A 72089-nucleotide genomic window follows, 5' to 3' on the forward strand; every position below is an offset into this window, starting at 1 on the left:
ATGAAGTTAGACAACAGATCAACAGAGCCAGACTGATACCCAGAGAGAACTTGCTGCAAGACAGACCCAAAAAAGAAAACAACAGAACACCTTTAGTCATCACATACTGCTCCCAAGTCAAAACAGTACAACGCATCATCAGAGATCTACAACTTCTCCTGGACAATGACAGTTCTCTTTCTCAAGCTCTGGGAGGAAGACCTTTCATTGCCTACAGACAGCCACCCAATCTTAAACAACTCCTAACCCACAATAATACTACAACCAGACTTAACACGGACACTGGCACCAGAGCCTGCAATAAACCCAGATGCCAACTTTGCTGCCACATACACCCGGACAACACTACTGGCCCCAACAACATCACACATACCATCTCGGGACTATTTAATTGCTCATGGTCTAACATTGTGTATGCCATCAAATGCCAACAGTGTCCTTCAGCTCTCTATATTGGACAAACAGGACAAACCTTACGCCAAAGAATAAACAGACATAAATCTGACATCAAGAATCACAAAACAGAGAAACCAGTAGGAGAACACTTCAATTTCCCAGGACATTCCATACAAGATCTCAAAGTAGCTGTTTTACTACAAAAGAATTTCAGAAATAGACTGGAAAGAGAAGCTGCTGAATTGCAACTCATTACCAAACTTAAAACCATGGAGAGACCTGGTATGAACAAAGACATTGGATTCTTATCTCATTATACATGACTAAGCCATTTTTCACCTTCTCACCCCTTGCCTTTTCCTGTAAGACCTATTGCAGTCGTTAAGAGTCGTCAACAGGCTCATCTCAGCTATCTGCCAATCTCCCATTCCCACCACCCTTCTGAGTAATACCCCCCCCACCTTCTCACTATATAGAAGGATCTGGCAACTTCTGTTTCAGTGTATCTGAAGAAGTGTGCATGCACACGAAAGCTCATACCAAGAACTAACTTAGTTGGTCTTTAAGGTGCTACTGGAAGGAATTTTTTTATTTTGGATAAAACAGTGTTACGTGACAGCAGCTTGGCTGGCCCATCCCACAGAAATTTCTTAGAAGAATACCTGCACATGTTGCTTCATACCTGCCATACTTGAAGGGCTGTTCCTCTGTATATTTCTGAAGATAAAAAAGCACCCTGCACACGACTACAAGTCAGATCAAGCAGTGCAATGAATCTTTTTAGTTAAATCAAATCAGCACATTTTTCTGGTTCATTTTGAAATCTCTGATATCTACATATGACCTTTCCATTTTTATTAATACTTTATTGGAATTTTGCATTGCAGCCTGTGGAAGATAAAGTTAATTTACACAGATGTGACAGAAAGTTAGGCAAGCAGCAGTAAACTCCAGTCTATTCACTGAATCTTCCTGTAACTTTTACTTGACCTATCAATTTTGTTTTTAAAAAGCTGTGTACATTTTGTGTCTCTGTTAAAAAAATACACACACACACACACACACACGAATGAAATCACCTTATTTCTGTACTTTTCAATTGCTTTTCAATTGTTTTTAATATTGTGTTGTGTTTTAATTATTGTAGCCTGCCATGGGACCTTAGTGTGAAGGGTGAGTAATAAAGTATTATTATTGAATGCCATCTTCATCATCTGCATTTTATTGTTCAAAAAATCTCAGAGCAGTGTATCAGTGAAACACAAGATAATAAAATATGGCAAAAGCATCAAAATTGCAGCATATAAGTCTTTTATAAACTGCCTCCAATGTGATACTTTTTCAGATGCACTGTAGGTGAAAAAAGAGTGGCCTCCATTTTTTATTTTTTTAAAGAGATGGTTGATGTAGGCCAATACTTCTGAAGGGACAGTGTCCTTGGTGAACATATTGGGTTGTCTCCAATTCAGAGTAGATCCATGAATAACAATGGACCTAAGTTAGTAATGCCCGTTACAGTGGTACCTCGCAAGACGAATGACTCGCAAGACGAAAAACGCGCAAGACGAAAGAGTTTTCCGTTTTTTGAGTCGTTCCGCAAGACGAATTTCCCTATGGGCTTGCTTCGCAAGACGAAACGTCTTGCGAGTTCTTGCGAGTTTATTTCCTTTTTCTTAAAGCCGCTAAGCCGTTAATAGCCACTAAGCCACTAAGCCGTTAATAGCCGCTAAGCCGCTAATAGCCATCTTCGCAAGACGAAAAAACCGCAAGACGAAGAGACTTGCGGAACGGATTAATTTCATCTTGCGAGGCACCACTGTACTTTCTCTAGTTCTACTCTGAGGGACTAAATATGGACACAACTCCCTTGGTCATGTGTAGGTAGGAAAGCATGGATGGAAGAAAGATGCAGAAAGCATGCATGCTGAAATCTGGTAATTAGTTTGTTGTTGTTTTCAAAAAAAATGTCCTAAATAACTTGAAATTTTGCAAGAGCAATATCCTGGCCACAGTGAGTCCATAGAATAATAAAGTTACACAATGAGGGAGATCTGCTGATCCCTAGAAACCACTTGCAGTATTAGCATAGAGTCCAATCTTGCATGAAGCTTTCCCACTAGGTAAAAAAAAGGTAAAGGATTCCTGGATGGTTAAGATGGGGTTGCAGCGCTCGTCTCGCTTTCAGGCTGAGGGAGCTGGCGTTGGTCCACAGACAGCTTTCCGGGTCATGTGGCCAGCATGACTAAACTGCTTCTGGTGCAACGGAACACCACAACAGAAACACGGGTGATGCTGTGGTCTAAACCATTCCATCAGGCAAGGCCTCTTTCCACCTGCCTTGCCCCACCCTCTAGTCTCTGCTTCTCAATTTGTATTGTATTATTTTATGTACCGTGGCTTGTCATTGTTTTATTGATTATAGTTTAGGAATTATTTATTATAACTGCTGAGTGGATTTCTGTTTACTTTTCTATGTTATTATTATTATTTAATACTATTCTAATAATTGTTGGATGATACTTTTTGATATAGGTTACTTATTTTAAAGTTACGTTTTATTATCACGTTTTTGTATTGCATTAGATTGTTATTAAATGTGTATTTTTTGCTTCTTCGGCTTGTAAACTGCCTTGAGCATTGTTAGATAGAAAAATGGTATACAAATTAAAAATGATGAATGATGAGCATCAGCCTCTTGGGCTTGCTGGTCAGAAGGTCAACAGTTCAAATCCATGTGATGAGATGAGCTCCCATTGCTCTGTCCCAGCTCCTGCCAACCTAGTAGTTCAAAAGCACACCAGTGCAAGGAGATAAACAGGTACCAGTGTGGCGAGAAGCTAAATGGTGTTTCTGTGTGCTCTGGTTTGCCATTCTGAGGAGCACAGAGTAGAGGCTGAATTCAATACAGTGGCTTCATTTTTCAGAGCTGTTTCAAAGCACACAGTTTGAGAATCGTGGCTTGAGAGACTGGGGAAATATTGACACCATTACTTTCCCACAAAATGGTTGTGCTTTTTTTTCAGGTACCGGGGCAGATTGGGTTTGCTGTTGTCATTACCATGAATGAGAAAAGACAAGGCATCATTTATGTGAAGCCACTCAGGGAATAGGCATGAGTCATTAAAATTTTCAGAAATGGTGAGTGCGTTTTTTTCTCTCCCTCCCAATAAAGCAATAACTCTAAACTAATTACAGCAATCTAAGCAGTCCTCTACTCCAATGATATTAACATTCATTGATCCTTTGCATTTAATCTTTATTTGTCTAAATGCAAAATGACATTTATTGCACAAAAATAACAGTAAATTGTGCAAGCCTGGATCTCTGGATAATTAAAGGAGTCAGACGAGATTGGCAGGATTTTGAGAGAAAGGATGTCCAGTATGGTGTTGTTGAGCTAGAGGACATCTTGATTAATAACCTTCAGAAGTGCACAGAATTTCTTTTACCTTCCGGGTTGTTCTGTTGTATTTGGCTGAATTTTAAGGCTTGGGGAGAGAATAATATAAGTAATAAAAAGAGCTCTACTGAGTCAGACAAAAGGCAGACTAATCCAGTAGCCTGTTTTCTATGGTAGCCAACCCAGTTTCTCTGGCAGAAACTCTAGAAGCAGGATACAGTTGTTACTGAGTGACTGGTATTCAACATGCCTTCATGGCTTTGAAGTATTCTTTTATATAAAGTTTATATGCCAAAATGACTTCTAAGTAGTTTACAACTATAAAATCAATGCATAATTAAAATGCACAATAATAAATCCATTGCGACATTAAAACATCCTCAGTTAAAAATACAACAGACAAACAATTTAAAAGCATAACAATTAAAACAGTTAAGAAACAGTTAACAAAATTAACTATCTTGTTGAATAGTGTAAAGAGTTCTTTGGGGCTGACAAGGTCAAAAGTCTTTGTCAGATCTACAAAGTCAATGTACAAGGGGCATCCCTAGATGTTACTTATCCCAAATTTCTTGAGAGACTTTGGAAGAGGCAAATGTTTTAAGGGGGTATCATGTGCAGAAAGGCTGAGAGAGTAGCATCGTTGTCCAATGATATTCATTGTTGTGTCATCATGTCCACTGAGGTGATTGAAATTTAAGGTAACATATGCTGGTATATGAGTCAAAAAGCCACAGTTTCAGGTACTGCCATATGGAAACAAAATCGGAGAGGATTACAGGGGAACCTCGGTTGTCGAACACTTCAGAAGCTGAACAATTTGGAACCCAAGTGCTGATAACCCGGAAGTGAATGCTTCCGTTTTTGAACGTGCCTCAGAAGTCGAACAGTTTCTGAGGCGCGTTTCTCCGTTTCGCTAAAGGAATTTTCCGACCGGCAATTGCACCTTGGTTGTCGAATGTTTCGGAAGTTGAACGGACTTCCAGAACAGATTACGTTTGACAACCGAGGTTCCGCTGTATTAGCATTATAATCAGGAAAATGAATACAATATTCCCCAAGACTGAATGCACACTAACTGAAGGGTCTTTAAGGCTCTTTGCCAACCACATTCCTTCCTCAGCAGTTCCAAACTATTCACTCTCAAACAGGTTTTCTCCATGCCTGGCATAAGGAAAACAGAGTGACTCCACCAATAATTCCTGCTGGATTGTGTAAGGTTGAGTATAGCAATAATTCAACAAAACAGTAATGCCAGCATCATCTGACGTCCAGCCAGCAAGAAGCACTTACCATAGCCCAAAGTTACAAAGCCAACATAAAAAACAACAACCCTAGAATTTAAACTGCTGTTTTTGATGATTGTGTAAGCATATCCAAAAGGAAGGCTGGGTGAGCGGAGGGAGTGTGGGGGACATGCTCAACAAAACAAATTAGACAAATCTGCTGCAGCTTCACTGCCTTAGGGAGACACAAAACATCGCACAATGCATGGAGCAAAAACAACATGGAAATCAAACTCATGGCAAACGCAAGCAGCGAGCCACAGAACAGGAAAGCTAACCCCCCAAAAGGATGTGCTGGTCAGGAATGACAAAAGAGAAGAGAAAATGTTACCCTCAAGCTATGAGCATGCTGCCAGAAGTCATCAGACTTAATCTGCAATAGAGTGGGCTACTGTGAAAAGTAGGGCCAAGCAATGTGGGGGTGTGGTGGGGCAGGGGGGTGTCTATGCTGCCTCTGAAACACTCCTAGGTTGGGATGCTTCAGGAATTGCAAATTATGATAGGAACTGGCCTGATTTGCTGTTCTGCCCCAGATTAATATGTAGCATCACTAAGGCCAGCTCTACCATTAGGCAGAGGGACACGGGTGGCGCTGTGGGTTAAACCACAGAACCTAGGACTTGCCAATCAGAAGGTCGGTAGTTCGAATCCCCGCGATGGGGTGAGCTCCCGTTGCTCGGTCCCTGCTCCTGCCAACATAGCAGTTCGAAAGCACGCCAGTGCAAGTAGATAAATAGGTACCGCTCTGGTGGGAAGGTAACCGGCATTGTCGTGTGCTGCTCTGGTTCTCCAGAAGTGGCTTAGTCATGCTGGCAACATGACCCGGAACTGTATGCCAGCACCCTCAGCCAATAAAGCGAGATGAGCACCGCAACCCCAGAATCAGCCACAACTGGACCTAATGGTCAGGGGTCCATTTACCTTTACCATTAGGCAGAATGAGGCAACCACCTTAGACAGCATGGTTGAAGGACAGAGCTGTATTTGCCACACAGCCCCTTTTGCGTACAGGAGCTGCTTGAAGCTTCATACAAGCTGCATACAAGGTGTCATCCAGCTGTCTTAGGGACTCCACTCTAAATTTGTGTAGGGTTTACAGTGGTACCTCAGGTTACATACGCTTCAAGTTACAGACTCTGCTAACCCAGAAGTAGTGCTTCAGGTTAAGAAGAACAGAAATCGCACTCCGGCAGCGTGGCAGCAGCAGGAGGCCCCATTAGCTAAAGTGGTGCTTCAGGTTAAGAACAGTTTCAGGTTAAGAACAGACCTCTGGAACGAATTAAGTACGCAACCAGAGGTACCACTGTACTCCTTATTCTTTTCTACTCCTGAAGGTATCTCATAAGGCTACGGAGAATAAAATAATAAAAAGTAGTCATAAAACCAAACAGAAGCCCGGACATTACCTAAAAATGCCTACTGGAATAAGAGTTGCTTATACATATCTGGTGGACCTTTGAAAATATCAAAAGCTTCTGGGATATAGTATATGATGAACTTTAAAAAAAAATTAATTATAAGTTTGTGAAAAATACAGAAGCTTTCCTATTGGGAATAACAGACACAGGTATAGCAAAGGAAGATCGGAGGACATTCCTTTATGCCACAGGCGCGGTGAGGACCTTAATTGCCAGAAATGTGAAAAAAGAATTTATGCCAACAAAAAAGGGATGCCAGGATAAATTATTATATTATACTGAACTGGCCAGTTTAACAGAGGCAATTAGGGGATAACCCACTTAAGAATTTCAAAAAGAATAGGGAAAATGCAGAGAATACTTTACCAAACAGTGCCCCAAAACATATACCTGGACAAATATATACCTGGACTTGTTTTGATTAATTTCTACAGGAGACTTTGCGGTTTTTAAAAGTCCTAACTAGGAAAAATTATATACAAGAAGTAAATAAGGAGGCCATTTACAGGATGAAGGAAGTCTTCTATTTTGATGTTTGTTTTCTTCATGTAAGGGAATAGGAGTTTAATTTTGATAATTAAATTGTCAATAGTGGTGGGTTTGTTTGTATGTATGAGTTGTTGTGGACTATGTTGTAAATAAATTATTATTATTTTTTTTTTAAAGAGCTGCTTTGTCATGCACTTGAAGTTCAGCAAGGAGAGTGCTGAAACCAAATTCTCCAAGATCCCTAGTTGGGTTCAGCAACACCTGGTGGATCACAAGTTTCCCATTCTTGATATAAAGCAAAGAAAAAGTATAACAACAACAATAATTTATTTATTATTTATAACCCACCCATCTGGCTGGGTTTCCCTAGCCACTCTGGGCGGCTCCCAACAGAATTAAAAGCACAAAAAAATCAAACATTAAAAACTTCCCTAAACTGCGCTGCCTTCAGAAGCTTCTAAAAGTCAGATAGCTGTTTATTTCCTTGACATCTGATGGGAGGGCGTTCCACAGGACAGGCACCACTACCAAGAAGGCCCTCTGCCTGGTTCCCTGTAACTTCACTCCTTGCAATGAGGTAACTGCCAGAAGGCCCTCGAAGTTGGACCTCAGCGTCCAGGCAGAACGATGGGGGTGGAGACGCTCCTTCTGGTATATGGGGCCAAAGCCATTTAATTCAGAACAAACACTTTGAATTGTGATCGGAAACGTACTGGGAGCCAATGTAGGTCTTTCAGGACTGGTGTTATATGGTCTCGGTGGCTGCTCCCAGTCACCAGTCTGGCTGCCGCATTCTGGATTAGTTGTAGTTTCCGGGTCGCCTTCAAAGGTAGCCCCATGTAGAGTGCATCCTCTTCACTTAGTGTGCATGCTGTGTAGAAGAAGAAGAGTTTGGATTTGATATCCGGCTTTATCACTACCCGAAGGAGTCTCAAAGCGGCTAACATTCTCCTTTCCCTTCCTCCCCCACAACAAACACTCTGTGAGGTGAGTGAGGCTGAGAGACTTCAGAGAAGTGTGACTAGCCCAAGGTCACCCAGCAGCTGCATGTGGAGGAGTGGAGACGCAAACCCGGTTCACCAGATTACGAGACTACCACTCTTAACTACTACACCACACTGGCTCTCTTAAATTCCCTAAGCATGGGAATTTAAGCGCGTGAGTTTGTTGAGCTCAGCCCAAACCACTATTTCACATGTTTCATAGAAGACTGCTGAGGTATGTTTGTGATTCGTCCCATACTTGCCCCCCACCCCCGTTCAGTGGAACTGAGGGAGGCAAGATAGGGTGTGGCAGAGCAACATGGCAATGTGGCAGGAACAACTATGAGAGGTAATCTTGATGCTTGTTTTTCACCCATTCCTAAACTCCCCTGAGCTCCTGTCCAGACACCAAGAATTTTTAAAATCTCCCTGTTCCTTTCTTCCCCCATCATCATTCCACCTGCTTTCAACATCAGGTGCTAGTCATCTGCCACAAAGTTTCATCAAATTTCAATTTTCTACCCATGTAGGTCTTTCCCGGAAAATGCAAAGTCTGCCCTGGTGGTTCCGATTCACCATTCCACTTAATTTATTTCCAAACCTGCTTAAATTAAACGTGACTGGGGACTTTATCCGTTCCTGCATATATGAAGTTGTCAGAGAGATCATAAACAGACAGGCTCATTTGAGATATGATGAAGTACAAACAGTCAGGAAGGCATCCAGCTATATGACAGAAAGAGGTCCAGGAAAACTCCAGCTGTTTATGCAAATAGTGATACTGAGAGGCTGGCATCCTATCAAGGACCCAGGGATCAGTGGCATATTTGTATACTGTCGTCAGCATGTAATGGATGTTTACTGCTTCAAAGAGAGAGAAAAATGTGTGCTGTTCTGTAATAATTTACAGGGTTCAGAATACAGGGATGTTCAATAGTGCCTAAACTAGGATTATATAATTGAACTTGCCTGGAACTACTTGCAGTTTTCACTCGCCAGTGTTCCCCTGCATGCTTCAAAGAAAGAATTTTATTTGTTCTTTTCAAACAGAGTTGCCACCAGCTTTCTCCTAAAGTGAAATTTGAGGTGAAATTGGTAGACCCTATTTAGGAGAAACAGTTCTAGAATTTCAAGGGGAAACAAAGGAAGTTCACTGAAATTAACAAAACGTTTCCAGTAAGGTAAAAGGTAAAGGACCCCTGGACGGTTAAGTCCAGTCAAAGGTGACTATGGGGTTGCAGAACTCATCTCGCTTTCATGCCGAGGGAGCCGGTGTTTGTCCGCAGACAGCTTTCTGGGTCATTTGGCCAGCATGACTAAGCTGCTTCGGGTGAACCAGAGCAGCACACGGAAACACCATTTCCCTTCCCGCTGCAGAGGTACCTATTTATCTACTTGCACTGGCATGCTTTTGAACTGCTAGGTTGGCAGGAGCTGGGACAGAGCAATGAGAGCTCACTCTATCACGGGGATTCGAACCGCCGACCTTCTTATCAGCAAACCCAAGAGGCTCAGAGGTTTAGACTACAGCGCCACCCATGTTTTACCTTTGTTTCCAGTAGGTCTCTCTGTCTGTCTGAGTGTCTGTCTGTCTCTCTCTCTTTCAATCACACACACACACTCCCCTGAAATTGAAGCATATTTTGGTGGGTCCTGTTCAGGCAAATACTTCTGCAAGAAATCAAAGGGTAGTTATAGCAATTTTAATTTTAAATACAGTGGTATCTTGGTTTACAACTATAATCCGTTCCAGAGGTCCGTTTGTAAACCAAAACAGGTTGTAACCCAAGGCGCGCTTTTGCCAATGGGGCCTCCAAAAATAAATTGTTCGTAATAAAAAACAATGGGTTGTAATCCAAAAAAGAAAGGTTGCAAACTGGGACACAAACCTCTGGGTTTGACGTGTTTGTAATCCAAAACGTATGTGAACCAAGACATCTGCAAACCAAGGTACCACTGTATAGCAACATTTCAGAAGGTGTGAGTTGGACTCATCTAAGCGATTACTGCATTTCACCAAAAGTGAAGGTTCTTTATCAGGTGGCACATGTGTAGGGGTTTTCAGACAAACATTTCTCAGTGTCCATTTCACATGTCTCTTCTGGTCCATTAGAGTGAATGGGAAATGGCACCGCCAAGCTGAATTGCCCCCCCCCCCGCCTGCCTGCCTTCTTCCATACATCCTCTTACTTAGTCTCAGTTTTGCCTTTGTAGAACTCATCAGAAAAGATGGGGACTAAACTGGAATGAATTGCCTCTGCCTCTCATTGACTATGGTCCTACTGAACTTTGAGCTACATGCTGTCTGCTCTACCACTACCATGGACTGCACAAATCCTCTTTAGCTCTGATTTCATACATATTTTTTTCCATATCTTGTGCTGTGTTTTCATAGCCTGAGCTGCTGCTGGTGGCTTCTTTGCCTGGTTCATCCTAGATGGGGCATCACTCCTTCTGCCACTCGGAAACCAGTCACATAGCCATATAACTGGAAGAATACACCTCAAAGTTGTGAAAGCCAATGCTGTCCAGTGGGCAAAGTGGTGGCTGCGGACCTGGGTGACCTTGATTCAAATTGCAAGTCAGTGGTGGCCTTCATTGTTCAGTTATATGGCAGGGAGTGAGAGCTAACCCATACAGATGTGCAGCTGCTGATCAAGATAGCATACTCATAATATATCTATAAGAATTTGAATTATGTGTGCTTTAGAATCATCACTCATTTGAGGGCCTTTTCTTGAGTACTGGTGGAGGGGAATGAACACTATCGTTGCCATTCATTTCAGCTTCGAAATGCTTACATGAGAGCCAGTGTGGTGTAGTGGTTAAGAGCGGTAGTCACGTAATCTGGGAAACCGGGTTCGTGTCTCCGCTCCTCCACATGCAGCTGCTGGGTGACCTTGGGCCAGTCACACTTCTGTGAAGTCTCTCAGCCCCACTCACCTCACAGAGTGTTTGTTGTGGGGGAGGAAGGGAAAGGAGAATGTTAGCCGCTTTGAGACTCCTTAAAGGGAGTGAAAGGCGGGATATCAAATCCAAACTCTTCTTCTTCTTCTTACAACATTTTAAGCTGTCCAAAGTGAAAGGTGTCATTTCACAGATGGTGGTCACATTCTGAGCATTTCAGCATGGTTTCTTAAATGTGGTCACCATCAGGAGTATGCATGGACCAATGGTACCAAATAGTATGGGAAACAGCCCTACTAGAAAAATTAACCAATAAACTGAAACTGACACGGGGACAAACAGAAGAAGATGGCTCCCCTTTATCACATACACAGCCCAACAAGACAATGACAATAATCCACCAACAGCATATAAATCAATATGGCTAACCTGATCCAAAACACCCACCCACCCCGCTCACACACGAAAACAAAGATCACCACAGCCAATTACAAACAAACAACCACACCCTAGGCCAACCCCAACCTTTCTCACCACCAAAGGAACACAAGTGAACAGCACAAGCAACGCTGACACCAAACCCTACATACATTAAGCATAATAGAAACATCGCCACCCGACCCCCCCATCTTCCCCCCTCCCCCCGTCTCCCTCTCCCCCTCCCCCCCAATGTCTCAACAAATGAAATGGATTTGTAAAAATGTTACATGGAAAAAATACGAGAGACATTACACACATTTCTGTAAAACAAGAAAATCTTTAATAAAAAAACCAAAAATCTAAGTTTAAATGTGGTCACCAGGATCTTCTAATAAAGTCTCCATCCCACCCCACCCCACCCCTTGAGCTGTGTGTGATATTATAGTGTTGTGACTGTTGGGATACTGTGACCAGTGCACATATTTTGTGACTGTATACCAATTTCATAACCGCTGTTCTTGAGTGTCTGAGAAGCTTATCAAAGATTGTAATTATCCAGTCCTCTTTTTCCTTGTAGAATAATGCAAGCAAGTTAATTTATAAGGTTTGTGCATGAGAGAGGCTACTGTATGTGGGTGCTTGAACACAGTGAGAGTTTTAAGCAAACAGGCTCATGCACTCTTAGAGGTGGACATTAACAAAGCAGCGTTTTTTTCTAATGCAGAAATCTATAGGCAAGGTAAATCAGAATCTGCATTAAGTAGACTTCTAATCCTGTAAACAAAATGTAAATTAGAACGGAATTACAATATTTAATTGCAATTTCATTTATGATCATGAAATTATGGTTGTAAAAATATTTTACCCCTAAAAACAAAGTGTCACATTCTCTTTATTGAGGCTTACAAACTGTATAACAAGATGACACATTATTATGATCTTTGCTAAGCACCAATAAATATGTACTTAGTAATCAGATTTGTATTTAACAAGTACTTGCTACCCTATTAAATCCAAATTAAACACCGAGTGCATGCAAGGAAAGAAAATGTAAAAGTTCTTAGTGATTGTCAAAAAGTTAGTTTCCCAGAACTAACTTTTTCTTTCTTTCTTGGACTGTTTGTTACATTACATGTAACCTCACTCAGATGTTCAGCGCAATATAGAAAGAAGTAGATAAGAACCCAGGGCCTCTTCCCAGTACTCCATTGCTGTTGTTGCTTATTACATTTTCTTTTGCCAACCATTCACCATAGGTTCCCAAGGCAGGTTACAGCAAGATAGAATTCAGTTTTTAAAACGGTTCAAACGAATTCCAGTCACAGAAATAGGGTAGGTCCCCCCCCAAAAAAAGCAGGTGCCAAAGTCCAGCGTAAAAAGGTGTGTCTTTGTCATCGAAAAACAAACTACATAATGAAATAGCCCAATGCCAACACTATATCGAAGGGGTCCACAGTTTAGGGGCTGCCACAAAGAATGCCCTCTTCCAAGCTGCTATTTTCTGAATTTCTGAGGACCATAGAACTACCAAGAGGACTCCCTCTGCTGCTCTTAAGACCCAAGGTGGTCTTTAGGGATGGAGGTAGTCTTTCAGATATCTGGGGCTGAAGTCATTTAGAGCTTTAATTACTAGTGTGAACACCTTGAATTGGGCCATGAAACAAACTGGCAGTGGTAGCCAATGCAGCTGTTTTTAAACAGTGGTTATGTATTTTTTAAGTGCAGATCTCAGAAATCCCTGATACCTTTCAGTTTGGAGCAGAAGTCAAACTACTTGCCGTATTTTTCCATCTGTAAGGCACCCCTATGTATAAGACGCCCCCTATTTTGGGAAACTCTGATTTAAGAAAATGGGGGAAGAGCTATCCGTGTATAAGATGCCCCCAAATGTTGAACATTACTTTTTAGGGGGAAAACCTAGTCTTATACATGGAAAAAATACGGTAAATTGCCGCTTCAGATCTCCCCCACATCAAGCACTCAGTTGCATTCAGAAGCCTCATGCTGCATGGACTTGCATGCAAACTACTTCTAGTTTTAACGATTCAAAAAGCTAAACTAAATAAAAATGCACGACAGAAATGACCCAAGTTGGAGCAGAGACTCCTGTCTTTGATACTATCCCACCACCACAGAAGCTTTGTGAACACCACAGAAGACCTCAAGGTCTGCATGTTGGTGATTGCTGGATCGGACCATAGAACCCTTTTAGTGCAGGGATGACTAACCTGTAGCCCTCCAGATGTTCTGGAATGGTATGTCCCATTTTCTCTAGCCACTGACCAAGTTAGCAACACCTGCTTTAGTGGATTATGCTGTCATCCAAAGTAATTGATGGCATCCATATGAATGTTAGGTTGTCCAGATTGGAAGCTCTGGATTTTTAGCTAAAGAGCAATGAAAGAAAAGTTCAAGCTCCCAAAATAGAAGCTTTCTAATTAGATAAACTAAATTAGCAAAACAAGTAAAGCAATAATACTGATGCAAATGTTAATGTCAGTTGTGAATGAGACAACAAAGAACCTAAACAATTCTCTGAAGTCAGAGAAGCAAGAGACAATGGAATGGATTAGTGTCTGGGCCGAAAAGTATTTCTAGTTCAAAGTGGGTAAAGTGTTATCAACATCTTTCAGGGTCAAAGTACAAAATGTTTTCCATTTTCTCCAAAGTGTGATATTATCATCTGAACAGCTACAGGGTTTATACCTTTCCTGCTTTGAAAAATGCATGGGCGCCACATATATTGTTGTTGTTGTTTAGTCGTTTAGTCGTGTCCGACTCTTCGTGACCCCATGGACCAGAGCACGCCAGGCACTTCTGTCCTCCACTGCCTCCCGCAGTTTGATCAAACTCATGCTGGTAGCTTCAAGAACACCATCCAACCATCTCATTCTCTGTCGTCCCCTTCTCCTTGTGCCCTCCATCTTTCCCAACATCAGGGTCTTTTCCAGGGAGTCTTCTCTTCTCATGAGGTGGCCAAAGTATTGGAGCCTCAGCTTCACGATCTGTCCTTCCAGTGAGCGCTCAGGGCTGATTTCCTTCAGAATGGAGAGGTTTGATCTTCTTGCAGTCCATGGGACTCTCAAGAGTCTCCTCCAGCACCATAATTCAAAAGCATCAATTCTTCGGCGATCAGCCTTCTTTATGGTCCAGCTCTCACTTCTATACATCACTACTGGGAAAACCATGGCTTTTACTATACGGACCTTTGTTGGCAAGGTGATGTCTCTGCTTTTTAAGATGTTGTCTAGGTTTGCCATCGCCTTTCTCCCAAGGATCAGGCGTCTTTTAATTTCGTGACTGCTGTCACCATCTGCACTGATCATGGAGCCCAAGAAGGTAAAATCTCTCACTGCCTCCATTTCTTCCCCTTCTATTTGCCAGGAGGTGATGGGCCCAGTGGCCATGATCTTCGTTTTTTTGATGTTGAGCTTCAGACCATATTTTGTGCTCTCCTCTTTCACCCTCATTAAAAGGTTCTTTAATTCCTCTTCACTTTCTGCCATCAAGGTTGTGTCATCTGCATATCTGAGGTTGTTGATATTTCTTCCGGCAATCTTAATTCCGGCTTGGGATTCATCCAGCCCAGCCTTTCGCATGATGAATTCTGCATATAAGTTAAATAAGCAGGGAGACAATATACAGCCTTGCCGTACTCCTTTCCCAATTTGGAACCAATCAGTTGTTCCATATCCAGTTCTAACTGTAGCTTCTTGTCCCACATAGAGATTTCTCAGGAGACAGATGAGGTGATCAGGCACTCCCATTTCTTTAAGAACTTGCCATAGTTTGCTGTGGTCAACACAGTCAAAGGCTTTTGCATAGTCAATGAAGCAGAAATAGATGTCTTTCTGGAACTCTCTAGCTTTCTCCATAATCCAGCGCATGTTGCAATTTGGTCTCTGGTTCCTCTGCCTCTTCTAAATCCAGCTTGCACTTCTGGGAGTTCTCGGTCCACATACTGCTTGAGCCTTCCTTGTAGAATTTTAAGCATAACCTTGCTAGCGTGTGAAATGAGTGCAATTGTGCAGTAGTTGGAGCATTCTTTGGCACTGCCTTTCTTTGGGATTGGGATGTAGACTGATCTTCTCCAATCCTCTGGCCACTGCTGAGTTTTCCAAACTTGCTGGCATATTGAGTGTAGCACCTTAACAGCATCATCTTTTAAAATTTTAAACAGTTCAGCTGGAATACCATCACTTCCACTGGCCTTGTTATTTGCAGTGCTTTCTAAGGCCCATTTGACTTCACTCTCCAGGATGTCTGGCTCAAGGTCAGCAACCACACTACCTGGGGTGTACGAGACATCCATATCTTTCTGGTATAATTCCTCTGTGTATTCTTGCCACCTCTTCTTGATGTCTTCTGCTTCAGTTAGGTCTTTACCACTTTTGTCCTTTATTATGGTAATCTTTGTACAAAATGTTCCTTTCATATTTCCGATTTTCTTGAACAGATCTCTGGTTCTTCCCATTCTGTTGCTTTCCTCTATTTCTTTGCATTGCTCGTTTAAGAAGGCCTTCTTGTCTCTCCTTGCTATTCTTTGGAAATCTGCATTCAATTTCTTGTATCTTTCATTATCTCCCTCGCATTTTGCTTGCCTTCTCTCCCCCGCTATTTGTAAGGCCTCGTTGGACAGCCACTTTGCTTTCTTGCATTTCTTTTTCATTGGGATGGTTTTAGTTGCTGCCTCCTGTATAATGTTGCAAGCCTCCACCCATAGTTCTTCAGGCACTCTGTCCAGCAAATCTAAATCCTTAAACCTGTTCCTCACTTCCACTGTGTATTCATAAGGGATTTGGTTTAGATTGTATCTTACCTGTCCAGTGGTTTTTCCTACTTTCTTCAGTTTAAGCTTGAATTTTGCTATAAGAAGCTGATGATCTGAGCCACAGTCAGCTCCAGGTCTTGTTTTTGCTGACTGTATAGAGCTTCTCCATCTTTGGCTGCAGAGAATATAATCAATCTGATTTCGATGTTGCCCATCTGGGGATGTCCATGTGTAGAGTCGTCTCTTGTGTTGTTGGAAAAGCGTGTTTGTGATGACCAGCTTGTTCTCTTGGCAGAACTCTATTAGCCTTTGCCCTGCTTCGTTTTGATCTCCAAGGCCAAACTTGCCAGTTGTTCCTTTTATCTCTTGATTCCCTACTTTAGCATTCCAATCCCCTATAATGAGCAGAACATCCTTCTTTGGTGTCACTTCTATAAGGTCTTGTAATTCTTCATAGAATTGGTCAATTTCAGTTTCTTCAGCACCAGTAGTTGGTGCATAAACTTGGATTACTGTGATGTTAAAAGGTCTGCCTTGGATTCGTATCGAGATCATTCTATCATTTTTGAGACTGCATCCCAGTACAGCTTTCGCCATTCTTTTGTTGACTATGAGGGCCACTCCATTTCTTTTACGGGTTTCTTGCCCACAGTAGTAGATATGATAGTCATCCGAACTGAATTCGCCCATTCCCGTCCATTTTAGCTCACTGATGCCCAGGATGTCAATATTTATTCTCGCCATCTCATTTTTGACCACATCCAACTTACCCAGGTTCATGGTTCTTACATTCCAGGTTCCTATGCAATATTTTTCTTTACAGCATTGGACTTTCCTTTCGCTTCCATGCATATCCGCAACTGAGCGTCCTTTCGGCTTTGGCCCAGCCGCTTCATCAGCTCTGGATCTACTTGTACTTGTCCTCCGCTCTTCCCCAGTAGCATGTTGGACACCTTCCGACCTGAGGGGCTCATCTTCCAGTGTCATAACTTTTATATGCCTGTTGTCTTTGTCCATGGAGTTTTCTTGGCAGGGATACTGGAGTGGCTTGCCGGTTCCTACTCCAGGTGGATCACGTTTGGTCAAAACTCTCCACTATGACCTGTTCATCTTGGGTGCCCTGCTCGGCATAGTTCATAGCTTCTCTGAGTTATTTAAGCCCCTTCGCCGCGGCAAGGCAGTGATCCATGAAGGGGGCCACATATATAGTCCTCTGAAAACAACTGTGTATGCCACATATATAGTCCTCTGAAAACAACTGTGTATGAGTTGCAACAAATAACAAATATAATAATAATAGTAATAATAGTAATAATAATAATAGTAATAATAATAATAATAATTTATAACCTGCCCATCTGGCTGGGTTTCCCCAGTTACTCTGGGCAGCTTCCAACACAATATTAAAATACAGTAATGCATCAAACATTAAAAGCTTCCCTAAACACCTTGTATGTCACTTTCATTTGCTCTCAGTGGTGAAAACAAACTGAGGTCAGACAGCTTGTTATGGTGTCTGTTTTGAGACACAGCAGCTTGCCATTATAAAGCAAGGAGTTAGTTTTCCACGTATTAACCAAGATCTAGAATACCATTCTGAACATTCACATTCATAGAACATGCAATCCTGGTTCACCCATAAGCACTGGTCACCAAATGACTGCCCCATCAAACCATGGTATCAGAGCCATCTCCTAGGGGCTGTGGGGGCTTTGGCTCCCACAATAAAATATTTGGGGGGATGGGCCCTGTAGTAAAATTGGGCCAGCACACGCCCCTTCCTCACCTGTCCTCCAATCCAGCGGGACCAGGCTAAGAGGGAAGGTGGTGCCACAATATTAACTTTTACAGAACAAAACGCATCAGAAGGGTAGTTGCTGCCACCACTCCCTTGGAACCAGGGATAGCCAGAAGATTAACCCAAGGGAGAAGGTTATTCTTCTTAGTTACCGGCTGCCCCACCCTGCAATTTGCTTCCACAAAATGCAGGCAGAAATTCAACAGGTTCCGCAATTACAGGCAGAAATTCACAGGCTCAGTAGGCGGCTAAATGGTTAGGCTCTGGATTCAGACTTCCTCAGGAAGGCACACAGAACAAATAAAAAATTCTCTTTTTAAAATTTATTTAAAAAACAAGATTAAACATACTTAAATGTAGGCACATCTCTTATAACGTTTCAGACAGAAAAAACAAGAACATTGCAAAGTATCACTAGCTGAACGTACTTACAAAACGAGAACAACAAAAAAGTTAGAGCAAGTCAAAAGTCCTCGATTGAATCCGCATCTCAAAGACAGTAGGGATCTTCATCACAAAGGCATGCATACAAATGTAGCAAGTCGGCTGTCAGCGTGATGGTTACCTGACAGAAGGGCGGATGGCGGCTGCACACTGCAGGCTCCTTTCCTAGGGTATTTATTTTCAAAAACCCCATGTGGAATCGGACCTCAAGACCAAAGTTGATGGGTATTCCCATTCAAATGGTGTGGGTGCACTCAGTGGCGTAGCGTGGGCTGTCAGCACCCGGGGCAAGGCAAGTAATTTGCGCCCCCTAACCCGTGGATTTGCGCCCCCTAACCGTAACCCCCAGATGTTGCGCCCGGTGCGGCCGCCCCCCTGCACCCCCCACACTACGCCACTGGGTGCACTGCATCATGTGATCGATTTATGTGGGGCGGGGCTTACCTAGACCTCCACAATATTTTATTCAAGTTGGTGCCCCTGAACCATGGCACTTTTGAATGTGTTGTCCTAAACAAAAATCTACCACCTCATCTTTCTTCAGGTGTAATGCTCTTCAGTGGATACACATTAATAAAGTGATGAGAATTCCAAATGCCCAGTTTATTGAGCATTCATCCTGATTTTTTTTTGCAGGGAAATTTGACAGTGTTTGCTATTTAATATACATACAATCATCCCACAGGGCTCAAACCAAGTCACAGCAGTGTCCCAATCCTGTATCTGTTTTCAAATGGATACACTTCAGGATAGTGAAGAATCAATGTGCAGTGAGCTTTTATATTTAGAGTGAAACCAGTTTCTCAATAAGCACTTTTTACGAGCAAAAAAACATGCAAGAGATATGGATTGTGTGACGACTGTGTACACAAAACAAGTGCTCAGTTACCATTGATTTTAGAATAAAATGTTGTGTGTACACAGTCCATGACTAAATTGACTCCATCAGATTGGTATTTTCTGTTTTGGGTATCATTTCGCTCTGATATTAGTGACTTTTTCTAAAAGCTCCACCAAAAAAATTCCAAGATTTTCTGTTTTTGGAGAGAATCCTGAACCACATCTCCAAAATGCAGGCTGTGCTATATATGTCTTGTTTACTCGTGTAAATGAAATCTCTACTTACTAAAAATGACAATCTCCTGAATGCTAATTGTCATTTTGTGAATAAGTGTTATGTTTCGTGTTGCACGCAGGAAAAGAAAAAAATGGCACTTCAGCTTGCTATTGTTATGTTCATGTAGGTTGCCAAGATGATCATGAGGCGCAATAAGGCATTCTTTTTATCATCCAAAGAACAAGGACGGGAATGAGATGACTGCTTTTCCGTGTCAGTTAAAATCATTCATGCAGTTTTGGCCTTGTACGCGATCAAAATAAAGCTTGTAACAGACGTTTTATCTTTTTAAAGGCATATAACGGTCCTTACTTTTCAGCTTTTTGTTTCTTCCTCATTAAAAACCCTGAAAGCATAATTATGCTTAACACATTTTACCTGTGACATATTTATGAAAGACAACATCAACAAAGTATAGGCACAGCATGGATTCTGGCAGGATTGAGGCAGGAATGGGGAGCCTGTGGCTCTCCAAATTTTGCTAGACTACAACTCCCATCATCCCTGACAATCAGCCCTGTTGACTGGGGCTAATGGTAAGTTGGAGCCCAGAAACACCTGGACTTCACAGGTTACTCATTAGTGGATTAAAGAGTGCAATCCATCAAAATTTATGGATTCTTCAGTCTCATTAAAATCAGTTACTGTCAAGGAGGGGAAAGAAATTCAGTCTAGGTATCATTGAAAGCTGGCTCTATCAAATGAGGACTTTCCAAAACAATATGCAAACTGAAGCACAGCTATCCTTCAAAATTCACACTTTGTGAAATTCTGTGATGCAGTTCATCAGCTAAGCAATCTTTACAAAAGTGCATATATGAGACGAAGAGTGCATAAAAATGAATATACTGGTGAAAATACCACACAGAATGCCTTATATTAATGGAAATTGCTTGCAGAAATGTGCCCATTTGTTAAAACTGCATATACAAATGTGCCCATTGGGAGAAATTCACCCTAAACTTGTGGTGAATTTCATGAGGATTTAAAAAAATCACGAATTGCTGCAAAATGTGGAGAAGTGAATTTAAGATGGGGAAAATAACAAGCCGAGAAAATCGAAATTGACACATCCTTCCTCCATATTTGGCCAGTACCATTCTAACCATCTAATCACCTCAATGAAGACTTATGTTTTAAAGTCCCCTCCCTTCCAGTCAAATTAGACAATGAAAATAATACGTTGGCAAAAAGAATAAGCATCTTTCTAGAGGGTAAATCCTTGTTTTGTTACTGTTGCTTATTTCCAGAACTATATTTTCTCAAGCAAACCGGAGCAGGATGGCTTTTGTGCCTGCCAAAAATTTCTCAGGAAGCAGAGCATGTTTCAGGGATGCGCATTCTTGAGTGCAAGAGACTGAGGAAACTGTCTGCTTCAGTGCCATCCACAGCAGCAGGAGATGACAACAGTGGCTGTAGCAGTGGCATGAAGCCGGTTTTTCAATTTAGAAATGAAACTGAGCATATGGAGTACTAATTAGGCTTTTCCTCATTTGACCAGAATAGACCCAACTGGGCAGCATCAATAGAGATACTGTACAGGCAGAAAAATGCAAGGTGCCATTTAGGAAAGACCTTTTAAAAAAGCATACTAGCAACATGAATTCCCCTCTAAATCAGGCGTGCACAACTTACAAGCAACCGTGCCAAACTCACCCTTGCATCTACCAGGAGCACAATAAATGTCCCAGCTTCATTGGCTGCATGGGATTTCAACATCTATGCCAAGAGGTCATGGAAGGCCCTGATACACGCATTGGGCTTGGTGGGACACATGTCAGACCACCCAGTCCAAATGGCCTTGAGGAAGGGTTTATTCTTCACCTTTAAAGCAAGGATGGGAAAATTTTTTATCCCATGGGGCCACATTTCCATCTGGGCAACGTTCCAGGGGCCTTAGGCCAATGTTCTGCAAAAACAGGCAGAGCAGCAAATGTGGATGTTGCAAGCAATTTTTTCAACCTCTCTATTCTCCACCCTCGCAAGCAAAAGGTATTATCAGGGTTCAGGGACACACTCCAACCATGCAAAAAGAAACAAGGAGGGTGTAAAGCAGCGTGGAATGCAAACTAACTGACAACATGGACTTGATTGACATTTGGAGGACAAAGAACCCCCTAGGAAAAGAAGGAACATTCTTTTCTGAAGCCCATCTGACATGGACAAGAATCGACCAAATATGGACAACTAGAGGACTGGCACCTAAGACTAGAAAAGTGGAAATCTGCCCAAAAACCTGCTCCGACCATAATGCTATGAAAATGGAAATGAGACTAACTCCAATCGGTTCCTTCAGATGGAAAATGAATGACACCTTGTTAAGAGATCAGGAGATTGTGAAGAAGGCCCAAAAGACTCTAAAAGACTACTTTGAAATAAATTTGAATACTACAGTGGAAAAAAGAGTAATCTGGGATGCAAGTAAAGCTGTTATGAGGGGGTTTCTGATACAACAGAATACGATAAAGAAAAGACTTTGGAATGAGAGAAAGGATAAGATCTTGGAGAAGATAAGAGATGGTGAGAAAAAATTAAGATCAAAACCAAAATCACAGGAGATCCTGAGAGAAATTAAATTTCACCAAGCACAATATGCTAAACTGATAAACCAAGAAGTTGAGTGGAAAATTAAATTAATGAAACAAAGATCATTTGAATCAGCAAATAAATGTGGGAAACTGCTAGAATGGCAGTTGAAAAAGAGACAAAAATTGAATACGGTTACAAACTTAGAGATTGAAGGGAGAAACATCCAGAACCCCGAGGAAATTAGAAAGTGCTTCCAGAGATACTTTAAACAACTTTACACGCAAGGGCCGCAAAAAGAGACTGAGATAGACCGATTTTTAAAAATTAATGGACTACCAAAATTATCCCAGGAAAAGAGAACAATTCTGAATTATAAAATAACACAACAAGAAATTGAAGGGGCCATTCAGAACATGCAATTAGGCAAATCTCCAGGGCCTGATGGACTTACCTCCAAGTACTATAAGACATTGAAAGACTATTTGATACAACCATTAATGGAGGTCTGTAACCAGATCATGGAGGGGAAGAATGCACCGGAATCGTGGAAAGAAGCATTCATCACATTGATACCTAAACTGGAAACTGAAAAGACTCAACTTAAGAACTACCGTCCCATCTCACTCCTAAATGTGGATTACAAAATTTTTGCAGATATTTTGGCAGGTAGACTTAAAAAAGTGTTGAATGAAGTAATTCATAAGGATCAGGCAGGCTTTCTCCCAGGTAGACATTTATCTGACAATACTAGGAACATTATTGACATTTTGGAGCTTTTGCAAACAAATATTAATACTAAAGCAGTGTTAATTTTTATAGATGCGGAGAAGGCCTTTGACAGCATATCTTGGAAGTTTATGAAGAAAAATCTTGAAGGGATGGGAGTGGGACAGGGGTTCGAAAATGGGATAGAGGCAATCTATTCAGAACAAAAAGCTAAATTGATAGTTAACAATGTGGTGACAGAAGAGTTTAAAATTGAAAAAGGAACACGACAAGGTTGCCCTATATCCCCTCTGTTATTTATTTCAGTCCTGGAGGTGCTTTTGAATATGATTAGGAAGGACTGGTTGGTGGAAGGAATACAGGTCGGAGCGAAACAGTATAAACTTAAAGCTTTTGCAGATGATTTGGTTTTAACATTACAGGAGCCGGAATCTAGTACGAAAAGAGTTTTAGAATTGATTTATGAGTTTGGTCGGGTGGCGGGATTTAAATTGAACAAGCAAAAAACTAAGGTTTTGGAGAAAAAATTGACACCTTTGGAATCAGAAAGGTTTCAGAAAGAGACAGACTTAAATGTGGTTAAAAAAGTGAAATACCTAGGGGTTAACCTGACTGCGAAAAATCTGAATTTATTCAAAGATAACTATGAAAAGTGTTGGTCGGAGATTAAAAAGGATTTAGAAACTTGGTCAAGATTGAAACTTTCCTTGTTGGGTCGAATTGCAGCTATAAAGATGAATGTACTGCCAAAGATGTTGTTCTTGTTCCAAACCCTACAGATTGTGGACAGAGTGGAATGTTTTGGAAAGTGGCAGAAAGATATCTCTAAGTTTGTCTGGCAGGGCAAAAAGCCCAGAATAAAATTTAAAATTCTAACTGATGCAAAGGAAAGAGGGGGATTTGCCCTGCCGGACTTAAGATTATATTATGAAGCTGCAGCTTTCTGTTGGATGAAGGATTGGTTACTTTTAGAGAACACTGATGTCCTAGATCTGGAAGGGTTCAATAATGCCTTTGGATGGCATGCATATTTGTGGTAATACAAGGTAAAGGTTCATAAAGTGTTTAAAAACCATGTTGTCAGGAAAGCAATATTTATTGTCTGGACAAAGTACAAAGACTTATTAGAAAATAAGACCCCAAGATGGTTATCACCAATGGAGGCTAAGGCCCGGAAAAGACTCAATATGGAGGCCGGTTGGCCAAAATATTGGAAAATAATAGAAAAAACAGGAGATAATTGGAGGTTGCAGAGCTTGGAGAAACTAAATAATAAGGTGCGAGATTGGTTACATTACGCTCAAATTAAAGAGGTTTTTAATTTGGACAAAAAGAAAGGATTCCAGGTGGAAAAATCGAAATTAGAAACAGAATTGTTAGAACCAAAGACTAAGGTACTTTCAAGAATGTATAACTTGCTGCTTAAATGGAACACTCAGGATGAGACAGTTAAATCAGCCATGATAAAATGGGCTCAGGATATTGGCTACAACTTCATGTTTGAAGACTGGGAAAGGTTATGGACCACCGGAATGAAATTCACGGCATGTAATGCCTTGAAGGAAAATATTATGAAAATGATATATAGGTGGTACATGACCCCAGTCAAGCTTGCAAAAATATATCACCTGTCTGATAATAAATGTTGGAAATGTAAGGAGGCTGAAGGGACATTCTTTCACCTCTGGTGGACTTGTCCAAAGGTGAAGGCTTTCTTGGAAATGATCTACAATGAGTTAAAAAAGGTATTTAAATATACCTTTACTAAGAAACCAGAAGCTTTCCTCTTGGGCATCGTCGGCCAGAAAGTGTTAAAGAAGGACAGAACTTTTTTTATGTATGCGACAACAGCAGCAAGAATACTCATTGCAAAATATTGGAAGACACAAGATTTGCCCACACTGGAAGAGTGGCAGACGCAATTGATGGACTATATGGAACTGGCTGAAATGACTGGCAGAATCCGAGACTTGGGAGAAGAGACAATGGAAGAGGATTGGAAAAAGTTCAAGGACTATCTACAAAAACAGTACAAACTGTATGAATGCTAAGAAATTGCACGATCTAGAAAAGTATGGTTCCAGTAACTCGATTGTGAGATATAGAAAATTAAGTGATATGTAAGAAAAGGTCGAAACTTAAAGCAATAATATGTTTAATCTAAGTTACAATTAATTGACAAAAATTACTTTAAGTTTAGAAACATAATATTTGAGAAGTAAAAAATAAGAAATGAAACAAGGTAATAATTTGCTGGTATTTTTATTACAGAGAACGCAGGGTAAGGGAGATGCGAGGAAGTCCAGTTAGTTATATAAGGAATGTTATGAATAGTTGTGATTTGTTTTCTTGTTTTCTTTTTTAAAAAAATTGTTCGTTGATGTAATTGTATTTGTCTTTTTCTGTTGGTTATTTCCTTGGTGAAGGGACTTTGTGTGTTTACTATGTGATCTCTTATTCTATGTTTGAAAATTGAATAAAAATATTTATTAAAAAAAAATAAAGCAGTGTGGAATGCAGCCTGGGAAAATGAGATATAGCTGAATAGAGAGACTTGGGGCCACAATTGGCACACAGGCCTGAGGTTTTCTAGTCCTGCTTTCAAATGAAGTTGCTCACTATGATGTTTCCCTCCCCCTGCCTTTTAAAGGTAAAGGTAAAGGACCCCTGACAGTTAAGTCTATTTGCAAATGACTCTGAAGTCGCGGCGCTCATCTCGCTTTACAGGCCAAGGGAGCCGGTGTTTGTCTGCAGACAGTTTTTAAGGGTCATGTGGCCAGCATGACTAAGCCACTTCTGGCGAAACCAGCGCACGGAAACACCATTTGCCTTCCCACTGGAGCGGTACCTATTTATCTACTTACATTTTTTATGTGCTTTCAAAATGCTAAGTTGGCAGGAGCTGGGACTGAGCAACGGGAGCTCACCCCGTCGTGGTGAGAGAGGCTTGGAGCCACAATTGGCCCACAGACCTGAGGTTTTCTAGTTCTGCTTTCAAACGAAGTTGCTCACTGTGATCTCCCCCCCCCCCACCTTGTACCCAGCCCTCAATCTACAGCAGTAAATCTCTTAATTTATCTCCAAAGATATGCAAACTGAGAAAGTAGGCTGGTATTTACAGTGCCTCATTCTGGCGTATTCTATTTCTTCATGATCAATCATTCCACAATAGGATGATTGCACTAAAGTAAGCAGCAAGTGGCCCGTGGACGACATTCATCTCATGAAACACTAAATCTTGTCATTTCCCCCTTTTCAATTCATCCTCCTCCTGATTCTCTTTCAGAAATGCTGGTTCAAGTATTTCTCATTCTGATTATTTCATACAGTTCCAGCTGGTATTCTCCTTGGCAGGTTAGTTTTGAATGCGCAGGGTGATGATCATCATCATTATCTTGAGACAGCTAAGAAGTTCTGTATTTATCTACTTTATATTTTGAGAAGTTGTTTATTTGCTAGGCATTTGGACACCTCTTAAGTGACCACAATCAACTTTTGTATGGTGGTTCCTGAGAGCAGTAACTCCATTTTCATCTATGTTTCGATACAATTGGACACTATTTTGAATCCAGAGGGTGGAGTGACCTTTTCAAAACTGCTCTGATTTTAACAGCTTATTTCACAACTTCACTGAAATTTTGGCTCCTTGAGTTCCTGAACAATGTCAGGTATGAGGCTATTAATTATATTATAATGTCAGGGATGGCCAAAATTTGTCCTCCGGTCCAAGCCATTGTAAACAGCAGCATGGTGGAGGGACTTAATCCAACTGTCAGGAACGTGCCCCCCCCCCCCCCGAGCACAGGAGAAGAGCTAGACTCAGAAATCGAACTAAACAAACGTGGACTTTGCAGATGAGAGCTGGCTGTCAGAGTCGAGAAAGGGCAGTTCAACCCCCCTTCTGGGGAAAACTCTATTAGTTCTCAAGATGAAGAAGAATTGGAAGGCAGCCAGAGTGTTGCTAGGCAATCAGCAGATAAGCAGAGGTCAGAGTCTGGGTTGAGTAACAGTGGGGAGGGGGCAGGCCAGCTTCACAGTCCTCAGGCTAGGAGTCTGGATAAGATCAGATGGCAACGGAAGGGCAAGAGGGGAAAGGTGGGTTTGGCATCCTTCCTGCTGTGGGAGGGGCGAAATTTCAGACTGACCAACTACAGTGGTACCTCAGGTTACATATGCTTCTGGTTACATACACTTTAGGTTACAGACTCTGCTAACCCAGAAATAGTGCTTCAGGTTAAGAACTTTGATTCAGGATGAGAACAGAAATCGTGCTGCAGCGGCGCAGCAGCAGCAGGAGGCCCCATTAGCTAAAGTGGTGCTTCAGGTTAAGAACAGTTTCAGGTTAAGAACGGACCTCCGGAATGAATTAAGTACTTAACCCGAGGTACCACTGTATTGTAAATGTGAGCAGGCGAGAAGCCGTATGTACATAAAACTCCCGGAGAGTTATTACTTCTTATCAGGGCTTGATTGTCTGCCAGATATCATTAGACCAACTGAGATAGCAGTAGTGATAAAACGTTAAAGACCCCTTCCTGACTCCACCCTCCCATGCCAACCATTTGCTAAAATGGGTGGGGAATCTGTGACTTCCTATACATTGCAATAGCACAGCTCCCATCATCTCTGACTCTTGGCCTACTGTGGATAGGAATTGATGTCCAGCAACACATGTAGAGACACAGGCACCATACAATGCAAACATCAAATCTAGGATGGCCCTTAGCATCACTCTGTTCTCTAGACAGTGAGTCAGAAAAATGCATTTTATGGTATACATATGTCGTTCTGACAAGGAGGATGGAACATTAAACAAGGAACCGAGAAATGCAATCCAGGAATGCTTCAACCTTCACTGAATTTTGTCTCTGGTCCTGGCGACTGCTGGCATGTGGTTTCCTATGAATTACCCTTGAAGGAATGAGACTCTCAACAGAACAAAATGTTCCCCATTCCTGGAATTAAAGTGCGGAGTAAGGTAAAGGTAGGGGATGCGGGTGGCGCTGTGGGTTAAACCACAGATCCTAGGACTTGCCAATCAGAAGGTCAGCGGTTCGAATCCCCGCGACGGAGTGAGCTCCGTCTCTGCTCCTAGCCAACCTGCTCAGTCTCTGCTCCTGCCAACCTAGCAGTTCGAAAGCACATCAAAGTGCAAGTAGATAAATAGGTACCACTCCGACGGGAAGGTAAACAGCGTTTCTGTGTGCTGCTCTGGTTTGCCAGAAGCGGCTTAGTCATGCTGGCCACATGACCTGGAAGCTGTATGCCGGCTCCCTCGGCTAATAAAGCGAGATGAGCGCCGCAACCCCAGAGTCGGTCATGACTGGACCTAATGGTCAGGGGTCCCTTTACCTGAAGGTAAAGGTAAAGGACCCCTGGATGGTTAAGTCCAGTCAAAAGCGACTATGGGGTTGCGACTCTCATCTCACTTCTCAGGCCGATGGCATTTGTCCATAGACAGCTCTCCGGGCCATGTGGCCAGTATGACTAAACCGCTTCTGGCACAATGGGACACTGTGATGGAAACCAGAGTGCACAGAAACACCGTTTACCTTCCCGCGGCAGCAGTACCTATTTATCTACTTGCACTGGCATGCTTTCGAACTGCTAGGTTGGCAGAAGCTGGGACAGAGCAACTGGAACTCACCCCATCACAGGGATTCAAACTACCGACCTTCTGATTAGCAAGCCCAAGAGGATCAGTTGTTTAGACCACAGCACCACCTGTGCCCCAAAGTGTAGAGTACAGTAAGCCCTCAATTTATGAACATTTAACTTGTGTGCATTCGGCTTTACATGCTTGGCAAAAAAAATTAAAAGGGGGGCAGAAGGGGGGGGGGAGACAATACCACCTGCCATTGCACCCAGTGTGTTTTGACTATACGTGATTTTGGCTTTAGGCACTACCCCCTGGAAAATATCCCCCATGTAAGTTGTAGGTTTACATCTAGTTGGCACCAGATTGGATAATGCTGCTCTACTCTTACAACTTGAAATAATTCCCCACTCCTTTTGAGAGAAACTATGGGCTACATTTTGATCCTAACTTGATGAATAGAATTCTCCCCAGATTTTGGGGGGTCTTTACTGATGTTCTGTAGTTTCCTGGTAGGGATGTTGAAGGGGCCCTCTGTGGTCCACAGACCACCTCTCATCAGTCAGCCATCACGGTTCTCATCTAGAGCACCATCATGGACATGCAGATTTGCTGTCTCCCTTGAAAGAGTGGAATGATTTGAGCATATAAGCAGGCAGAAAGTTACTTTTTCTCCCTTAATTGCAAGAATTTTATCTGAACCAAAGCCCAAAGTCTTTCATAAAGTCTGAGAAAATGACACAGGAGTATCACGTTATTAAATCAATCCTTGCATCAATTTCTCTTTAGTGCACAGTGTCACTTTTTATTCTGACAGCTTGTTGTTTCAGATCCTGGCTGGAACCGAGTGAAAAATGTAGTGATAAAAGGGAAAGCTGGAAATGATATATAGCCCTTTACTTAAGTTCTGCTTTGTGCTTTAATTAGGAATCTTACTAAGGCCTACACTTTGAAAGGCCATATTTTATTTCATGTTTTCACAAATTTGTTCTGCATAAACTGTTGGATTGTGAGGTTTGGATGGGAAGATACTTCGTAGCATCTTTTTAAGCACATCAGACAATGTCTGGTATTTAACTCTCAGACTTCTGCCAAACTTTGCTGTGTAAATGGAAAACATTTGATGCTGCTGTATTGAAATAAATCAGGATAGTACTACTTACTTTTATAATTATCCCATAGAATCAGACATTCTTGTATTTCTTTCACATTGCATGACCGCTGGGAGAAAAAACAGCCCAGGTGGATCTCTCAGGATTTGGTAGGACAAGATTTGTGAACAGCAAGGATCTACCCGAGCATTAAAACTTCAAGCTACATTAAGCTTTCTCAACCTCACTTCTAGATCAATTAATGGCCACACACACACAACCCTACCACATGATTTTCTTCTTCTGATTTAGGTGCCTTTCAGTCTAAATGGAGCTGACTTCACTAAGATATTCAGGCTTCATAACTAGTGCCAATGAGGGTGTCAAGTGTTGCTTGTTTAGTTGGTCTTTAATAGTAAGGTAAAGGTAAAGGTCCAGTCATGGCCGACTCTGGGGTTGCAGTGCTCATCTCGCTTTATTGGCCGAGGGAGCCGGCATACAGCTTCCAGGTCATATGGCCAGCATGACTTAGCCGCTTCTGGCAAACCAGAGCAGTGCACGGAAACGCCGTTTACCTTCCCGCTGGAGTGGTACCTATTTATCTACTTGCACTTGATGTGCTTTCAAACTGCTAGGTTGGCAGGAGCAGGGACCGAGCAACGGGAGCTCACCCCATCGTGGGGATTCGAACCGCCGACCTTCTGATCGGCAAGTCCTAGGCTCTGTGGTTTAACCCACAGCGCCACCCACGTCCTGGTCTTTAATAGTAGTTGGCTTCTATTGATGGAAGGCTCAGCAACTGCAAGTAGGGTTTCAGCAAACTCAGAAGAAAAATGGAAACAGGAATATAATTTGCTTATTTGCCCCATGTCCAAATCCCGGAAGAATGTTGTATATAACTTAAATACTTGAAATATATTGAAGAAAGAGAAATCAACATTTTAGCCCTTTTCCAAAAACCATACAGGAATATTGGTGATGCATTCACCTAACAGCATTCATTATTATTATTTTTAATGCTTGATTCAACCAAATTGTGCTTGTGGGAGCCAGTGGTCTCCCTATGTTACCTTCATACCTTCCGCAAATCTTCTTGGGACAACCTTTAAACAGAGCAGAAGGAGGAAATGAGTGGTCGTTCTGTTTGGCAAGCACAATTCCACTCATAATAGCTTTATCTTAATAGTTCATAACAAGCTATTAGGAGAAAAACAGCCAGTGTGCAAGAAAGAAGTGCATGTTTGCAAATAAAATTTAAAAACCTTGCCTTCTTTCATCATCCTGTCTTTCCCCCCTTAAAGAATAGAAAACTTTGAAATGTTCCCATTGCATGCAGTCTATGCTCTATTTGTGGTTTGATATGTGAATGACAGGGATGGAAACAATATAAACAAACTCCGGATAAAGGCTCAGTCAGTGAAAGTTTTGAGTTCTGTGAAGATGCAGTGGTCCATGAACAGAAACATTTCCCCCCCTTCACGGCTGATCATATGGCTGAATTTTTAAACTGTAGGCAAGGATCTAAGTTCACCTTTAAGGACATTCTGCAAGTTAAAAACTAGCAAAGGAAGTGGGAAAGACTTTTCACCCTGAAGTCTTAGTTCTATAAACCCCTTCTTGTCAGGCCGCAGTGCATTATGAAGACTTTCTTTCAGTACTCTGTTGCTGAATGTGCTTCTGCTGCGGACTGCTTTTGTGGGGTATTATGGGAATTTATGGATATCTACTTATTATTTCTACAATATTCTCATGAACCAAGTGAGGGCCACTAAGAAGTAGCTTCTAGAGCTGCATTTTAACCCACAACAATTAGCACTTCCTGCTGTTAAAAACAGAGGATTAGGCCCAAGTCTATTTTCCAGAAGAACCTGAAGTGCAAGTTGAAGTACAAACGTATGAAACTAAAGGTTCCTATTATTGATCTGCACATGTCTGCATACATATTGTGTCTGAGAAATATGGGTTGTTGTTGTTGTTGTTGTTGTTTTGAGAGAGGATAGCAATCATCTCATTTAAACTTGTGGTAAAAAGTATAATTGCATTTGTCAGGAATTGTGACATCTCTCCACAGGAGGCCTTTAAGCCCAAAGAAGAATATCAAAAAGCATTTGGCACCCTTCTTTTTAAACTCAGAATATAGATGCAGACCTTTTCAGAAAGCACACTTTGCTCCAGAGCCGAAATGAGAAACTTCTGTCCCTTTTATCTAGTAAGGTTCTTGAAACATCTGACCCAATCTATGCCTTCAACACTGTTAAATGTCTTTTCAATTCACCACCACCAGAATGCAGACACAAGGAAAATAAGCTGGGTAAAAGGGTCAAGGCTATCTTACCTAAAGTTCTGCAGCAGGAAGTAAACATGCATGAACGGCAGCTTGTTCTAGGAAGTGGCCAATGCTTGTTCACCTTTGGTTCCAAACTTGGGCAAACCTGCCTGGCTCAAGGCTCGGTCTAGTCCAGAGATGGGGGACCTCTGACCTGCCGGCCAAACTTTGATCACTAGGCCTCCCCAATTGGTCTACAAGGCTGTTTGGGGCGTGCCATGCCTGCCATACCTCCCTCCCCCTTACCTGATGTGTTTGGAGCAGTTAAGGGTGGGGCTTCAAAGTAACAATCAGGAACTTTAAGTGAGCTCCTGGCTGTACTTTTGCTGGAGCAAGACATGCCCTCTATGGCCCATCAACTTATTGGTGGTAGGAATGTCCCTAACTCCGGGAGAGGAGAGCGGTTTCCACTGAAACCACTTTTAAAATGGAGGGGAGGGATCTCCATTTTAGCAGTGGTTTTCCCCTCCCAGTGCTGCTCCTTTAATCTCCAAAAACTGTTTAGAAAGTTTAAAGGGGCTTTCAAACAGGCCAGTGCTGCACTTTAAAACAGAGTGACCCCCTCCCCGCAAAATCTATACAGACTTCCCAGGCAGCAACTCCCCTGAAGGCCAAACAGTCCATAGCATGGACAGCTAGGTTGGTGTGCCAAATGCAGCTGAGGAGGAACAGATGGCAAAGATGTTTATACCAACCTTACCCCTTCTGATTGGCTATGTGTACAGTGGTACCTCAGGTTAAGTACTTAATTCGTTCCGGAGGTCCGTTCTTAACCTGAAACTGTTCTTAACCTGAAGTACCACTTTAGCTAATGGGGCCTCCTGCTGCTGCTGCGCCGCCGGAGCACAATTTCTGTTCTCATCCTGAAGCAAAGTTCTTAACTCGAGGTACTATTTCTGGGCTAGTGGAGTCTGTAACCTGAAGTGTATGTAACCTGAAGCGTATGTAACCCGAGGTACCACTGTACAGCTGAGTGGATGGGAAGGTAGCCCCTCTAGGAGAAGGAAAACTCTGACCCTAAATCTCTGCTGCCTTGTGGCTCTACACATTCATGAGAAAGGCTTTGGGAGTGAACCCCGAGGGAAACTTGTGGGACATCTCTGGGAGAAGAAAGGGCTACGGAGTAAACCCTACCCAAATCCATAGTGGAGTCCCTAGGATGGTTGGATGGTGTCATGAATGAGCCAGCTCCCAAGGAAGGATGACTGCCAACTGAAGAAAGCAGCCAGGAACAGAGAGGGTCAACTGCCATGCAGGATGAGCATCGGCTAGTGCCAACTCCCCTGCCCCTAGGAATGCCGGCTGATAAGGGAATGGCGGAGAGCAAGTTGGACGTGGGCAAAGCTCGCTGGAAACACAAACAGGTGGAAAAGAGTTAAGAGAGCCTCTCAGAGAATGGGGTAGAGGAGGGAGCTGACCCACTCAGCCTGAGGTCTCAACGAATGGGAGGGCTGCAAGACAGGAAGCAAAACAAAAGATGTATGAAGCGAAAGTTCAGTTGCTGCTGGTCACGCCAGAAGCAGTCCTCAGTAGGGTCATCTTGATTGGTGATGGTGGAGGCTGTCTTAAAGCCATTCAGAGCTATCTGTTTGTTTTGACCAAAAAAAATATCCTTTTTAATTAACAAGGCTCACTGTGTTATCAAGCCGGGAACTGGACTCCTGACAGATGGCATCTTGTATGCCTCCTTCTGGCAATTCCGGCAGCCAAGCTGGTGCCAAATGTATTGCTTTGCTTTCCTTCCGACAGCATCAGTGAGGCCAAGATGGTCTGTGTGTCTGGGCAGTCCAAGACCTCCATACACCCTCCCTAGGCTGGCACGTTGGAGGGGTCACTTCGGTGCTGCTGATACAGCAGAAACAATGAAGGAGGGAGAAGTTACAAGTTATGGGTCCCTGCAGCCACAGCACATGCTGTGATTCTCCAGTGGTTTGAGTTCAGTCCTGGTGGCACACTCCATTGTCTCTCAAGATTGACAGATGCCAACAACACCACATTGGGGCACCTGTGTGTCCCTTCCACATGACCTCATTCTAGCTTTTTGTGGGAGGGGGCAGACCTGCTCTCCCCTAATGGCAAGGTTTGACATTCTCTAAGTAAGCTGCTCAGATTGTGAGGGAGGAATGATAATATAGATGGAACTGACTATTCCCTCTAGGCTCATTTGTTCGCTCCCCAAGTTTTCCCGGCAACGATATGTTGAAATCTCTATTGAAAATGCAAAAACAGACAAGCAAGCTACCATTGTAATATTGGATCTTTCCATTTTAGAGATAAGATATGTACACAAGTCTGCTTTTTTTATATAATGAAAGAATGACAGGGCAAAATCTCACTAGGATTAGTCAGAGAACATCCTTCCCACCGAGACGGAAGACGTTTAATCATTCCTTCACTGTTCCGGGCAGCTGCACACTGACCCCTGAGACATCACCTGCTTCTGGTCTGTCAGCCTCAGTGCCTTGTACTGAAGAGAGAGGAGATACTTCTCATGCAAGCTTTACAAAGAAGAACTGCCACTAGCTGTGACAACATCCCTAATTAGATGTTGAAATACTATTGCGAGGATTTGTCACTAGTGATTATTCATCTCTATAATGCTTCCCTCCAACAGAGCTGTGTTCCGGCTATTTAGGAAATGGCTGATGTCATTACTAGTCCCTTAGGGGCTTATCCTAGTACTCTAAAGGACAGCTGTTCAATTCTGGGGTGAAACACAGTTGCCAACACTAGAAATAGCACAAGTGGGGCAAGCTGATCTTATTGCAAGAGGGAACAAAGGGTGACTGCAGACAGGAGATGACCTGCATAAGCCCACTGCCAGTGCAGAAGAGACCATGAAAGGCGTCACTCAGAGATCAAACTCTGAACCAGATTTGGAAACTCTTCCTCTGGTAAAACATGCAAGGCTTTTGAGGGAAGCCTCAGATGCGTGACTGCATAATGTCTAAAAGTCCATGGAGGGATGCCTCCACATCTCTAGATAGTCCCTAAATTTTGCCAAAGTAAAATTCTTGGTGAATTTGGAGATTCCTTCTCAGGGGAAATGCCCAAGGGATGCCATAGATAGCAAAATGTTCCAGAGGTTTCACATTTCCCAGTACTGGACGCTAAGTAAATAATAACAAAGTGTGTGTGTGTGGGGGGGGGAGATATACTGAGAAGAAAATGGAGGAAGATTAGTCTAAAACTGACCCAGCATAAGCAGAGCAACCACCTGTGCGTTTTCCAAAAGAGAATCTTATCGAAACCACACCATTCATTATTTTTGATCTGTTTTTAGTCTGTGGCACACATCCACTTATTAACACCTTACTTGCACATCAAATAAACCATGGCTTACCATGAAGCAGCAACATCACTGTATCACTTCCTTTGTGTTTTGCCATTCCACCCCTTTTATTGGCTTTGGTTTATTGTGTCATATGAACTGGCCCTTGGTGAACCAAGAAAACCCATTGGTTTAGCATTGTGGTTTGACTGGAGAGAAGCAAACCATGAGTATTAGCTTCCATACCATAGTAAGCTAAGATTTATGACTTGTACTTGACTCAAGGAAGAGTGGAGTGAGACAGGAGTGAGTCAGTAGTGCACTTGTATATTTTTCAGTCATGGTAAGCTATTGTTAATGACTTTCCATGATAGGAAAACATCAGTATGTGTTGTTTTTTCCAGCTCATAAAAAAAAATAGTTAGCTTGCACACAGACAGTGCTTTATTCCATCTTCCTGATGTTTGCTCACCAGTTAATTTTTGCTCGCAATGTGATATTTCGCACAATGTAAAGCCTTCTTCAAATATAGTGGAATCTAGCTAGAGTTTAGTGCTCATTTCCATGTTACTTATTTCCAAAAAGAAAGAAGAAGAAAAATCAGGCCAACCAGGAGCTGATGAAACAAGTTCTCTGGTCTGGGCTCCCTCGTTTCTCCTTTCCCTCAGGTCCATTCATGGTCTGGAAATGGCTGCCCCATCAGTTCCGCCTTCCCTCAGAGCACACAGATCTTTTTTTAAACCAAGGAAAGGTTGGGGAGGAGCTGCCACAACATCTCTCTCTGGTCATTGATGGTTCTGTCAGGGGCCTGTGGGTTCTGACACAAAAGAAGGCTTCTAAGTGCATTGAACCAAGTGCACTTAAGAAGCTTCACATCAGATCTTAGCACTCAGCACAGGTGCTGGACTGGGCGGTGATGCAGATTTTGTGGGTGGTGTCCATACATCTGTTCCCCCCCAATGGCCAAAGAACACAGGAACAGCCCTATACTAAAATTCCTACCTTATTCATACTTTTATGCACAAAGTTTGAAGAACTGCATTAATGCAAACTTAAAGTTAGATGATTTTCCTACATATTCTATCTGCCAAACTAAATTAACTTTAGCTTAACTTATATGCGTGCCCTGTAGAAATTCATTCCAATTTAAAGCAGTAGTTGTTGGCGTTTCTAAAAAGGATTTCATCTCTTCCTAATAGCCTAGACACTCTTCGATACACAGCACACATTATCATTTTTGTGCATTGAGCAAATTGATAAACACGGAATAGTAACCTGAAGATTTGTAATAGAGGGTCTAACTTACCAGAAATAAAGTCATGGTTCATTCCGGTGGCAACTCAGCTGAGAAATTACAGATAAATTATTACTGACCAGAATAGCTAATTGTCACAGAGTGAAAACATCTTCCTTGTGGGTTAGCTTACATGCAGGGATGAACAAATCAATCTATTTTCAGTCCATGTCACTTTCAAATGTGTTTACATCACATCGTCACATTAATTTGCACCCAGTCCCCCCACCCCCAGTGTATTCTCTCAAAATACACACTTTTAAACTGTTTCTTTTTTCAATTTAATTTTTCGCATCAAAACATGCTTTTAAAAAACATACTTTTTCGACATTTTGCAAGCTAGAGGCTGTGTCACAACATTTGCAGGAATGCAAAATTCAGTGGACAGCTCCTTTCTGATCTGCACATTAGTTCATGAGCTGGTGATAAGGTCAGTTCATATTGGAATCTTCAAAGACTGAATTCCTCAGATATCCCTGTTCACAAGACCATTACTCAAACACAAGGAGATTTTCATGAATGATAGGATTGGATGCCATCTGTTTTTTTGGAACAGGTTACCTCATGGGTAGGCAAACTAAGGCCCGGGGGCTGGATCGAGCCCAATCGCCTTCTCAATCCAGCCCACGGACGGTCCATGAGTAGAATGTGTCCTTTTATTTAAAATGCATCTCTGGGTTATTTGTGGGGCCTGCCTGGTGTTTTTACATGAGTAGAATGTGTGCTTTTATTAAAATACAGTCCATTCCCCCCACAAGGTCTGAGGGACAGTGGACTGGCCCCCTGCTGAAAATGTTTGCTGACCCCTGGGTTAGCTACTTACCTTGGATATTGATTAGTAGGTGACACAAGTCTTTTGCCAATGAATTATTATATGATACAATTATTTCATCTAACTTTGACAGTGATCGACATAATCTATTTCTACGTTTATCTAGCTCAGCTACAAACTCAGCTCAACTACAAGCTACAAAGGACTGTAAGGTGGAATATAGCACTATATCACTGAAAATAGTTTTTATTGGACATTATTTTTGCAATGCGAAAAATTCAAGAAGGAGCCCGTGAGTGGACTACGAACTTCTGTGGATTAGACAACGTCCTTTGACACAATAAATTGTGAAGGTCTGTGACACACCATGCTGTCCGTATATGATTGCTATGCTTGCTTGTTTTTATGATGGTGAAGGTAATGAAGTGTGTTGATCCCAACCCAACAAAACAAAAAACAAAAATGGGGGGGGGGTATAACCATGACACTGTGAAAATTTGTCTTACAGACCCATTCCACTGTGTCGTATTTATCAGTCATATATCCATTTCAGGGTTTTAACAAATATGTATGCATCAGAATTATGATCAATTGGAGACAGGCTATCAGAACAGTTTTTGAGAGAGGTCCAGTGCCAGATATACGTATAAGCTAAACAAGCTATAGTTTAGGGTCCCACTCTCTTGGGGGCCCCCCAAAAATAAAGGAAAAAAACTGGATTTACATTTCCAAAATATAAGATAAAAAACAAATAAAATAAAACCTACATACAGCAACAGTGTTTTGTGTTGTGTAGGCTGCTATGATGTAAGTAATGGGCCCCGCCTGCTAGCCTGCTCCTTAAAATATCACTGGTTTGCTCATTTCTACATATAGGGTGCCTACATTCTGCTATTTATAATTATTAGTAGTTTGCATCATATATTTACACCTGTTATTATTTCATGTTATAGCAAGTTTCGAGAGACTAGATTATGAGTCTTTGTAAATTGTGTTTCTAAAGGAACTTTTGTTATTGCCAAATGCCAATGTGCTTGCATTATTAAGTTTGTTATGAATAAAAAATCATTTTAAGTCAGAGCTTAATATTTATTTCACTATTAATATATCGGTACCTCTTCTTAATTGTGTTTCACTATTAATATACTTCTTCTTAATTGTATTTCAGTTCAACAATTACTTTGATAAAATACATATTTCGTTATGTGCAAATGGCTTTAGATACCTATTAGTTCCATAAATTTCCATTTACTGTAGCATATATTCAACACAAAAAACAGTGACAATTTGTTGTTGACAAAGAACAGCTGGACATATAAAGGGCCCCATTACCTTCAGGAGCTTAGGGCCTCATCAAACCTAAATCTGGCCCTGGAGAGGTCATAAAAACCTAAGAAGAGTTTGCTGGATCAAACCAAAGACCTACCTAGCCCAGCATGATGTCCTCATGGGGAACAAACCCAGAACACAGATTATCATGAGCACCTCACACTCACAATTCCAGCAACTGGTATTCAGAGGCATACTGGTTGTGATATTGGAATCCTCAGGACCTCAACCTTCAATGGATTTTTCTGATCCCCCTTTAAAGCTGTTTAGGCTGGTGGCCTGTGTCCTCATTGATCACACATTTGAGGATACAGATAGGTAGCCGTGTTGGTCTGCCATAGTCAAAATAAAAAAATTCCTTCCAGTAGCACCTTAGCCAATCTCCCATTCCCACCACCCTTCTGAGTAATACCCCTCCCCACCTTCTCACTATATAGAAGGGTCTGGCAACTTCTGTTTCAGTGTATCTGAAGAAGTGTGCATGCACATGAAAGCTTATACCAAGAACTAACTTAGTTGGTCTTTAAGGTGCTACAGGAAGGAATTTTTTTTATTTGGACTATGGCAGACCAACACGGCTACCCATCTGTAATTGTTAAGGTTAGCACTGAGAACTCTGATGCTTATGCTAATGTACAGTAGATGCATTTGCATGCAAACATGTGTGCCAGTCTGAGATTGGGTTTATATCTCATATAAGTAAGGACCTTAGCTGATGCTGGCTGTACAAATATCAATCACTGTGGAAGAGAGACTGACCATCCAACATAAAAATATATGGTTATGATTTTATATCAAGGGTGGAGAACACATGGCCATCTAAATGTAGTTGGACTTGAACTCTCATCAACACCAGCCAGCATGGTGGAATAATGGGAGTTTTAGTCCAGCAAAACCAGAAGGGGTGGGTGGGGGTTCCACAGGTTCCTCACACCAATATATAGTTCTTTTAGTGCACATGATACTTTACAAAATGACGTAGAGAAACAACATAGCCAAAGGTACTTATGATCTACAGTTAAAGGGGGGAAAGAGGAAGATGCTAAGGGTTACAAGGGATGAAAAACTGAATATCTGCCAATGTAGTGATGTGGCTGGGGATGAGACCAATCTGTTAACATTACAAGTACATAAAATGCTATGTTTGAATGCATTGTATTTGGATTGCTGTAAAGAGAAGTTAACCTTAAGCAAGAGGTTTCACTCTGCGTGAAAGCGGAAAGCTGGTGTGTTTCCATTTTAGTGAGTCCTTGATGACACATCACAGGAAACCCAAGCTGCAGCCCTCACAGCAGGAGATGAAACCTGAGAAGTCAGAGGTGCCTAGTAACAGGAGTTGTAGCAGAGGATAACTGCAATGATGTACAAGCTTAGGATCTCTCTCTGAGATCAGAGAGAGGAGATCAACCATCCAACATAAAAATATATGGTTATGATTATATATCAAGAATGGAGAACATATGACCATCCAAATATAGTTTGACTCCAACTCTCAATGCAACTCCCTGTAATGATGAACGAGCTTAGGATCTCTCTCTGGGACCAGAGAGAAGAAAGTTTTCAAAACTGCATAAGGCAGTTAAAGGACTGAACCACACTACTTGTTTGCAATATGTTACTCTGTTATTTTGTTCATGTTATGTAACTAGTATTTAAGACTGTTATGCAGTAAAACTTTGAAATTCATTCTTGGTGGGGAAAGTTCATATATATCTACACAAGGTCCAGATTATTGATTCCACTGAACAGTTCTAACACAATTCGTTTGTTATAGCAGTTGCAACACTTCCCTGTGGAGGAGGCCAGCTACAAATGAAATAAATACATTGATCATTTAGCCTTAGAACTGCTTTACACGTGTAGCAGAATGAGGTAGTGGACTAAACTAGCCAGATTGAAAACAGGGTTCACATATTATTATTTTAAAAGAAAATGTTCCACCATGTAACAATATTCTGACAATTAGAAAGAAGCACATCAGGGGAAAAGTTGTAGTACATCATTTTCCCTTCTGTGGTTGCTTCAACTTGCAGGCAGATTGGATACTTGTTTTTACAGCAGGGATCATTTTAAAATGTGGCAAGACCCCACCTAGTCTGAACAATCACAGTCCATTCTTCCATCTCATTCTACTGCAAGTGTATACTAGTCTCAAATCAGAAAGGCAAGTCATAAATCAATAGGCCCAATAAGGCTGTGGTGCCATGGAAGGCTTCCTGTTCAAATAAGCTCTCCAAAGGCTTAGGCAAAAACAAACAAAAAACAGAATCAGGACCAAATGCCAAAACTTCACAGACAACTGAGGCAACATAATCTTTCATAAACCTGCTGTATTGTTCCCAAAACAGCCAAGCTCCCATAATCAGAATCCATTCATTTGTGAAGAATGGTTCTGAGGCTTTCCATCTGTACTAATGTTTGTTATTGGGCTATTTTGCAGAAATAAAAAAAGACTAAGAAACTAATAATAATCAAGCTCTTTCTTTTCAGTAATGCTTGAAAACAAACGAACCAAGGCAACATGGTGCATACATGTGCTCACAACAATCTATCAATTTTGAAATGTCACATCACTTAGAAAGGAACCAGAGAACAGGGCAACTAACGACAGCTACCACAAAAGTATAATCCTCTAATGGACAATTGGCAAATTTTTCTCGGTGCCTGTACTCTGGAAGCATGCTATTTATTTTCCAAGCAGGTTAGGAGGTGAGAAACATGGTGATTAGAATTCAATATAAAAATACTCTTAAATAAAGTTGGAAGGAGTGCTTGACTCAGGGCTACAGTGAATACTTTCATAGCTTCCAAATAGCTTGGATTGTGCTTCTCGTTAACTTCTTTCCCCCCTTTGTATAATACAATCCCTTGGAACCAAACACCCATCACACTTTTGTTTGTGAGATAACACCAGGGGTGTTCACGTGCTATGTTCAGTGAGTGTACACAGATACAACAACTGTGCACTCTTTCACACAACCCTTTATAGATGTGTAGCTTCTATCTGTGTTCAGAGTAATATAGGCCCAGTTCATGCTGCTCACATTCAAAGCTCTCAACTGACTTAGGCCTTAAGTATCTCAAAGACTCCCTCTTTCCTTACAGACCCCCTCAGGTATTAACATCAGCAGAGGAGGCCCTCTTGGTAGTTTCACCTCCCTCAGAAGATATGTGGTAGTAGCAACCCCGTAACTGTGGATGCTCTCCCTACAAATCTGTACAGTCATACCTGATGTTGCATCCACTTCAGGTTACATCTTTTCAAGTTGCATCCCGTGGCAACCTGGAAGTACCGGAAGGGGTTACTTCCGGGTTTGCCACTTGCGCGTGCACAGGCGCACGCTTCTGTATGCGAACGCTTCGAGTTGCAGACGTGCCTCCATGATTACGTCTGCAACTTGAGGTTCTACTGTATCTGACTTCTTCACTGTACAACCTTTGGTCAATCCTGAAGACACATCACTTTACCTTTGCTTTTGACAACTGAGATATGTGATTTCAGGGGCCCACCTTATTCTTGTGAATGTAATATGTTCTGTTTTTAATTCTAAATTTTAAACAGTTGTGGTTCACCTGGGGACCTTCTGGAGAAGGGCAGGCAATGCATTTAATGATGAGAAGAACAATAATAATATTAATGTGTGAACAAGACAAATGCAGCCCTGTGCATACTCCCTTGAGAGGAAGCACATGGAACACAATGGGAATATTTTTTCACAAGCAGGACTTGAACCCTTTTCTCTCTTGCAACAGCCCTGAATAAAATCACTGACTCGAAAGTGTTATGTTCAGTGAGAAGAAATTTCCAGAGCCAGAACCTTTGGTACAATCCACTCAATAGCCATGGTAGTAGTAGAAGTAAGGTGTGTGTTTTTTTGGGGGGGCACTATTTTTTACCACCACCACAGAGCCTAGGACTTGCTGATCAGAAGGTTGGCGGTTCGAATCCCCGCAACGGGGTGAGGTCCTGTTGCTCGGTCCCAGCTCCTGCCAACCTAGCAGTTCGAAAGCACGTCAAAAGCGCAAGTAGATGAATAAGTACCACTCCGGCAGGAAGGTAAACGGCGTTTCCGTGCGCTGCTCTGGTTTCGCCAGAAGCGGCTTAGTCATGCTGGCCACATGAACCGGAAGCTGTACTCCAGCTCCCTCAGCCAATAAAGCAAGATGAGCGCTGCAACCCCAGAGTCGGCCACGACTGGACCTAACGGTCAGGGGTCCCTTTACCTTTACCTATTTCAATAAAAATATTCATGGAGGCTAAGACTGCAACTGCCATATGGGGTCCAGTGTCCACTCAAATGAAGTACCCGGGAGCAGACTCCGGGGAAAGAAACACTTGACAGCCACAACTTTCTGAATGGGGGGGAATATGCAATGGGGGGGGGGAGAGATAAGGCTGAAATCTTCAGCACATTTGCATAATAAGAATAATTCTTATTAAGCTCATTAGAACTTGCTGTTGAATAAATATGCATAGAGCTGAGCTGTTTATATGTTTCTTAGAGTAAATGGGTTTTGAAGACTCGGTGTTATATATTAAAAAATCTTCCCAAAGTTATGTCCCATATATGAAAGTGCAAAAAGTCGGAACCACATCTACCTATCTGAGGAGGAAGTTGTTGCCTAATTACTATTCCATTTCTACTGTCTTAACAGTCAGTGAGATGTGAGAATGCCAGTGACATGGCAGGCAGAATCTCACCTGCTAAGGAAAGAACCTGTTGAAGATTGCCAGAGGCGGTGTTGACAGAAACTCAGATTGACAATCCACTATAGCAAATATTAATCTGCAATGTAAATGACACACCTGCACCTTAGATAAGAGAAACAAAAGAGGTATAATTGATTTAGCTCATTAATTACATTACTAATTATAGGACATTTTAGTAGAGGTATGAACAATGGCTGATGCCGAATTTGGAGTGTAGAGGGGAGTAGCTATGTCACTAGCACAGATTCCTGAAAAGCATAAAACAAATAGGGTTTTTTTGTGAGGGGGATGTTTTTCTAACCACATCCACAGACATGCTATACACTGTGGTCACTGTAGAAGGTGGAGTGGCAGGCAGATTGTGACATCAGCTGGAAGCTAGAGCAGTGATTGGACCCAGATCAGGCCTGACACCATCATCTGATGGCAGTAGGACTGACTCACAATACAATAGACTCCAGGCCAACTCATCCCTGTTCCCAGCAAGCCCTGTTTTGGAGTTGGCAGGAGGAGATCTGCCCTGGCATCACTCAGCAGGTTCTGGCTGGTGAAAGATTGGCAGTTTCGAGCTCCTTCACCAAAGTTCACTCCCCCCCCTCCCCATAGCCTGGTGAAAAGCAGATATGGATTGCTCTGTAAAATATGTATTGCACCTGAATACCACACTTAAGGCAGCTTTCCTGGATCAGTTTTCATTGCAAACAGTTGGTTTATTTGGTTTTAAATCCCAATACTTTCATAGTAGCTGGGACAGGGAACCATGCCAGTAGCAAAAACCAAGAGATTTCTTGGGATGTTCTCCCAACTCTTTTTGATTTTCACAAACCAAACACAGACACTTAAACCTGCACCACTGGATCATGTAAAAATCAGTTGGTTTTCTTTAAGGTGGGTTTTCTTTTTCTTTTGGTCCCAGGTGCTTTTTGTGTATAGAAAGTTGGAACTTGAATGATGACACTGTCTTCTGCACTGATGTTTCATCTCCTCCTATCCCAGTATATTAACAACTAATTAAATTGTGAAAATATGAAGGTAAATGAGACCTTTCTGGTGTCGGATATCAGTGAAGAAAGACATTGAAATCGAATCTGAAAAGCCCATGGTATTGCAGGCTCACCTCCATGTCATGATAAATCTATCTCTATGCAAGATCAGCCATCCAGTCCTTTATTGGAACACGCACAAGCTCTGTTTCTGGAAGATACAGATAAAATTTCAAGGGCAGACACCACACTAAAAAACAACAGCTTTGCATTGCTACATCCCACTTCATGGCAAATGCTGGAATTTTACCTCTTTACCAGATGCACAACATAGCAGGAGCCATAGCAAAAAACGGATATACCTCTGATGGTGTATGTGTGCAGAACAGTCAGAACACAGCCAGACTAACAGGTCTGATGTTATTTTACAGTGATAAATACAGTATTATTGTTATAAATACATACTGATAAAATAACACTGTAAGCACCTAATGCTTGTTAGGTATGCGAATGCCTTTGCACATCTTGGTCAGATAATTGGAAGGCGCATGCAGGTTTACTTCTTACTGGGTAAAATGCTGCCCATGCATATTTGCTTGCATAAAATGCCTTGAGGTTTTCTTGTATCATAGAGTTTAGGTCCGATTTGGTTCATCAATTATTATTCATTAAACGTGCCTGTCGCTTCTCACCAAGAAAGTCCTAGATTGATTTGCAACCAAAATGAAAAGAACAAAAAAAAAGATTGCATAAGTGTTATTAAAAACAGAGTTAACAGTACAGTCATATCATTTCTGCTGCCAAGTGCCTGGGAAAACAAAGAGAAATTTGCCTGGTGCTGAAATGATGACAAGAATGGCACCAGTGGTAGTGGCACATGTTTGGACTGGTGGAAGAGAGACCAACAGTAGGTGGAACTGGAACCCATGGCAGACATATCTGACATGCTGTAAGGATGAAAGCAGGCAGGGGATGGCTGGTTGAGGGCAGACTGAGGGTGGTGGGAAAGTTCCCCATTTCCTCTTAGGTGTGATGGCCTGGGACTCGGGTTCAGACCTGGAAGCAGAGGAGTCTCAGTCCACACTGGATCCTTTGCCTCAGGCATCATCTAAAACAAGTTTGGAGCTTGATCCTGAAGAGACCCAGTCTGCACAGGTGCCCCTGCAGCAAACACCAGCTGGGCCGAGTCAGGGGCCTGAGCCTGCCCCGGCTCCAGATGCGGGGATTACCTCGTTGCCTCCAGCTAGGCAATCACTTACAGCTGCTCCACTACCAGTTTGGTCATGGGAGGCTGAGGTGGCCCCTGGGAAATGGAAATGGAAATGGAAATGTTTATTCGGCTTTACGCCCATCATAAAGCACAACACAACAAAACAAATCAAATAAAACAGTGGACTCGTACAAGCCACCAGTAATATAACACAATTCACAGCTTACAAGGACAGATATTAGCAATTCAAAAGAAAAATTTAAGATTAAGATATAGGCACTATGCTAAAATCAATATCTAATGTCATTATAGAAAATTCTTATAACTATCAATAATCGGCTAACATTCCATTCCGTCTCTTGTGCGAGAGGACGGCTGTTAGGAATTTAGCAACCTGTAGGTTAATATAAGGATCCACATCTTGAAGAACCCAGGCAAGCTGTAGGTCTACTGGTTTGTCAGCCATAGGCTGAATTATGGAGTTTAGTATACTAGCACGAGCTGAACTGTACATAGGGCAGATAAACATGACATGCTGTAGAGATTCAGATGTTTTCATTTCACAAGCACACATTGAAGGGACTTGGCCCTTAGTGAATCTATGTCTCAGGACATTTGTTGGAAAAAAACATTGAACCTAGCTCTAATGAAGGCATATCGGTGAGACGCGGCCGTAAGCAATGTTAAGTAGGACGGAGCACGGTAGATAGGGATTATGCCGAAATTTAACGGCGAGCAGACTCCCCCCCTGGGTCTAGTAACCCACCAACGTCTCCCAAGTTGCAGAGACTAAGGTCTGAGAGAAGGAGAGACCTGAGTACTCACAGGAGGAGTGCTCGCCTTCGGGCGAAACAGGAAGATGAGTCGCTGGGGACCGCACTTGGACCACACCTGACTGCAGTTCCTGGGTTACCCCTGGGCCCAGCACACCCATTTCCTCTTAGACACCAGCCTCCCTGGCATGATTGGTGCCAGGTAGGCTTCGTAGGGAGAGCATTCAATAAATAGAGGGCTACTACAGAGAAGGTCTCATCTCTCAGCACCACCCTCTGGTGCTCCACTGGAGAAGGAATGCAGAGAAGGGTCTTAGATGAAGATCTCAGGATCTGGGCATGCCCGATTGGGAAAAGATATTTGGAAGGGATGTCTGGATGTTACACTAGTGGCCAAAACTGTGGAAACCTTTTGGGAAAAGGGCATTTCTGAGATTTGATGGTTCATAACACCACTTTGTTTTGGAGGAATATCATAAAATTATGTATCAATGGAAAGATAATTTAATGGAAAATGTAATGCAACAAAGTTTGTTCCATTATCTGTATAGTCAAATAACCAGAAAAGGGAAGCACAACTTGTTTAGGTTGATATGCAGTAGATTTCCTTCATTTGAATGTAGCCGATGAGCATGAGTGTTTAGAGAGCCAATCAGGTGTTATGAGCCATCAAACCTCAAAAATACACTTTTCCCAAAAGTTTTCCATCTTGTCAATACTCAAGCAATAATTGGACAATAGCCATCCAGCCCCCCCAGAAATATCTCCATTGAAAGATCCTCACCATTCCCAATGCACTCTGTGCTACTGTTCAACAGTTTTTCTTCTAATACTGAGCTGAAATCTGCTCCCCCAGCAACTTTCCAAACATTGGTTCTAATCTTTCCCTCTGGAGTAACAGAGAATAAGTCTGTTTCATCTTCTTCATGACAGTCCTTCATGAAAACTGCTCTTATGTCACACCTCGCTCTTCTCTTCTCCAACTAAGCAAACAACATTCCTCCAACCATTCATCACATAACTTGGCTTCTAGATATTTCACTGTTATGGAGACTTCCTCCTGGACTTCCTCAAGTTGTGTGTGTGTGGTTTTTTTTAATATAATGTGGTGTTCACATCTGAACGTAGTCTGGCCTTTGGACAAAAAGGTGGTACATGAATATACTGTAACACAATGCAATACAACATCATATAACCAACCCTTCCCATATGCCAAGTCTGTTCCTTGTATTGGAGTTTACTTGGCCAATTATATGCATGGGACTTCTGCAGTAATGTTGCTTGTCTTACTTGGGAACTGAATTTTGCTAGCATAAATTGAATTGTGAAATTGGACTTGCTTTTGGGAGGCCTGGGTTAAAAATTCCCACATCTGCCTTGGATTCATTTTGTGGCCTTGAGAAAGTTATTTGAACAACTCAGTACTGCATCCCATGAGTCATACCCTACAGAGTCATCAATCTATAAGAAATGATCAACAGATTGTGCCTGAAGGTTTGCAAGCAGTGCAGGAGTCCCCTCACCCCCAGAAAAATATTTGACTTCACAGTCTGGTGATTGGTATGGTTACTCCTCACGATGAAGTCAGTAGAATTTGGTACGTTCTCCTTTTATATTGACTCCTTTAAAAGAACAACTTGAGAACATCTGCAGAAATGAAAAGTTGGAGAAACATTTTTTGAGTTGTTTTATTTTAGTTGTGGTGTTCTTTGTAGCAGGAACAAGGAGGTGCAGCTGACACACGGCTTGTAGGAAGAGCTTTACGACTGAGCTGAAACCAGAAGGAGTTTTGAGCACCAGCAATTTTGGTAAGCCTTAACCACCAGTGCAAAGGGAATATACTTCCAAAATGTTGTAATGGGTAGATGCCCTAAAATGACAATAAAATGCAGTCTGTTTTTAACGAGTTGTTTTTGTGTGTTTTTTAGAATGTTGTTTTTAACTTTTTTTCCAGAAGTTTTAATTATACTGTTTTATATGTGTTCCACCCTGGGCTGCTTTGGAGCAAGGTGCAAGATCTAAATTTAAGAAATAATATAAACAATATAGCCTGGGTACAATTAAATTAAGTTCTATTTAATTGTACTCAGGTTATATTATTTATATTATTTCAACTTTGGTATGTACAATGAAAGTGAAATAGGAGCAGGCAGCAAGTGGGGGGGGGCTCCATTTTAATTTGTCATTAGTCCTAGAAAACACACACAGACATTCTTGTTTGCGTGTTAAGATCCCAAGACCTCCCCCATAATAAAGACACAATTGACACAGAATTTAGTTTAATGTTACTGGCATAATTTTGGCCACAACTTTATTGATTACCGATCATGAGTGGTTTGCTTAGGCCAGCCTTTCTCAACCTGTGGGTCCCCAGATGTTGTTGAACTACAACTCCCATCACCCCTAGCTAGCAAGGCCAGAGCTCAGGGATGATGGGAGTTGGAGTCCAACAACATCTGGGGGCCCACAGGTTGAAAACCGCTGGCTTAGGCATTGGTTCCTGACTAGCTGCACTGGCAGGGCAGCACTGATGACTGGATACTGGCAGAGGTCAGTACAGGTAAACATTGTGGGGGAGCATTGGACCAGGCTCAGACTCAAGCTCACCCCAAATGCTCCCAGGGGCTCTGGCATGGACCTAACCCCTGGAAAGGGATCAGACAAAAGCAAGGCGAGCCCCTGGATTCCTTTAACGGAATACCCTTTCACGCATTGGAGGGGCAGGTGTGACAACCTCCCCTCCCCTCCAATTAGAGCTCTTCCGTATAGTTAAAGCTATGGTTTTCCGAGTAGTGATGTATGGAAGTCAGAGCTGGACCATAAAGAAGGTTGATTGCCGAAGAATTGATGCTTTTGAATTATGGTGCTGGAGGAGACTCTTGAGAGTCCCATGGACTGCAAGAAGATCAAACCGATCCATTCTGAAGGAAATCAGCCCTGAGTGCTCACTGGAAGGACAGATCCTGAAGCCGAGGCTCCAATACTTTGGCCACCACATGAGAAGAGAAGACTCCCTGGAAAAGACCCTGATGTTGGGAAAGAAGGAGAAGGGGACAGCAGAGGACAAGATGGTTGGATAGTGTTCTTGAAGCTACCAGCATGAGTTTGACCAAACTGCGGGAGGCAGTGGAAGACACGAGTGCCTGGTGTGCTCTGGTCCATGGGGTCATGAAGAGTCGGACACGACTAAACGTCTAAACAACAACAACAAAAGAGCTCTTGCTACAAGGATGGCTGAATATTAGAGCACATGATCACAACTGCCATGTGGCAGTGAAGACTGCAAAGAAGGCATACATTGTGGCCTCCATTGAAACTTGACATACAACCCACTGGGATTCTTCAGGGTGGTATTGAAGATTGTTTCCCTTAAAGATGGTGATATTGGAATGAAAGTTCAGCACTGATGGTGCCTATGTTTCAAGACTGGACTCTATTATGACAGGTTTATCAAGTTTTAAAAGGACCAGGCCATAGTCTAAGCCCTGACATATGAGACTAAAATGTAGTCTGCATGTTTATGATGTAAGTCCCATTGAAATATGAACATCTGCTTGAGCCCTGCACATGCTTTGAAGATCAGGAGAAAATGCACAAATTGCAATGAGATATAGTCTAGAAAATATAGCCTCGTGAAGACTCCACCCCACTGGAAGCTTCAACAGTAGGTAATATACCATAATCCTCAAGAGACAGAAGTTGACAGGCTGAAACCCTATGCACAGTTGGTGGAGAGCGTAAGTTTGACTGAATATAGCCGGACTTACTTGGTCCTGCAAAGGATTGCACTAAATATCCATCAACCGTTTCCCCTTTTAACTGATCAACTCCCCAGATAAAGAGTGAGTACAATGGAGCAATTAACAAAAGGCCTCCATTCATTTGTTTTTGGCAATGTCACAATAAAACCTCTGGGGTGTCTAAAATATTAAAAACTCTGGAACAGGGCACGTCACTGTTGCATTATTTTCTGTGAAAGAATGAATTGGTTTTATTCCTCCCCTCCCCCCCCACCTTGTTATCTCAGCTGGAATATATGCACTTGACATATGGACATTTTGGATGCAAAAATAAAGAAGCAGTAAAGCTTCAATCACATGGTAATTTTGGAAGTAGCCCAGGAGCTAAAGTGCCTTCCTAATAAGGCAAAATCGCTTTGGTTGCCCAAGCATAAATTTGCCTTGTCTATCCAAGTTTCAATAAACATTTGGCATAATTTTCTGACATGGAAAGAAAGGCTGGTTAATGGAGTTCTTGCCTTCCCCTCCTGCTCCCCCAGGGGGAAGCCAGCTGAAGTGGCCAACTACTAACAATGAATAGGTTGGTAGGGAAGAAGTAGTAAAGGCATATCGCCTTTATTATATTTGAAAGCCAAAATTATTAATTGAGGAAACACACAAAGCGTCTGCAGCTGCATGTAGCTCAAAAAGGTTTTTCGCACAGTGGGACTTTTTTAGTTTAAGGAAGATTTGCAGGATAGGTATGGAAAACAAAACAGAAGCACAGCTTCCCCTATGACTTAGGGTACAGTTGATGCAATACAGGTTGGAAGAAGAAGAAAATCCAGGAGAGGAAAAGCTGAGAAGCCATGAGGGGAATTGAACAGCAGAATTGTGGTGAGTAAAACATCGGGGGGGACAACAACTGCTAAGAGTAAAGTTGTAAGGGGGGGGGATGAGAGTGGAAGGCAAAAGTTTGAAGGGAAAAGACAAGAAAGTATTCATTTCTTTCATACATATATTTTGTTCTATGGAAGGTAATTTGAACAGCAGGAAGAATTGAGACAATAGATGGTTACAGTGGGAAACAGCATGGGCTTTCATGGACCACAGTTGATTTATGCATCTTTCAGGCCAATCACACAACCAGTACTAGTTTGGGGCTCTGTCCCACCCGCATTGCTGGCAGTTGCTTTCTTCGTCATCATGGGTAGAAGTCAAAAGTTCATGTCTGGCTAATGGGAAAGGACTAGTTCAGTGGTATAGCATATGCTTTGCATGCAGAACGTCCCAGGTACGCTCACAAACAATTCCAGGTAGGCCTAAAAGAGATCCAGCTATTGACAGTTGCTATAGGTGTTACTAGGGTCTCACAAGGTAGAGAACATAAAAAAAATGAAAAAATGTCCAGTAGCACCTTAGAGACCAACTAAGTTTCTTCTGGGCATAACCTTTTGTGTCCATGCACACTCCTTCAGATACACGCATGCATGTACACGAAAGCTTATACCCAGAACAAACTTAGTTGGTCTCTAAGGTGCTACTGGACAGTTGTTTTTTTTTTTTATTTCGACTGCATCAGACTAACACAGCTATCTACCTGAAGGTAGAGAACAGCTTCCTATGTTCCTGTGGTCATCTCTGAAACCACACTATGTGGTTGCTGTAACATCAGAGCTTGATGTCGGTGTGACTTGGCCAAATCATATCCTCCAAGTGTCCCAATTTTCCAGGGACGGTTCCAGAATTATGAAAGCCATCCAGCTTCTGATTTGATCTTGGAATGACTCTATTTCACCTGCCAGAACTGTCAGTAGGGAAGAAGTAGTAAAGGCATATCCCCTTTATTATATTTGAAAGCCAAAATTGATCCAGTGCTTGTCCTGAGCGATGGCGGTGGCAGCAGTGTCAACTTTGAAGGAGCATCCTGTTGACTCTTCATGGCCACCACTGCTGGCCTCCCTTCTTGGGCAGCTTGTGGTGGCTGCTGGAGAGCGGGTGAGAAAGAGGAGAGGCTACCGCCCTGAAGCACAATCCTGCATGACATGTCAGCTCTGAGGGGCAGGCAGAGGGCAGGGCCACCCAGCCTGGGAAGAAAGATGAAACAGAGCAGAGAGCAAGGTCTTGATTTTTTATATACAGTGGATGCTCAGGTTGCGAACATGATCCAAGCGGGAAGCACATTCTCAACCTGCAGGACCGCGTGTGCACACACGCAGGTCGTGCTTCTGCGCTTCTGTGCATGCGCACGCACTGAAACCCAGAAGTAACCAGTTCTGGTATTTCTGGGTTAGGCGCGGTGCGCAACCTGAAATTGTGCAACCCAAAGCGTCTGTAACCCGAGGTATGACTGTATTTAAAAAATGCTTTGTGTGTCTGTGTCTAATCTTGCCCCTTTCTAAATTTATTTGTTGGTGTGTGTTTTTCTTTTTGTCAAATTACCAAAGGATAAAATAAAATAAAATCAGGATTAAGGGGTTTTCTCAGGATGGTGGAACAGCAGCCTGAAGGGGGAGAAGGGAGAGTGACTCCACCTGCCGCTGATCAGCCTTCAAGGACACAGAGGAAAAGGTGCTGATGAGAACCAGCTGGCTTCAGCCTTCTTAAGCAGAGCTTCCAGCAGCAGTCAATGGTAACAATGCTTTTAGTTCCGAGTCTTACCTTACTGCTTCCTGCACATCTTGACCCTTGACCCCCATGATCATCAGATTCCCTGACTCCTGAACCATCTGAAGACATGGATTGTGGTTTGCCTGCCCCTAGGACTGGACCTGGCTTTGGATGCTGACTCTGCCTCCAGGTAAGTACACCTCAGAGACTCTTCTGGTTGGCTGGCTTCCCACTCCACTGAGCTCTGCACATGGTTGCTCAGCAATGAGATTATGACAGAGGGTGGGTGTGCTGTGTCCCATTGGTGTGATAGAAATGCTCTGCTGTGGGTGGGGAATGGGGGTCAAGGAGTGTCATTTATGCAGACAAGGATTAAATGTAAGGTATTGGTTGTGTTTAGGATAGATTTATGAAAGATTTAGAAAACCTATTGACTAGAATATTTGTGTGAGATTGTATCTGTTATTCCATATTTTCCCCATACAATCTTGCTTAAAATGTATATAGGAAGTGCAGTGTAAGCAATGGAAGTTAACCAATGACATTTTATTATTTTCATATTGAGATTTATAGAATAAACTTGTAAGAAATTCTTCCAACTTTTCTTCTTCTTTTTCTCTTTTTTCCCCTTTTTTTCTCTTCTGTTCCTTTTTTCATATATATGTCCTTATTTGAAATATACATGTATGTATGTATTTGCAATATTTTGCTTATATTTTATAACAATTATGTTAAATAAATTAAAATCTAAAAAAAAGGAGTGTCAGTTGGCAGGCTGGAATGAGAAATGTTGCTATTTTCATCTGTGGAATGTTGAAGGGAATTAATCACATAGTACAGCCCCCCATCATTTTATTCCAACATTGACTTTTTCTTGTAGTGTGGATTGAATGTGTATGTATTTAGCTGAACTTCCTAACTTTCCTGGACTAGGGATTAGTGAGATCAGAACAAATTTAGGGGAACGTGGGGGACAGGCAGGGGAAGTTCCACTGAGCAACCAAAGAAATCCTTGCAGTTGTAGAAATACTTTGGTGGATGCTGCCCATAAAGAACAAAATGGTTATCTGGATCAGTTCCACACTGCTAATACGCTCACGATGCTGAGAGCAGATAACTGAAAATTCAGTCCTTAGCTGTATCTGAAGGAATCTAGGTTGCTATATGCAAATGAATTTGCATATGCTTTAACGTTTCTTTATGGCTGTGCTGCATTTGGATCTCTGCTATAATTCATAGGCTTTTCTGCTTCTGATGTTTCTTACACTCTGACCTTGGTGGCTCCTGTCAGATTTGGTTCCTTGTCTAGCTCTTGTCTTCCTGGTTTGCCTTTACTTGCAATGGCATGTTGCGATGTGTGGTAGCTTTGAATGTTTGCTGTGAGCTGAAGGGGCCTGGCGTTGAGCAGTTGCAAAGGGAGCAGGATGTCAACCCCCTGCCATGGCTGTCAACATTGCTTGGCTTCAGCACCATCATACCCCATTTTTATCTCATCATCTACACATTGGTTTCCCTTTGACCCTCACTGCCCATCTCGCATGGTAAAAAAAGATCAGCTGTTGAACTGGACATTGAACATGCTTCTATTTTGTATCTAAGCGCGGACTCTGACATCTTAAGTTCACATCACCTAAGCGCCCACTTCTTGCCCATAGAATGAAAATAGGCAAGGCTAAGGAGGCACTGGTTTTTAAAGAGAGCAACATTCGGTGGTACCCAGTACGTGGGCTCCGAGTACATTTCTGAGCACAATTCAAAGTGTTGGTGTTGACCTTTAAAGCCCTAAACGGCCTTGGCCTAGTATACCTGAAGGAGCGTCTCCACCCCCCATCGTTCTGCCCAGACGCTGAGGTCCAGCGCTGAGGGCCTTCTGGCGGTTCCCTCATTGCGAGAAGCAAAGCTACAGGGAACCAGGCAGAGGGCCTTCTCGGTAGTGGCACCCGCCCTATGGAACGCCTCCCATCAGATGTCAAAGTGATAAACAACTACCTGACATTCAGAAGACATCTTAAGGCAGCCCTGTTCAGGGAAGTTTTTAATGTGTGACATTTTAGTGTATTTTTGGTCTCTATGGAAGCCGCCCAGAGTGGCTGGGGAAACCCAGCCAGATGGGCGGGGTAAAATAATAAATTATTATTATTATATTATTATTATACCCAGGGGGGCTTCTATAAAGTTCTGCTTTTCCCAGCCTGCCTGGATCATCTATACTGGGTGGCAGGCATTATCAAGACCTTGGCATACTAGAGGTCATGGCTGATGAACTGAGCGTGGTGGGCTAGAAACTGAATAGAAAAGAAACCCCTACAAAACTGAGACTGCCTGAGCAGCAGCAATAGATGCTGGCAAGGTGGTGCAGGTGAAGTTGTGTCGCTGAACTGGCTTTCCAACCATGTGCTTGCTGGTCAATGTGAGGGAGGTACAAGGCAGCAGTGAGCTCAGTGCAGTGCAGGAGCAGCAACAGAGCCAATCAGATGCTCCCTCCATGGCTCTTTCCCACAGGCAGTGATGTGAAGCATTGGAAAGCAGATCAGCAGTGCAGCGCCCTCTGCACCGCACCACTGGCAGGCAGCAAAAAGGAAGACTAGGTGCTAGAAACATAGCTTATTGTAGCATAGATGTGTTTCACCTTTCTTCTTTTGAGGCCACTGCAAATGTACAACTAGGTGAGGAACGATAAATGTGGAGCAGATTATATCAACAATAAAAATTACCAGGTTTATTTTGTAAAGTTTACTACGCTAACACACACACACACACACACACACACACACACACGTCTAACAAACAGAATTCAAAACAGATTCCTGAAAAAAAGAGACAACAGTTCATCTACATACCTCAAAAGCATATTCTTTCAAACTGGAAATAGGAATGAAAGTAAGATTCAAAATATAACCTGAAGACCTCTATAAAAATAAATGCATAAATATTACAATAACGAAGCTGCAAGCAAACATAAGAAGGTGGAATAACCATTTATAGAAACTCTTCTCCCATTTGAGGTATTCTCATAAATTGGCCAGTTCTAAAGCTGTTGGATACTATCTAACTTAGTTATTGAATAGACCTAAAGTATTTTGATTTCAATAGGCCTGAGTAGTTCTGAGTCTGGTTTAGTTGGCTATCATCCCATTATCTGTTCCAAGACATTTGCAACTTAGATGGTTTTTTTCAGATTTCTGTAGAAGTGGAGAGAACAAAGTAGCCAACATCTTAGGTTTGCTCCTGAATACATGAATTTGCATACACACATACACTTTTGCATATCTCATAACAACTGTAGCATTGTTATCAGTGCAAGCAAAGATTATTTATTTTTAAAAATGGTGTTTATGGCTTTGGCATATATAAATAGCTAATATGTAGTCCCTAGGTGTGTACAAACATGACTCAATGCATTCCAGTATTCATTTGCACTTTCATCTGGTATTTTCCATTCTGCTGAAATTGGTTTATTCTGTTTATTCTTTGCTGATGCAGAAATGTACATATTTTAATGTATTTTTATATAGCCCACAACAGACACACATAGCTCGGCCATCAACAGATATTTGCAAATCAATTAAATTCTCTCTTAGTTCATCATAAAGCCATCATAAAAGTCCATCATAAAGCCATCTATGGCTGCAAACCTGACTATTTCTACTCAGAAGTAAGCCCCATTGAATTCAGTGGGTCTTTCTGCTAGGTAAGTGGAGTTAGGATTGCAGCTACATTTGCTACCTTGATTTTACAGTTCAGTATACACTTGTCATTTCTCATTTCCCGCACTCTGGTATCAAGGAGAGATAGTTTAGTAAAAAGTCAAGAAAACTTCAGGGGGAGAAAAGGAAAATTAAGAATTATAAAATGAGAATTTAAGGTGGTCCAAAATGGGCAGTCCCCAAGCTGGTGGGAAGAGATACAATCCACAGGTAACAAAAGAGATCCTTTGTTTACACATGGAAAGAACAATAATGTGTGATGCATTCCACAAGTTTTAAAAATTCACAAAAGGAAGCAGCATGAAGGTGAAATCTTAACCCTACAGGTCAGAGAGTAAGCCTCACTGAATTCAGTGGCATCTACTTCTGAATACAAATGGTTAGGATTGCAGCTTTAGTGTATGTTAAGTGCCTTTGGCAACAAAGAACACTTACAAACAGAGAAAAGGTATCTGTATACAGATGGCGACCATTTTAGGCATGTCCAGTTGATGTGCAATCTTTGACATGCGGGTCCTTTTGGACCTGGAAGAGGCCAGAATAGGGATGGAACAGGGAGTAGAACGAGGTGAAATGGGGAGAGGCACACTTATACGTGCTCCGCTAAAGCAGATGGGCGCTGAGAACGGAACCCCCACATAAATGAACATGTAAAGCAATTTATGTTTCTATTGACATATAATGTGTGCATGTTAAAAAAACATTTGCTGTAGAGAATTAAGAATAGCTTTCAATGCAGGAGTATGTGCTGCTGTGAAGGTTGAATAGGCATACAGTAGACAATCTGCTTCATGGTTTGTTTTCAGTTGAGTGCTCTGACATCCCTACTATAACAGCCATCAGTTTATGTAGAACCGGTCAGCTAGCCAGAAATATGGGGTTGGTTAAACAATCACTTGCACCAGGAGTTCTCAGACTTTCTTCTCTTGAGCCACACTTTCAGAATAAAAATGTGCTTGTGCCACACCATTTTTTAATTAACAAGAAATACATTGGAAGACAATGCATTGGAAGACAAAGCGAAACAACTCCTAGCAGTGCTTGATTTATAACGTAGAACACAACTGCTTTATAATGTGATCATGGGATATCCAGAAAGTATAAAACAATGCAGCTATACATGAAGATGAATCATTCCTGAAATATAATATTGATTGTCCTTGAATCTTCCCGCCATAGTTCCATTCTCTCTTGCCACACCTGTATGGCACACCAAACACTTTGAGAGCCGCTGACTTACAAAGTTGAGTAACAGCTTATGTGGATTTAACTTGCAGGACCACAGCTTTACACACTTGGCTGGAAAAGGGGGGGGGGTGAGGGAGTTGGAAGGGAAGGGGAAGGGGAGGGGGGAAGGTAGGGAATCCCACCCGTCACTGCAGTCATCCTGGGAGAGTGTATGGAGGTACATAGAAAGTCTGTAGCAGCCTTGGGAGACTGTGGTAAGTGCTACCCTGTGCTTTTTGCAGGATTAAAAGGCTCGTTTTGAGTATACAGTGGTGCCTCGCAAGACGAAATTAATTCATTCCGCAAGTTTTTTCTTCTTGCGAGTTTTTCGTCTTGCGAAGCACGGTTTCCCATAGGAATGCATTGAAAATCAATTAATGCGTTCCTAGGGAAACCGCCTTCAGACCAGGTCCGGGGACAGTCTGTCCCCCGACCTCTTCTGAAGGCTGGGGGGGGGGGGGACAAGGGCTTTTCTTCCCACTGCCAGCCTTCAGAAGGCTGTTCTGAAGGCTGGCGGTGGGAAGAAAAGCCCTTCTTCCCACCTCCCGCCCCGCAAGCTCCGGGGACAGGAGGGCTTTGCTGCCGACCGCCAGCATTTTAAAAGCCCCTGCTGTCCCGGGGCGATTTTAAAATGCTGGCGGGCGGGAGCGAAGCCTCCGCTGTCCCGGGGAGATTTTAAAATGCTGGGGGTCAGCAGCGAACGCTTCGCTCCCGCCCGCCAGCATTTTAAGATCGCCCGGGACAGCAGAGAAGTCTCTGCTGTCCCGGGGAGATTTTAAAATGCTGGGGGTCGGGAGCGAAGCGTTCGCTGCCGACCCCCAGCATTTTAAAATCTCCCCGGGACAGCAGAGAAGTCTCCGCTGTCCCGGGAAGGCAGGCGGGGGGGGGGAGCAAAGACTTTTGCCCCCCGCCGGCCTTCAGAAGAGGTCCAGGACCTCTTCTGAAGGCCGGCTGTGGGCGGAAGTCTTTGCTCCCGACCGCCAGCAATTTAAAACAGGTCCCCGGAGATTTCCCTATGGGCTTTCGTCTTGCGAAGCAAGCCCATAGGGAAATTCGTCTTGCGAAGCGCCTCCAAAACAGAAAACCCTTTCGTCTTGCGGGTTTTCCGTCTTGCGAGGCATTCGTCTTGCGGGGTACCACTGTATCCAATTTTGGCTTCTTGCACTATCTCTGGAACATAACCCCCACATAAATTGTGAGGTAGCTGTAGTCCATAACCCATGGTAAGGGGGTGTCCCACTGCCTTCGTACATTGCACCTTTGATTTAAATTGTACTTTCCACTTTGCAAGACTTGGTGCATAGCACAGAAGAGGTTTCCGAGCAGGAATAGTGCTTTGACAGGCTTAAATTATCATGCTCAGAACTAGACCAATCAATAAGACCACAACAAATGTTTATCCCTTCGGAAAAGAACCCAGAGTATAATGACACAGGGAGTGGTTAAGTCAACGTGTGTCTGTCATTCCTGTCTCCTCATATCTCAAGTCCCATTGGAAGCCAGACACTCAACAGCGGATCCTTCTATCATGATTTCCCCTCAAACAACCCGAAGCCTTTTAGAAAATTGGATTTGTCAACATTATTGAGTTGTGTGACCAAGCATGGCACAAATTAAGATGAAAGATGATAAACTTAAGTTTATCAAGTCCTATGGGAGGAGGAGGGTGGACCAGTGACATCTAGATTCATGACTAAGATCTCTGTATCTGAACTTGGAACACAACAGGTGTGCAGAGCTGTTATTCATCGCAAGCTTTTAGATACTAAGGGCTATTTATTGTGTTTGTTACATGCTACTATTCCAGTTTGCGTTGTTCCAGTGAAGGAGGAATAGAGTGCACTGTACATGCTTGATGTAGGTGAACTTTTGAGGAGGGTTTTTTATATATATTTTTGCCCCCATCTGAATACCTCAGGCCCTCCAGGTTTCTCTGTCTGGACATTGGAACACATCGCAGGCCATGTCCCTCATACGAATGTTTTTGCTGGACTGGAATGTTCCCTTGAACTCTGCTAATAACTCTTACTTGCCTAAATGGAGACTGGAGAGGCATGTCATAGTGTGTGTGGAAAATAGCCTACTGTGCAAAGGCAAAATTAAACTGAGTTCTGCTGCCTGCTTTGGCCATGTCGATTTTGAAAGGTTTTGCATATCCACGCTGCAGCAGCTCCTCTTCCTCCTCTTCTCCACAGCCAGCCTCCATGTCCAAGCCCCACTTCCGGAAGAGGATGCCTCAATCTCTGGTTGTGTAGAGCTGTATACCTGAAGGAATGTCTCCATCCCCATCATTCTGCCGAGACACTGAGGTCCAGCTCCAAGGGGCTTCTGGCAGTTCCCTCACTGTGAGAAGTGAGATTGCAGGGAAGCAGACCTTCATGGTAGTGGCGCCCTGTGAAACGCCCTCCCATCTGTAAATAAACAGCTACCTGACTTTTAGAAGACACCTAAAGGCAGCCCTATCTAGGGAAGGTTTTTAAAGTTTCATGCTTTTAATATTCTGTTGGGAGCTGTCCAGAGTGGCTGAGGAAACCCAGCACATGGGCAGGGTATAAAAATTTTATTTATTTATTTATTTATATTTATTTATTTATTTGTTTTATTTGTTTGTTTGTTTGATAAATAATTTGCCTGCCAGCTTTTCTCATTAACTTTGTGGGTGCCCGCCCCCCACAATTATATTATTGTGAGAGCCCAAGCACCCACGGCCCCCTGTGGTTGTTTCCTATGCTCCTGAGCAAGACAACAACTTGAAATGGATAAGAACTAGGAAGACAGAGTTCTTAACTATTTTCACATTGTTTGCTTCCTCCTGCAACCCTCCTCACCAATGAATTCTTCAGCAGTCTAGAAAAGAAGCTTAGGGAAAAGAGGTTTAGGAAGTGGAGTTACAGCAGCGGAAAGAGAAGGATTGAGCACTTATCTCCTGCTGGCTGCCTCTTCACTGCCAATTGCTCTCCTACCATGCCACAGCTGAATGTGTAGCTCTGATCTGGCTCATGCTACATCGTTTCTGCAATTCTGCAAGGGGCCCAACATAACATGTGAATGAATACTAGCTTTTGGTTTCCTCTGCCTAAAAGAAGAATCAATTACACAAAATGCTGGCAAATGCAAGCTTTGCAACCTTGCCATCTCCCTAAAGGCAGCTATTATCCTGATCATTTCCAGGGAATATTCTAACATAACAGCACGTTGGATTGAATATGAGTAGAATTTTAAATAACGGCTTATTTGCTTTTGGTACACAGAAAAAGAATGTTATGATGCTTCCACATACCACAAAATTTCCAGTCTGTTTGTTCTTCATCTTGCTGCCTTAATAACATTCTGTCGCTCAGACGTGAGCACAATTATTTTGGAAAGCTCTTTGTGTTGTCAGTTTCACTTTTTGCTAGCCAACGAATAAATGCTTATCTATACTGCATTGCACTGTTTGTGAAGCTTTCTGACACTGATTGGCTGAGGGCTAAATACTAGCCATGTCAACAAAATCTGTAATGACCTGAATGAGAATGTGAATTTGTCCAGCCCATGAGGCTCACCTCCGTCATGAAGATCACTTCGTTTACCTGCAAAATGCTTGCTCACCTTTGTTTACAACCCAAACTGGGGTGCTCTAGAAACTGAATGCCACTGAGCTCTGCACACCCAGAGTGAAGTGTGCAGAGGTGGATTCCCACGGGGCAAAACACAGTGACAACAGCAAGAACCTTTATGGAACTACAGAACTGGATGACAGGGGCAAAGCAATTGCTTATATACATTTCTGAAGGCCTGGGCCACTCCCACTCCCAACATGATTGGCTGTCTAAACTTCCAAGCTGCGAATCGTGACTCAGAGTTTAAGGGCCAGTGGCAGAGGCCCAAATCCTGAAATGTTCTGAGATTGGATATTATGTATCGAACACAGGGGCTCAGAATGCTTAGTCCAGACTCAAGCTCAGCCATACACAAACCACTGAATACATAACATGGAGTGCATGGGCAATTGCAAGTAGCTCTTGGACATAGAGGTTTTTTTTAACCTGATCTCCAGAATATGGCCCAGGTTTTCTTTCTTTTTTTTTTTTTTAATAAAGTTTTATTGCTTTTTTCCAGGGTAAAAGAAAGGTATATCATCCATAGCACATCAAAAGCAGTTTTACAGAAAAGAAAAGAAGTTATAAGAGAAAAAAAAGAAAAGATTCACATTTTTCACATCCATTTTCATGATCGATCAGACTTCCCCATGTCCCCCATCCCCTGTTTTCTTTACAATAAAAATAAACAGCAAATTAATACCTTATTTCATATGTTTTTGTGTTTTCCTTTAGTTATATAGTCCACAATTTATACATTTCGATATCTTAACTTAATTTTCAACATTTACCAAATTCAATACTGAAGCATGTTTTTCCAGAACATTTAGCAAATTCTCAACATTCATATAGCTTATAATATTTTTGTAAATAGTCCTTAAATTTCTTCCAGTCCTCTTCCACGGCGTCTTCTCCCAGGTCTCGGATTCTGGCTGTCATTTCAGCTAATTCCATATAGTCCATCAGCTGCAAGTGCCATTCTTCCAGCGTGGGTAACTCCTGTGCCTTCCAGTGTTTAGCTATAAGAATTCTTGCTGCTGTGGTTGCATATAGAAAGAAAGTTCTATCTTTTTTTAACACTCTCTGGCCCACAATGCCCAGGAGGAAGGCCTCTGGTTTCTTGTGAAAGGTGTATTTAAACACCTTTTTCAACTCGTTATAGATCATTTCCCAGAAGGCCTTCACCCTCGGGCATGCCCACCAGAGGTGAAAAAAGGTTCCCTCAGCTTCCTTACATTTCCAACATTTATTGTCAGACAAATGATATATCTTTGCAAGTTTGACTGGGGTCATGTACCACCTGTATACCATTTTCATGATGTTTTCCTTTAAGGCAGTACATGCCGTAAATTTCATACCGGTGGTCCATAACCTTTCCCAGTCTTCAGACATAATGTTGTACCCGATGTCTTGTGCCCATTTTATCATAGCTGATTTAACTATCTCATCTTGAGTGTTCCACTTAAGCAGCAAATTATACATTCTTGAAAGCACTTTCGTCTTAGGTTCAAGTAATTCTGTCTCTAATTTTGATTTTTCCACCTGGAAACCAATTTTTTTGTCTTTTTTAAAAGTCTCTAAAATTTGGGCATAATGAAACCAATCTCGCACCTTTCCTTTCAGTTTTTCGAAACTCTGCAACCTCCAAGTGTCACCATCTCTTTCAATTATCTCACAATATTTCAACCAGCCAGTCTCCATATTACGAAATTTTACGGCCTTAGCCTCTACCGGTGATAACCACCTCGGAGTCTTACTTTCGAATAAGTCTTTGTATTTAGTCCAGACAATAAGTAGAGCTTTCCTGACAATATGGTTTTTAAACAGTTTATGAGACTTTGCCTTGTCGTACCAGAGATATGCATGCCAACCAAAAGCATTGCTATGCCCTTCCAGATCTAGGACATCAGTGTTTTCTAACAAAAACCAATCTTTCAACCAGCAGAGGGATGCAGCTTCATAGTACAGTCTTAGGTCCGGCAGGGCAAACCCCCCTCTTTCCTTTGCATCTGTTAATATTTTAAATTTTATTCGGGGCTTTTTGCCCTGCCAGACAAACTTCGCAATGTCCCTCTGCCACTTTCCAAAACATTCCACTCTGTCCACGATCTGAAGGGTTTGAAACAGAAACAACATTCTTGGCAATACATTCATTTTGACTGCAGCTATTCTGCCCGACAAGGTAAGTCTCAGTCTCGACCATGTTTCTAAATCCTTTTTGATTTCCGACCAACATTTTTCATAATTATCTTTAAACAAATTCAAATTTCTCCCAGTCAGGTTAACCCCCAGGTATTTCACTTTTGGAACAACATTTAATTCTGTTTCCTTCTGAAACCCATCTATTTCTGAAGGTGTCAAGTTTTTAGCCAAAACCTTGGTTTTTTGTTTGTTCAGCTTAAATCCCGCCACCCGACCAAATTCAGAAATTAGTTCTAAGGCTCTTTTTGTACTAGCTTCTGGCTCCTGTAATGTCAAAACCAGGTCATCTGCAAAGGCCTTCAATTTGTATTGTTTTTCCCCGACCTGTATTCCTTCCACCCGCTGGTCCTTCCTAATCATGTTCAGCAACACCTCCAGGACAGAAATAAATAACAAGGGTGATAAGGGGCACCCCTGTCGTGTCCCTTTTTCAATTTTAAACTCCTCAGTCACCACGTTGTTTACTATCAATTTAGCTTTTTGCTCTGAATAGATTGCTTCAATACCATTTTGGAACGCCCTTCCCACTCCCATCCCTTCCAAATTTTTCTTCATAAATTTCCAAGATATGTTATCAAAGGCTTTCTCGGCATCTATAAATATCAAAGCTGCCTTCGTGTTCAGATTTGTCTGTAATAACTCCAAAACATCAATGATATTCCTAGTGTTGTCAGACATATGCCTGCCAGGGAGAAAGCCTGCTTGGTCTTTATGAATTACTTCATTCAAGACTTTTTTCAATCTGTTTGCCAAAATGTTAGCAAAAATTTTGTAATCCACATTTAGGAGTGAGATAGGGCGATAATTCCTGAGTTGAGTCTTTTCAGATTCCAATTTAGGAATCAAGGTGATGAATGCCTCTTTCCACGATTCGGGTGCCCCCTTTCCTTCCATAATTTGATTACATACCTCCATTAATGGCTGAACCAAATATTCCTTCAATGTCTTGTAGTATTTGGAGGTAAGCCCATCTGGACCTGGAGATTTGCCTAATTGCATGTTCTGAATGGCACTTTCAATCTCCTGTTGTGTTATTTTGTAATTCAGGGCTGTTTGCTTGTCTTGTGTTAATTTTTGGAGGCCATAACTTCCTAGAAAATTATCTATCTCAGTCTCCACTTGGGGTCCTTGAGTAAACAATTTTCTAAAATATCTCTGGAAGCACTTTCTAATATCTTCTGGTTTCTGAATACATTCTCCCTCAACCTCTAGATTGGTAACAAAGTTCAACTTTTGTCTCTTTTTCAGCTGCCATGCCAGCAGCTTCCCACATTTATTTGCCGATTCGAATGATCTTTGTTTCATTTGTTTAATTTTCCATTCAACTTCTTGATTTATCAATTTTGCATATTGTGCTTGATGGAATTTTATTTCTCTTAAAACTTCTTTTGATTTTGGGTTTAGTCTCAACTTTTTCTCGCCATCTCTTATCTTCTCCAAGATCTTATCCTTTTTACCATTCCAGAGTTTTTTCTTGATAGAGTTCTGCTGTATCAGAAATCCTCTCATCACAGCTTTACTTGCGTCCCAGATTGTTTTCTTTTCCACCAAAGTATTCAAATTTATTTCGAAGTAATCTTTCAGCGTTTTTTGGGCCTTCTTCACAATCTCCTGATCTCTAAACAAATAGTCATTCATTCTCCATCTGAAGGATCCAGCTGGTGCCAGTCTTAAATCTATTTTCAAAGCGTTGTGGTCAGAGCAAGTTTTAGGGCAGATCTCGACTTTTTTTGTCTTAGGTGCCAGTCCTCTAGATGTCCAAATCTGGTCGATTCTTGTCCACGAAAGATGGGCCTCAGAGAAAAAAGTTCCCTCTTTACCTAGAGGGTTCTTTGTTCTCCAGATGTCAATCAAGTCCATATTGTCTGTAAGTTCAAAAAAAGTCTTTGGGAGTCTGCCATCTTTGGTCAAGTTCTGATTTTGAGACTTATCCATATGTGTGGAGACAACTCCATTCATATCACCCATCAGGATGATGTTAGTATAGTCAATATAGTCCAACATTGTCTCATGTAGCTTCTTATAAAATTCCGATTTCCCATCGTTTGGTGCATAAATTCCTACAATCAAAAATTTCTCTCCTTGTGCTTGAATTTCAATCGCCAAAATTCTTCCTTGTTCATCTTTAAAGATCAATTTTGGTGCTAGAGTCTCCTTTGCATAAATCACTACTCCTCTTTTTTTTACCTTATCTGATGAGATAAATTCTTGGCCTAGTCTCTTGTTAATTAATACTCTCCTATGGAGCCTAGTCACATGCGTTTCTTGAAGGCAAATAATGTCTAATTGTTCTTTTCTCAAAATATGAAAAATCTTTTTCCTTCTTTCGGGAGAATTTGCGCCATTAATGTTCCAACTGAGAAGCTGTAGAGACATCTTGGACTAATTATTTACCTGCTGGGGTGTCTCCTTTTTCGTTTTTGTCTGGAGGTGGAACCGGATTCAATCCAGGCGGAGGAGGTGGCCAGGCACCTGCTATTCCTTTCCGAAGGTCTTCCCCGTGGTCGTTTAGGAACTTTTCTTGCTCCTCTGCTGTTCTGATTCTTACCCTCACCCCTTTCAAGGTAAAAGATAATCCTTGAGGGAATTCCCACCTGTATGGGATTGTGTTGTTTCTCAGTAAGCTTGCTAGGTCTTTATATGTGGCTCTTAAGTCCAGAAGTTGTTTTGGTATATCTCTAAAAATTTCTGCCTTTTTTCCCTGGATCACCAATGGATTTTTAAAATGCAAGCCGAGTATGGTTTCTTTTTCTTGCCTAGATCTGAAAATGATCAGGCAATCTCTTGGTTTATCCTTCCTAGCCACTCTTCCTAGTCTGAAAGCGGTGACAATTTTAAAGTCTTTTTCCTCTGCCACACCCCAGAATTTGGATAATTCTGTTGTCAAAAATCCAATCAAATCCTCCTTTTCTGATTCTGGAATGTTTCTAATTCTGAGGTTATTTTCCCTATTTTTCAGCTCTGCAAGGGACAGGTACACTTGTTGTTCAGTCACCTGTCTACTCAGTGGTCTGACTTCGCCTCTTAATTCCTCTATCCTCTTTTTATTTTCGTCTGCTTTTGTATTTGCTTCCTGTGCCAGTTTCCGATTTTCTGTTGCAGTCTTTTCAATATTATCTATGGCCTGAGAGTTTTTAGAAACTTGGTCTGTCAATTTGTTAATTGAGGCTGTTACCTGGTCAAGTTTAGCAGCTTGTTCATCAAACCTAAGTGCTTGTTCATCCGCTTTCTTGTTCAGTGCTGCCAACTGCTCCAATATTTCTTTAGATACGGAGTCTATCCCTCCAGCAGCCATCTCTCCAAGAGTAGGCTGTATAGCTTGTCCTTCCTGCAGGCCTGTCACAATTGGGACAGATGATCTGCGTGGCTGCACAGGCAGAGTTAATTGCAAAAGTTCAGTTTGTTTTGCTTTTTTTCTTTCTGCAGCCCTTGTTTTTGCTGTGCCACTCATTCCACAGCTGTCCCAGTATCAAGGTCAAATTATAAATCCCATGGGAAAATTAATTCCAGAAAAAATAAACATCCGGGCAGGAAAATTCCAAGACTAGTAGCAGTTCTCAAATACTATTAAATCCACAATCCAGCAGGGGGAGCTCCCTAAAAATTAGGGAGAAGGATAGGAAATTTCCACCAAAAGTTCCCTTTACACACAAAAGAAAAATATTATCCAAAACAAGGGGGGGGAGCCCCTCTCCTTAAGCTTAAACTGCAGAGAATAAAAGTTCTTTACCAAGGTGCTTGCAACAGTTCCTTTTCCCGGTTACAAAGTAGCCCAATGTTGCTTCTAACTTTGTCTACAGTTACTGCAGACCGATGTTACTTGTATCCAGTCAGACCGAGAACAGGGTTTCAAAAATTTGTAATCCACAAGGTAAAAGAAAGAGGAACATAAAATTGTCACTTATAAAACTGTTATGTCCTTTCTTTAACTTTTAATCAATCAAGGTCGAATTTGCAGATAAATTCCAACTCTTTTAAGATTCCTTTCAGCGCTTCAGCTTTAAAGGGGCTTTGCTCAATACTTTAAACAGAGCCGGGAGACTGACTTCCTTTTTAGCGTCTCCCGCTTTCAGCCAAATTTCTCCAAATTTAGTTCGTACAAAGCTTCAAATTTCCTACTCACGAGTAAGTTGTTTCAGTTCGATTGTTGAAGGAAGAAAGGTCAGCGCTGATCAGCAGCAGCCGCGCGGCTTCACTTCCGCGGAAAGAGCGATGGATCCACAGCACCGCTACCCCCTTCACGTTCCGAAACCCCTTACGGGGTCCCTTCTGCGTTTCGGAGGTCGCTCCTGGTGCCCGCCGAATCCCACGGCCACTGGCTCACTCTACCAGTGGTTTTTCTTCATGGGTCGTCGCTGTGCCGCAGCGCACGACCCTTTTCCGCGGAGCCCCTCTTCAGCAACTGAAGAGGACCGCCATTGCTGAGCGCGCCGCCTCCGGAAGTCTGGCCCAGGTTTTCTTTCAATGAAGGTAGTCTATTGCTGCTCATCTCCTCACCGGAGAACCACAGATAAGCTTCTGAAGAACCAGAGTTCTGTTGAGCACAAATTGAAAACCACTGCTTCAAGTTAGCTGCGATGGCAGCCAAGCTCAGCAATCAACCCTGTTGAATGACAGCATTGACTTTAAGCACATTCAATTCCATTTTGGTCAGTGGGGCCGAACAGTCCATGTACATTTGCCTTACCTGGGATGCTGAATGGCCTGACCGGTGCACATAATGTTTTCTTCTTCTTGCTTTGCGTTTTAACTCTTGGCAGAAGCACTTGGTCTTTGATTAAGGAATAAAGAGAAGGTAGGTGGCAGGTACACTGGCAAAGAGCTGAGCCACTCCACGATATTGCTGCTGTGCTAAAGGTAATTCATCTGTTTTAATTTGGTCTCTCTCTTTTTGCTCGGAATTTAATTCTTTTGCTGCATGTGGCAATACTGAAAGGTCAGTGGATTTATCTATAATGGAACCTTAAGGGGATTTGGCATCCTTTTTATCTTAGCAATTCCCCCTTCTAAAAGAAATGACAGGTGGTAATTTTCGAGTATACGTATGACATTTCAGTGACCTGTAGCAAACAGGGTCAATAGGCAAGTCTGAAATCATAGGAAAATGCTGCAAAGTCGGCAACAACACAAAATTCTGTCAAATGGGATTTTATGGGGACTCTTATAATAACTGGACACCAGACCTTTTAAATAAAAAAAATCAATGGAGCTCTTTCAAAGACTATTCCCTGAGAGCTGAACTTATGCCAGATTTGTTCTGTGGAAAGTAAAGGTGTGATCAGGACTTTTTTCCAGCCAGAATTCTGCAGAACTCAGTTCCAGCACCTCTCAGGTGGGAGCCACTGACATTCTAAAAGAATGAGGGAGGTGTTGATGGTGAGTTCTGGCACCTCTTTGTCTAGAAAAAATAGGACTGGGTGTGAGCCAGCCAAACTAGACCAGCATAGGACATTCTTTTGCCTGAGGTGAAGTACCAAATAGTTTCCTTCCTTCTCTCTCTCTCTCTCTCTCTCTCTCTCTCTTACACACACACTTCAAGGTAAATTACAAAATTCTTACTCAGGCAAAATATCGAAGAAATTTCAAGGAAACGAAGTTTTGGGAAGCCAAATATGAAACTGAATCAAAAGATCTCAAGATGAGTTACAATATATTGAATGAACAAGCTAATGAAACATAGTTAAAAGTATAGAACCTACAATAAAACAAGTAATAATAATAATTTATTTATGCCCTGCCCATCTGGCTGGGCTTCCCCAGCCACTCTGGACAGCTTCCCACAAAATATTAAAAATACCATAAAACATCAGACATTGGAAACTTCCCTAAACAGGACTGCCTGCAGATATCTTCTAAAAGCCAGATAGTTGCTTATTTCCTCGACATCTGATGGGAGGGCTTTCCACAGTGGGCGCCACTACCAAGAAGGCCCTCTGCCTGGTTCCCTGTAACCTCACTTCTCGCAGTGAGGGAACCACCAGAAGGCCCTCGGAGCTGGACCTCAGTGTCCGAGCTGAACGATGGGGGTGGAGACGCTCCTTCAGGTATACTGGACCGAGGCCGTTTAGGGCTTTAAAGGTCAGCACCAACACTTTGAATTGTGCTCAGAAACTTACTGGCAGCCAATGTAGGTCTTTCAGAACCGGTGTTATATGGTCTCGGCGGCCGCCCCCAGTCACCAGTCTAGCTGCAGTATATCACGGCAACCTTAGAATCCGGGACAATTGTGGATTAATGTCGACCCAAGGTCTGGCTGAATGAAGGGTGTCGGGAGTGAGGTTTGTGATGCTGAGTCTGTTAACAAAAGTTAACAAACACAAAGCTAGCTGCTGGCTTACTGGAACACTGCCTTCCTCTAACTTATGAATTCATAGTCACTGAAGTTATTCTTCCTACAAAAATTATTCTCCAAACAAATGCTATCTGATATATGTCTTTTTTTTAATCATGCATTTTCCCCCCTCCATAAATGCTCAAGACAGTAGACTGAAAACTTCATGCCCTAATAAGCGTGTGATCACATTTGTACTTTGCAATCAAAGCTTCAGAATAATAAGCAGCATAGCAGAAAGAAATAGAGGGAATGTGGTGAAAATCTGTGCCATGTATGCACACTGTGATGAGGAAACAAACTTCTGCCACACTGAGGATCCCCCCCCCCTCATATGCAGCAGGAGATTCCCTCTAGCTAGGAAAACATTTGTGCAGTTGTCTTTGAAATTGAATCACTCCAGGGAAATAAAATGGTATAAATTAAATTATTGGGAAGAGGAGATGGATAGACTCAGTTCAATTCAGTGATACTTTAGTAGCATGCCAAGCTAAACAAGCACAAAATATAAGAAAAGGGCCATCCCTCTCAGATTCGATCAGGGGTAGGTATAACTCACTAGGCTGAGATCGAACACTGTGATTTGAGACAGTTGCCTTTGGGATTAGTCAAATCAGTACTTTACAGTTCAAGAAACTTCAGCGCTTCAGTCCAGCCTCATAAAGTCCATCCATCTCCTCTCAAAAAGATAGAGGACAGTGTTTACTGACTTAAAATTGGTTTTTCACTTCAAAAATAATTGATCAGCTCTGCTCAGCAAATAAAAAACGTATCATAGGGTGGGGTGGGGAGGGAAGAGAAAAATGATTTATTTTTTTGCTGCATAGAAAAGTGCTCCTGATCTATCGAGTGAGATTGGAGACAGGTGAACTCCTTCATCCAAGCTAGCCTCTGATTAACTCGGGAGCAGTCCGAAGTTGGGATCTGGGTAACCCAGAAGATCTTAAGTTATTCCTCTGAGCCAATTTGAAGGTAATCAGGAAAAGAAATGACGTGCAGGACACGTCCCTGCAGACCCAAACAAAGAGCCAAAGACATTGGCAGAGGAGCCTAGGTTTGATAGTGGAAGAGGGGGGTTGATGCTGAGCAGGAAATGCCCTCCTTTTATTACCTATGAAAGGATCTGCACTCGGAGAATGAGTTTGTTGTTGATAGATAGATAGATTATGAACAAAAGAATTTAAAGAGATCCAGATTACAGACTTATAACCGCATCATTTAATGTTAATACTTTCTTCTATTTAAAATATTAAGTTGTCCTGAGCAGGACTGCAGCTATAGACGACCTTCTGGAACAGCCTCACATACATCTATTTGAAAGACATTGCCAGACAGATTTTGCATTGTGGCCTGCATTCAGTCAGCAAAAATAGACGGAAGGGCTGAAGTCTGTGAGTCTAACACAATGTCTCAAGCCAGTTACGTTATGAGTGAAAGATAAGGACCTGCAAGCTGAAAGCCTTTGCTCAGGGTCAATTCCTTATCTGTGCTCACCAGCTGCAGTTTCCACTGAATTCTGCAAGCATTGTTGTTTGCTCAGAAAGTATGTTGACAGAATGAGTATTCTGCCCTTAAATGTTCCCTGATGGAGCTATCTAGCTGAAGGTTTGTCTGGTCAAAGCATGAGTAAGGATTATATGATTCAATCTGCCATATTCTCTGTATCAGTAGTGGGTCAACTTGCAGGATCTAGTTGTTTATCAAATTAACAGCCCACCCTTCCTCCCACAGGAGGCATGGGCAGCAAAGTATCGGTAATGAAAATACAATTAACAATAAAATAAAATAACACATTGAAAACATTTTTAAACCTGTTAAAAACATCTATGAGCAATGCAACACAATAAAACATGTAACCAGTCATGTGTCTGAATAGGCCTGCTGAAACGGAAATATTTTTTGCAGGCATCTTAACACAATGGTTTGTTGTTGTTGTTTAGTCGTGTCCAACTCTTCATGACCCCATGGACAAGAGCACACAAGGCACTCCTGTCTTCCACTGCCTCCCGCAGTTTGGTCAGACTCATGTTTGTAGCTTCAAGAACACTGTCCAACCATCTCGTCCTCTGTCGTCCCCTTCTCCTTGTGCCCTCCATCTTTCCCAACATCAGGGTCTTTTCCAGGGAGTCTTCTCTTCTCATGAGGTGGCCAAAGTATTGGAGCCTCAGCTTCAGGATCTGTCCTTCCAGTGAGCACTCAGGGCTGATTTCTTTCAGAAATGAGAGGTTTGATCTTCTTGCAGTCCATGGGACTCTCAAGAGTCTCCTCCAGCACCATAATTTAAAAACATTAATTCTTTGGCAATCAGCCTTTTTTATGGTCCAGCTCTCACTTCCATACATCACTACTGGGAAAACCATAGTTTTAACTATATGGACCTTTGTCAGCAAGGTGGTGTCTCTGCTTTTTAAAATGCTGTCTAGGTTTGTCATTGCTTTTCTCCCAAGAAGCAAGTGTCTTTTAACACAATGGTGCTTGCTGCTTATTCTCAATATTCAGAGACCTCTGAAGTGCATTGCATGGGACTTGTAGTAGGGTAAGTTCTGCTGATCAAAGTGATTGATCATGTATCGGGTAAAGTGATCTCTTAAGTACACTATTCCCAAGCCATTTAAGACTTTTTACATTATTGTTCCTTTGTTGTTGTTTTGTTGTGTGGCTTCTATGTAACA

At 42.2% G+C, this 72089-nt stretch overlaps 1 long non-coding RNA gene across 3 annotated transcripts; it reads right to left on the minus strand.

Moving 5' to 3' along the window:
- Positions 1-4145: 4145 nt before the first annotated feature.
- Positions 4146-52598, minus strand: LOC308594653. Of its 3 annotated transcripts, XR_014011525.1 has the most exons (6): positions 52421-52598; positions 44118-44268; positions 43066-43176; positions 29444-29501; positions 9520-9643; positions 4146-4542 (listed from the first exon to the last, which is right to left on the minus strand). It is a non-coding gene; the product is annotated as an uncharacterized lncRNA (long non-coding RNA). The 3 variants fall into 3 exon arrangements; XR_014011524.1 differs by lacking the exon at positions 9520-9643; XR_014011526.1 differs by lacking the exons at positions 4146-4542; positions 9520-9643 and adding an exon at positions 28846-28900.
- Positions 52599-72089: the final 19491 nt, after the last annotated feature.

Source organism: Podarcis bocagei (assembly GCF_964188305.1).
Source record: "Podarcis bocagei genome assembly, chromosome: 9".
Taxonomy (NCBI): Eukaryota; Metazoa; Chordata; class Lepidosauria; order Squamata; family Lacertidae; genus Podarcis; species Podarcis bocagei.